This window comes from Trifolium pratense, linkage group LG6 (genome assembly GCF_020283565.1).
Source record: "Trifolium pratense cultivar HEN17-A07 linkage group LG6, ARS_RC_1.1, whole genome shotgun sequence".
Taxonomy (NCBI): domain Eukaryota; kingdom Viridiplantae; phylum Streptophyta; class Magnoliopsida; order Fabales; family Fabaceae; genus Trifolium; species Trifolium pratense.
The window spans coordinates 37,167,879-37,230,387 of NC_060064.1; the positions used below are offsets into that span (position 1 = coordinate 37,167,879).

Here is a 62,509-nt window from a genome sequence, read left to right on the forward strand (position 1 = left end):
TCTACTTTACTTTGTTTTCCTTATAATAATCTGTACTTGCTATGAAATAAATATTTTGTTTCATTTAACAGATTTTATTCCTAAATCAGACATTAATGCAACTGTGAAGTAAAAACCAACCTAAATCAATGGCCATAAAATACTGTATTTAGTTGTCCTTTTGTAGTATCGTATTTGTCAGTGTCCGTTGGACGTCAGAGAGCAATTAATTTGGTTTGTATTTATCTAAAGGAAGAACATAGAGGTCGAAGAGAGTAATGTGGTTTTAAACCAACGTTTTCTGTTCAAAAGAACCCAGACTAAGTAATATTCAATTGAACTGTTTTTGTTTACTTCAAAATAATTATGGTCAACATACTAATTGGCCCTTTAAAGTGGTAATTGGCATTCTATTAGTGGTTGTGGAGACAATGCGATAAATAATTTGTTATCCACAACCAAAATATTCTGCAGCTGAAGACATGCAAAAATTGTATCAAAAACAAAATAGGCAACCAAGGAAAATGCATTATGCATCTATTATTATATACCAGAGTTTTCTTAACCCATATCAATTACAAACTTTTTAACACTGGCCAAATATGCATTAACATCAGAAACATTTCTTAGAGCCCTTAGTGTGCTACCTGCCATAGATATCTGTCATACTGACATTATTGATGGAACTATCACTTTGAAATTCTTCAGGCCCATTTGGATTCAACATATTCTTCATCAGGATAAATGCAGGCTTACTAGGAGATGGAAGTAATGCAGTTTCACTGTTAATCGTAGAAATTACTGCAGCCATAGTAGGCCTGTCTACAGCTACTTCTTGAACGCACAAAAGGCCTATATGTACGTACCTTAAAATGTAATTATGATGACTAGGATCATATATTCCTTCATCTATGAGACATAAAATATTATCTTCCCCCCATTTTATCCACACCTAAATGAGATAAAAGAAAAGAAATAATCAGAAATTGGAATATTGTCAACAAAATTAAAACAAATATAAATAGGCCATAATTGAGACAAATTATTCACAGAGGCTTACAGATCCTAAGAGGCTCAGAGCATGCTCATTGTCATAAAAACTTGAGTTCCTTCTCCCGGTAACAATCTCTAGTATCAAAACACCAAAGCTAAAAACATCTGATTTCTCTGAAAATAATCCTTGCATTGCATATTCAGGAGACATATAGCCACTGCATTAAGAAAATAATTATTCTCCAATGATTACTACTAGAATATTGGATAACGAAGGAACACAAAACTTACTAAGTTCCAACAATCCTGTTAGTATTGGCCTGATCTTCTCCCCCTCCAAAGATTCTAGCCATACCAAAGTCTGATATTTTTGGATTCAGCTCCTCATCTAACAAGATATTACTTGCCTTCAAATCTCTGTGAATAATTCTTAGTCTAGAATCTCTGTGAAGATATAGCAATCCTCGAGCTATTCCTTCTATTATGTTATACCGTGTCCTCCAATCTAGGAGTTTATTTTTTGACGGATCTAAAAAATAAGGGTATCAATATATTATTTTAACATAATACCAAAATATAAAGTGAAGTTGTCAAATTCATTCGCTTCCAAAAAAAATCACTTGCAGAGTGAAATAATTGTTTATTCTTAAAAATATTGTATACAAGCTAAAGTAAAAGGAAGGGGGTTTCAAGAACTAACCAAAGATGAATGCATCCAAACTTTTGTTTGGCATGTACTCATACATCAACATCTTTTCATCACCTTCAATACAGCAACCAAGAAGTCTTACATTACAAGATTGCGGTGTTGAAGCTTACAAATCACCACAACATCATTCATGAATTCCTCCAGCCCTTGTCCAGATGCTCTAGATAGTCTTTTAACAGCTATTTCCCGACCATCTTGTAGTTTCCCCTAAAAGAAATTATATGTTACAACTACTATAGATGATGGTTTTAAAATAGTATAGCTTTTATTGCATTTAAAGTACCTTGTATACAGGACCAAAACCACCCTGTCCAAGTTTGTTGGATAAGTGGAAGTTGTTTGTGGCAGTTGCGAGCTTTTCAAAATCAAATATTAATAGCTCTTGTAGTTTAACTTGGGACATTTCTCCAAATACATTGTCACTAGCATATCCTTCTGGTGATCCACCTTTTTTAAAACGTTGGAAAGCTTTGTTGTTCTTTTTCCTTGCTGATTTAGTAAAAAGCCACAGTTTAGCTGCAGTAAAAACAAATAATTTGAGCTTAGTTACTCGTCAATAGAAAGTAAATTTTATGACTCAAGTTGAATATACGAGAATAGTATGTTACCTGGGTGGTTTGATGTCCTTCTCCAGATTATATATGCAAAAATGACAACTATGAGAGTTCCAATAATCACTGTGCTTACAATGATGATTGTCTTGTTTCTCCCTCGATCTGTGCATATGTAAAATTTAAATTTTAAATATAAGAAATAAGAAATTCAATACAACCCTAACACCTAAAAGATAGAATCAAGCTAATGACCTATGTTTCAAAGGGTTAAACAAACAACACCAAGAGCATACCAAGTTCTGCATATGCTACGCGAACATATAGATCAAGTCCTCCACTTTCGAGTTGTTGTATGTCAAGTAGATTCCGAGTCAAGTCATACAGCCAATCACAACATCATGAGAATATGCAAGGCAAGAGCAATTCTCCAAACATAGGCTTCTGCATATATCTGGTGTAACAGCTAAACCTTCAGCAAAATCTGGAACTTTAACCATCTGAAGTTTCAAATACCCATCTTCCTTTGTACTTTTGGTTTTATTGTTGACCATTTCACACTGCAAAGGTGTCCTCCTAACACACCCGCCAGTCCAGTTATGTATATTCCATTCTGAATATTTCGGGGTTCAAATCCTCTCAAACAGCTACATATTGGTGAGCTCAATCAATTACAGCTTGCAAATGCCCCACATATACCATAAACATCACACTCTGATTCTCGGCTTGTCCATGTAACTAGCATTTCTTTCTTTTCATCATCCCACCATGTTTCTTCTAATTTTCCTTGCAAATTCAGGTGATAGATAAAAAATTCCTCATCATTTTGTATTGTATAATATATGTTAGTATTCCCTTCTCCATCATCACCCCCTCAAAAACCAAAAAAATATGCACAGTAGCTGAAATCCATTTGGGAGATGAACAGTATATCGTCAATAGTTACACTATGATAGATTAACGGCCACAGTTCGTTATTTATTAAGAATTGATATATACTTCTTAAAGTCAGTCACAAGGAAGGGTTCTGAAGATTGCTACCATTTGAAATATAATGTTTTTATTTATTTATTTATTTATTTATTTAATTATGTCAGATTCACAGTAAAAGATTGGAGAAACATTTCACCGTTTATTAATATTTGAGAACTCAATTCTTTAATAGGAAAAGCTATAAACAGATATTATGATTAAGGTTAGATTGCTTAAGAAGGCCAATATCAGAAGGCATGAACAAGATGAGTTGTTTGTCAACCGTTCCCCTGAAGTCATGGCCTTCAAATTAGTCAATCCAAACAGGCCCTATCCATAATAGCTTATAAAAACAGCTTATATAGAAACAGTTTTGCTTTATTTATGGAAATAACATATACGTCACAAGCATTCATATAATAAGCCCTTATGCAATAAAGAACTTAATTAAACTATTTATCCAAACATAAACTTAGTACCAATATGATGAACTTCATCTCTATAATCTGAAGCATTTTGTGCTCTATGGTGCTATTTCAAGCTGTAACAAAAATCAAAATGATGAATCTTCCATTCTGGAATTTCCTTCTTTCTCATCTATATTTGCAGTGGAAGAAGAAGGAAGTTTCGAGGAGTGGTTATGGTGCATAAGCTTTTTCCTTATGCACCATGCATAAATAATGAAAATTGCTTAACACACCTCCTAAATTGCTTAGTGCCCCCCATATACTTAGCGCACCCCAGATTTTCTCGCGCGCCCCCAATTTTTTCTCACACCCCCCAAATTTTCTCACGCGCCCCCCAAAACTATTTTTGTTGTGGAATGGTTTCACATTAGAGTACTTATGATGCCAACACCATTTTTACTTTAGAGGGTTGTAATCCAAAACCATTCTGCTTGTGGAATGGTTTTGTGTGTTATTTATGTTGGGGGTGGGGGGCGCGCTTAGCAATTGGGGGGGGCGCAAAGCAATTTGGGGGGGCGTGCTAAGCAATTGGGGGAGTGCTAAGTAAATTGGGAGGCGATAAGCAATCTGGGAGGTGCGCTAAGCAATATGGGGGTGCCTTAAGCAAAGTAGGGGGCGCGCTAAGCAATCTGGGATATTTATGAATGGTGTGCATAAACAAGGCTTTATGCACCATAACTTATGCCGAGTTTCGGGTACATCATTTTTTCTTTTTCATACAATATCATTATTTACCAGTTTAAATGGTACACTCCTCCGAAACAATTTGGAGAAAAAATTTTGATAAACATAAACAATCATTAAATTTTTATTCTTGATTTTAAAAAAAATAATTAAATTTATTTTTACAATTTCATTTCTATCCTTATTAAATTGTATCCATTTTTATCCATTCCTATGCATTAATTAGAGTGATATATTCCCTATATTACAATAGACAAGGATAAATTAATACACTAATATTAGTTTTGGAATAGATTGTAGAATTTTAGAATTTTTAATAAGAAAGATAAGGTTTTCTTGGTCTGTGTGTTTTTTTTTTCTTCAAATTGTTTCTTATAAAAAGGACCGGATGGAGTATAAGGTAACCAAAAAATAAATAAAAATAAACAGATATCCTGACCAAAAATAAAATAAACATATATAATTTTCCACAAAAATAAAATCATAGTTAAGAAAAAAAATTCAATTGAATTTATATGTCACTGTTGGATATAAATTTGGTATTTATCAATTAAATATAATTGGTGGGTCCAATATTTATTTGGAGGTGATATTGTCAAAATGAAACTTTCAAAAGTGGCGTCGAAAGCCAGCTAGGTCGAAGCCAAAAAACGCTTCGAAAGATATGGATAATGCGCCCAATTTTGGTTCTGCCAGGAAGCTATCGAAAGCGCGAAATCGAACCGATGGAGAGTTGGGCCAAGCCCAAAGAAGGAACAACGAACGGCCCAAAAGGCCTTGGCGCGCGCTGAAGGAATGAAAGATGAAAGTGGAAAACGTGGTCGACGTGGCAAATGGAGGAGCGTCCAGATGATCGAAGAACAGTTACCACTTTGTAGTAGTATTTATAGTAGTTTTTCATTCAGAACAAGGGTCACAAAATTTATACAAACTTTCTCTCTAAAAATTCTAAGTACTCAGCGATCGAACGAACGGAATTCGAAGGAGAAATGTATGTTTTGTGAACCATCTTTATTTGTAATTGTTTTTCATTCAATGCAATGCAATTTGTTTTCCAGTAATTTTTTCTAAGTCTGAATCCAGATACTTGCTTGAGAAACTGCTACTTCGAGGCGATTCGAATTAGTTTCTCGTGTGTGCTTTAAAATATTTTAATTCCTAAGTGTTCGTTTCCTTATTCAAACGAACCTTCAAACAGTTTTCTTGAAACGAATAAACACAAAATTGTCCTGAGATTTACTAGTTGATCTCGCGAGTTTAAATACTTAAACTAGCGGTTGTTTACCAAATTCCAACGTAAACAAATTGGCACGCCCAGTGGGACGGGTTTTGTGTTTGTTAAAGTTGTGTTTATTTTTATATTGTGGAATAAAAACTTGTTACTTGCATATAACTCATGATAAGTTAGGTTATGGTTAAAACTACTCAGAGATCTAATCCTAGTAAAACTCCAAGTTCTAGTGCGATGAGTAGCGAAGCAAGTTCGAGTGGTGGAGTCGATCCACCTCCACAAAGTTTGGTAACATCTGAGTTAGTGAATGTTCCAATATTCTCCAGTCCAACCATTTCGACTGTGCATGATGTTATTCCAACTTTGCCAATTCCAACTATGGCAATTCCGTCCGTAACTGCTGGTTTTGGACGTTCGAAACCACCATCAGGTCAGGGTTTTATGTATGGGCCTCCCCCTACACTTGGTTTAGGGATGCCAAGTTTCGAATCTGATAGGTATACTTCGTCAAGGGTAACTCCTACACCCTTAACGACTGCATCTGTGTTGTCTTTGAGACAACAAATGGATGAGAGCAACCATGAAATGGTTAATCTCTTAACACAACAAATGGGTACTGTGTTTAATCCATTAATTCAGAATACCAACGAGAGTTATCAAATGTTGGCATTTCAAATGAGTCGAATTGCAGATTTTTTTGGGACACCCCCACCACCTCCTAGAGTAAATCCCATTACTCCACAAGTAATACTACCTGCAATGTCTTCGACTCCAGTGCAGCAAAGGCCAACCTATGTGGCTACTGAAACAGTTCCTAACCCAACACCTACACCAGTTGTACAAGAGGAAACCTATTATCCTCACGAGGTTAATCAAATGCCTCAATTAGTAAATCAAAACCCTCCTGTTATGAACCCAAATCCACAAGTGGTACATCAGAACCCTCCAGTGGTAATGGTTAGGAGGAACCAGGATCGTGACGAGGTAGTGCGAGAGGTGCAAAACAATAATTTGCTTGGCCAACACAATTTGGCTAACATGGTCGAAACGATTTTGGCCCAAAACGGCCTAAACACGGGTTGTCGAAGGCCAAACTTTGTCTCTGCCTTCACTGAATATGTGCTGCAAACCGAGTTACCAAGAGGTTGGAAAGTCCCAAAATATACTAAGTTTGCCGGGGACACTAATGAGTCAACCGTAGAACATATTGCCAGGTATCTAGCTGAGTCTGGGAATTTGGCGAATAATGAAAATTTGCGAATGAAGTATTTTCCTAATTCGCTTACCAAGAATGCATTTACTTGGTTTACAACTTTGCCTCCCAATTCGATCAATAGTTGGGCCCAATTGGAAAGGATTTTCCACGAGCAATTTTATATGGGCCAAACCAAGATAAGTCTGAAAGAGTTAGCCAGTGTAAAAAGGAAAAACCAAGAGTCAATTGATGACTATTTAAATAGGTTTCGTTTGCTGAAATCCAGGTGCTTTACTCAAGTGCCTGAACACGAGCTAGTGGAAATGGCTGCTGGTGGGTTAGATTATTCAATTCGAAAGAAATTGGATACCCAATACCTTCGAGACATGTCACAGTTGGCTGACAGAGTGAGACAAATCGAAAGGTTAAAAGCTGAAAAAGTTAGAAATTCTAAGTTTCAGAAAAAGAAAGAAATAGGTTTTGTTGATTCCTATGATAATGAAATTGATTATGAAATGAGTGATGAATACTTAGATTTCGATGATAGTGATATTAATGTGGCTGAATTAAAGCCTGGGCCTCCTTACACTTGCAAATTGTTGAGGCCGTCGAATGGAAAAAATCCTATCGAACCAAAAAATGATAAGTTTGTTACGAAGACTTATACTTTCGACATCACTAAATGTGATGAGATTTTTGATTTATTGGTGACTGACGGCCAAATTATCGTGCCAAAAGATATGAAAATACCACCAATAGAACAAAGAAAGAAAAGAGGTTATTGTAAGTTTCATAATTATTTGGGACATAAAACTTATCAATGTGTTGTTTTCAGGGATTTGGTGCAAAAAGCGCTGAATGAAGGAAGGCTGAAGTATGCTGATAAGGCAAAGCCTCCAATGAAGGTGGATTCAGATCCCTTGCCACCTGCAGACGCTACCTATGTCGAAGTCTATGACTGCAACATGGTTGAAGTGATAGACGCTGCTGCTCCAATCAAGGCTGTGCCTGAAGAGGAGTATGAAAAGAGGGTACGTGAGGTATACCCCAATGCTGAGGAAGAATTGGTGGACTTCCTAAATAGGTGCAAGCTGAAGAATGCTGAAGTGATGCTTTGCCCTAGATGCAGTGCTGTGTGTGACAAAGAGGCTACTGCAGGCCTTCAAAGTGTTGTACCTTATGCTGAAAACAAGAGAAAATGGCCAAAATCTAGGCCAAATCAAAAAGCTTGGCCTTACAAAGGGGCCAACTGGGGAAAGCCTATTACCAAAGGCCTTTCGATCCATCAGAGGCTAGGCCCCCAAAACACTTTCAAACCATCTGGGAGAGCACCTGTTAACCAATGGGTGAGTGGACAGTACGTCACTTTTAATCGAAGGATGATGGAAAATGGAAGCTCTAGCAATGTTAATGTGAACATTGTATCTGAACCCAAGGGTTCAAAAGTGGTAGCTGGGAAGGAAACAGTGAATGCTGCCACTGAAGTCAACAAATACTCTTATAGGAATAACTATAAGGGAAAGAATCCTATGACCCGCACTCAGTGGCGAAGGTTCCAGAGGAAACAAAAGTTGACAGCAAAAGAGGCTGAGGCTGGGGGCAAGGCTGTAGCAACCCAGAAGGCTGAAAAGGTTGAAATGGCCAAGAGGCCAGTAAAGGAGAGGCTCTCCATAATATTGGAAGAGCCCATAGCTGAAAATGCCCAAGGAGGGGCAGAAGATGAGGATGACATGGAGGATGATGATCTCCTGGATGAGGGGTCTGATTTTGATGTCATGGTCAATGTGGTGTCCATTCTGCCACTGGAATATGATGTGCCTACCGAAGTCAATGAGCTGGAAGAGGACTTCGAAGCCCTTAATTTGGCTGATCATAAGCCAATGTGTTATTATGTTATGCAAAATGGTTGTGTCGAAGAGCAAAAAGCTGTCTTCGAGAAGCCAGATCTGGGAATGCAGAACCACTTGAAGGCTTTGTTCATTAGGGCAAAAGTCAATAATGTGGGAATCAATAAAGTCTTAGTGGATGGAGGAGCTGTGGTGAACATCATGCCTCACTTCATGTTGAAGAAATTAGGTCTCTATGACACAGACCTTCATTCCCACAATGTGGTGTTGGCCAACTATGAAGGAAAAACTGGTCATTCCCTGGGGGCAGTGCAGTTGGAAGTTTGTGTTGGTAGTACAGTTCGAAAGACCTTGTTTATGGTCATAGCTGCCAAACCTAATTACAATTTGTTATTAGGTAGAGAATGGATACATGGTGTTGGAGCTGTTCCCTCAACCATGCACCAAAGATTAATCATCTGGAGAGAAGATGGTTTAGTCGAGAACGTAGAAGCAGATCAGAGTGCATATGTTTCAGAGACAGGCACTGTGACTTTACAGAATTTCGACAAAAACCTGGCCTCGATTGCTCCTTGTGGTGAGCAAGATGCTGCCTTCGATCCAAATGAAGTGGTATCGAAAAATGTATACCACTCAGTTAAGTTACATCCAACCCATGGTTTTTGTTGGGAGAGGGAAGACATAGAGAAACCCTTGTGTGAGGATGCATACCCACCAGCGTCTGGATGGGTCAACCATGATGAGTTTGATGATTGAGTCCCCAGCATGGGATCGAATTACGGCTTACGCAGCCGAGAATAGAATCAAAATGGCTCTTGAGGCCATTAATGTTCAAGAAAATATGGCTGTCGAAGCCAATGATGACTTAAGGAACGAACTGGCCTTGGAGGCTAGTGAAGTAAATGATGGGAAGAAGCAAAGGTTAGATTGCATCTATGATGATGAGCCTTTGGGTTTTGAGAAAGATCCACATAGTTCGATTCAGAGAATGCAAGCCCAAGACCCTTTGCAGGAGGTTGATATTGGAGATGGCTCTGTTAAAAGGCCAACTTACATTAGTGCCAATATAGACCCAACCTTAAGAGAAAAAATGGTCGAGTTGCTTAAGAAATACAGAGACTGCTTTGCATGGGACTATAACGAAATGCCTGGGTTAAGCAGAAATCTTGTGGAGCATAGGCTACCCCTTCGACCAGATAAGAAACCTGTAAAGCAGCTTCCAAGGAGGTTTGCACCGGAAATCATGACAAAGATCAAAGCAGAAATTGAAAGGTTGCTCAAATGCAAGTTCATTCGAACAACCAGGTTTATATTGATGATATTGTTGTGAAATCCGCTTCCCAGGATGAACATATCGAACATCTTAAAAAATCGTTCGAAAGAATGAGAAAATGTGGATTAAAAATGAATCCACTGAAATGTGCTTTTTGTGTACATGCAGGAGATTTCCTTGGCTTTGTTGTGCATAAGAAGGGCATAGAAATTAACCAAAATAAGACAAAGGCTATCATGGAGACAGAACCTCCAGGAACGAAGAAACAGCTTCAATCTTTGCTAGGAAAGGTCAATTTCTTGAGAAGGTTTATATCAAACCTAAGTGGTAAAGCTCAACCTTTTTCTCCACTGCTGAGGCTCAAGAAAGGTGATGTATTTGAATGGGGAATGGAACAACAAAAGGCATTTGATGATATTAAGGCATACTTGTCGAAGCCTCCAACTTTAATGCCTCCTATTCGAAACAAAGCAATGAAGTTGTACATCGCAGCATCAGATTCGACTATTGGAAGCATGCTCGCACAAGAGGATGAAAATGGCGTAGAAAAGGCTATTTACTATCTAAGTAGAATCTTGAATGATGCTGAGACTAGATATAGTCCAATTGAAAAGCTTTGTCTATGTTTATATTTCTCTTGTACCAAACTTAAGCAATATATCAAACCAGTTCATGTTTATGTTTATTCTCATTTTGACATCATTAAGCATATGTTGTTAAAACCAATTTTGCATAGTCGAATTGGGAAATGGGCTTTAGCTTTAACTGAATATTCATTGACTTACCAACCCCTGAGGGCTGTAAAGGGTCAAGTAGTGGCTGATTTTCTTGTTGACCACTCGGTGACTGAGACCTCAATAACATATGTAGAACATGAACCTTGGATGTTGTACTTCGATGGCTCGAAGCACAAACATGGTACAGGAGTTGGAATCTTAATCATTTCTCCTTTAAAGATTCCAACAAAATTTAAGTACAAAATTAATGGAACATGCTCCAATAATGAAGCCGAGTACGAGGCTTTAATTGTAGGTCTAAAGATTATTTTGGACTTGGGGGCAAAACATGTTAAAATCAGAGGAGATTCTGAGTTAGTAATAAAGCAATTGACAAAGGAATACAAATGCATTCAAGAACATTTGATGAAATACTTTGTCATTGCCTTCTCGTTACTAAAACGATTTGATTCGTGTGACATTCAACACGTGCCTCGGATCGAAAACCAAGAAGCAAATGACTTAGCCCAAATTGCTTCTGGTTATAAGGTAACGGGGAAAAAATTAGATGAGATAGTTGAAATTAAAGAAAAACTAATCTCATGTGAGGTAATACCCCATCAGCTGGGGGCAAATGAACCAAAGGTCGAAAGGGCTGATGCACACTTTGATGAAGCAATGACTGAAGTCTTCGTGATTGACAATTTGGCTGACACGGATTGGAGACAACCCATTGTTAAATACATAGAAAATCCAACAGGTACAGCCGATAGGAAGGTTAAGTATAGAGCCTTGAATTACACAATCATGGGAAATGAACTATTTAAGAAGACTCCTGAAGGGGTTTTGTTGAAATGCCTAAATGAAAACGAAGCGTATGTAGCAATGTCAAACGCCCATAGTGGAGCCTGCGGTGCCCATCAAGCAGGCCATAAAATGAAATGGCTTTTGTTTCGACAAGGCTTGTATTGGCCTTCCATGCTTAAGGACTGCATAGAATATGCGAAAGGTTGTCAAGAGTGTCAAAAACACGCAGGGATACAACGCGTTCCTGCCAGTGAGTTGCATTCGATTATCAAACCTTGGCCTTTCAGAGGGTGGGCTTTAGATTTAATTGGTGAGATAAGGCCCGCGTCATCCAAGAACCAACGTTATATACTAGTTGGGATTGATTATTTTACCAAATGGATAGAGGCTGTTGCCCTGACAAATGTGGATCAGGAGACAGTGATCAATTTTATCCAAGACCATATTATTTATAGGTTTGGGCTTCCTGAGACGATCACTACAGACCAAGGAACGGTGAGGCGAGCCAGGAGCCTTGGGCGGTGGTGAGGTTTCAGCAAGAATGGCCGTTCCGACAGGCTGAGGAGATGGGATTTTTTCTGCAACATCTTCAGGATGTGCATCGCTTGGTCCTTCGACCACCCCCTCCGCCGCTTTGCTAGGAGTAGGCTCATCCTGAGAAATAACTTGAGCAGAGTTTTGCGGCTGAAACAAATAAAACCATGAAAGAATGAGTAACACAGCCAAAAGCTGGAGAAGTAACAAGAAATAAGAATGGCTTACTTGGGTTTGAGGGGTAGCAGAAGCTTCAGGTTGTGAAGTTGTTTCTTTTGCAGTAGCAGAAGCCTCGACAACAGTAGTTGCAGCAGGAGATTTTTTCTGTTTCTTTTTCTTCTTTTTCTTCCTCTCCGATTGTTCCAAAGGAGGATCTTCAGGTGATGCCAGAGTATCAGGTTGTGCCTCAATCTCAGAGGACTTGCGCTCAGGAGTACTTTCTTGGGTGGGTTGGCGTTCTTTCTTCTTCTTCTTCTTTTTCTTTTTCTCATCAGTAATGGGTTCAGCACTGGGAGAAAGATCTTGAGTAGTAACAACGGTAGTCTGTTCGGGGATGGTCGAGAGAACAGGAATATCCTGCAAGCCACAACTCCGTAAGTTCGCAGGTAAGGAAAAGAAGAGAAAAGTCTTTTGCTAGATAAGTACCTTATCTGGAGCACTCGAACAAGTGGCTGGAACAGGCTTTTGTTTTTTCGAAACAGAAGGAGTTTCAGTTGAATGAGGCCTCTTGCGTGAAGCAATCTAGGAAGGGCATATCAAAGTTAACATAGAAATCTTACAGAAGTGTGAGAAGCCACAAGAAGATAAAAGCCTACCTGTAGTTCAACCTTAGATGGTGGAGGAAGAGGCTTGCTAGAGTCGCTGGAACCTGCCTTCGACTTACTCCCTGCATCGAAGAGGTGCGCATAAGAGAAAAGCACGCAAGGTAAAAATGATGCAAGTAAAAGTAAAACTAAAAGAATACCTCTGGCGTTCAATTTCGACTTAATCTTGTTCAAAATAGATGAGTCGAACCCATTAGAGATAGCAGTGAGTAAGGCAGTCTTGTCAACCAGGCGTCCTTCATAGTGTCGAGACCACCAGGTAAAAAATTCCCTAGTGCAGGCATGTGAGGGAGCGAAGTCGAATGGGGTAAGCTCATAAGAAGGCTGATTGAAGTGGTTCAAGAATGAATAGAACTGTGGTTCTGTCATGCCATGCTTGCCTAAACAAACCTCCCTCTCTTCCAAGTATATGCTCTTAGGGAGTATTTGAGTTAAGCCAAATTGGCGAGACACCAGGTTTGGGAAGTAGCCAACTAACCCAAAATCTCCAGAGGTCAAGCCAATTCGACAAGACAAGACTGTAGGCATCAAGTAAGCATTCCAAATGCTGTTGGTTACCATCTCAAATTCTGGTGGAGAAGGAAATCTGTGAGTAAACCAAGGAGGACCAAGTGGCCTATCCACAAAGGGAGCAAAGCTAGGCTTGAACTTCTTCAGGCTGAGAAAAGTATTAAAATACTGTTGGAAAGCCACATCATAACCAAGGCCTCTTTCCCTAGGCACCATTCTCGCCAACCTCGTGCCTTCGACTCGACGTGTTCTTGATTCCTCATAGTATGGCTCAGGCAAGAAAAGGTCAAGCTCAGCATGAAAAGTGGCAGTTAGCCATAATTGCAGTAACCAGAAAGGGCCAGCACCTAAAAAGGTGGATCCATCACCTGTTCTTTTAAGATGTTCACAAGCATCCCTCATGGATTCATAAAGACATCCAAGAATAAGTCGAGCGAAGTTGAATTGCTGGCACTCATGTAATTGAATAGCCATAGGGATGAATTTCTTGGCTACTTGAAGAGATTGAGTGCAGAAGACATACTGCGATAGCCATAAGGTTAAGAAAGCGATGTGTTCTTCGTCACTTACTTCATCACTAGTCTTTCGATTCTCCACGATGTATTTAGAGTAAGACTTGTTTCGAAAGTCGAATTTGATGGTGTCGGAAGCTTTGCAAGGATCATAAGTGTCGCCAAGAGGCGATAAGCCAGTAATGGCAGCAACATCCAGCAGTGTAGGAGTCATCATGCCACATTCGAAGTGGAAAGTGTTGGTGGAAGACTCAAAGAAGTGTAAAGCAGCAATAATCATCTCTTGCTGATATTTAAGGCCTGTCCGAGAAAGTTGAATAAGGTCATAAATGCCACAAGCTTGCCAAATGTCAGCTTTGTCACGTTGTACCCTGTCTAACCAGCCAAGGTATTGATCATTCAAAGAAGGAGCTGATCGAAACACTCTGTTAGGCGCCTTGATATAGCTAAAATTATAGGGTTCACTAATGAAAACCCTAGGAACACAAGGCTTATAAACAGGAAAAATAGACAAAACCTTGGAATTCCGACTTTTATCACTTGGCTTGGGTCCCCCAAATGCATGCACGAGGTTATCAACAGAATAGGGAAAGATTAATTGATTTTCCCAAAACTTTTGTAAGTCTAAACGCAATGATGGTTCTGGAACCACATCCGTGTCGTAAGAGGAAAGAGTGGTGGCGGTCCACTTACCGGCGTAAGGAAGGAATTTTCTGACACCTGAATCTGACGCCATTGATGAAGGTATAAAGATGGCGTGAAAGAATGGTGATTAGGGTTAAATTTGGGAATCGCAGGTTGTTTGCAACGGTTGAGGAAAATCCGAGTGAAAAGAAAGTTGATGACTGGGTGATAAGCAGAAAGGTGAGAACAAGAAGTCTTTTGAAAGCAAGAATTCAAGAAAGAATCGCAGAAGATGAAGAAGAAGATGAACAGTTGACAGAGCGAAAATTGGAGAAAAACGCAATAAAGGAAGAATCTGGCTATTTATAGAGGCACACAGATTGAGGAAAATAGCAAATTTTTTCAACTTCCTATGTTGACAAGTGTCCAAACCCCTTGACAGGTAAAAAAAAAAAAAAAAAAAAAAAAGTTTTGGAGCCAATCCAAAGTTTTGAATGGCAGCCTAAACGATAGGAGAGATAAATGGAAAAGAAAGATATCCATTAATACTTTCAAAAACGCCACTTCCTCTTTCGATAGACACAGTCGAAAATGGCATTTTTGGGGGGCAATTTGTTGGATATAAATTTGGTATTTATCAATTAAATATAATTGGTGGGTCCAATATTTATTTGGAGGTGATATTGTCAAAATGAAACTTTCAAAAGTGGCGTCGAAAGCCAGCTAGGTCGAAGCCAAAAAACGCTTCGAAAGATATGGATAATGCGCCCAATTTTGGTTCTGCCAGGAAGCTATCGAAAGCGCGAAATCGAACCGATGGAGAGTTGGGCCAAGCCCAAAGAAGGAACAACGAACGGCCCAAAAGGCCTTGGCGCGCGCTGAAGGAATGAAAGATGAAAGTGGAAAACGTGGTCGACGTGGCAAATGGAGGAGCGTCCAGATGATCGAAGAACAGTTACCACTTTGTAGTAGTATTTATAGTAGTTTTTCATTCAGAACAAGGGTCACAAAATTTATACAAACTTTCTCTCTAAAAATTCTAAGTACTCAGCGATCGAACGAACGGAATTCGAAGGAGAAATGTATGTTTTGTGAACCATCTTTATTTGTAATTGTTTTTCATTCAATGCAATGCAATTTGTTTTCCAGTAATTTTTTCTAAGTCTGAATCCAGATACTTGCTTGAGAAACTGCTACTTCGAGGCGATTCGAATTAGTTTCTCGTGTGTGCTTTAAAATATTTTAATTCCTAAGTGTTCGTTTCCTTATTCAAACGAACCTTCAAACAGTTTTCTTGAAACGAATAAACACAAAATTGTCCTGAGATTTACTAGTTGATCTCGCGAGTTTAAATACTTAAACTAGCGGTTGTTTACCAAATTCCAACGTAAACAGTCACATTTGTAAAAGATGAAAAATATTTTGGAAAAATTAAAATATCTAGTTTTTTTTAATTTATATATTAATTTCTTGTTTATAGACATTTTATTAATATTTTTTGTGATATATTTTTAGATGAGAAAGATAAGAGAAACATACAAGTTAATTAGTGGGATTGTGTTTATCTTGTGTTTTTTGACATTAATGTGTTCTTAGATATGTGTATATGTCACTAACTTACAATATGAAGATCATATGATAATATAGTTAACAAGGTTTTACCTAATTGTGGTGAATATATTTGTGCAGAATTAACTCATTTTCATATTATAGAATTCAGAGTAAAATGAAGTGAATAGTTATAAATATTACTTTCATCATTGTGAAAATCATTTATCCAAAGTTTAACTTTTTGTCACAATTCAACTGATAAATATCAAAAGCTAATAGTAATATATAGATGAAGAAAGCAATTACTTAGGCAATAATATTGAAGTAATGAAGTCTCCATCATTTATCTAAATCATGTAGCCATCACACCGAGGACATATAACTCAGCAGCAAAGACAGTTTCGTTTTGCCTTCACCAGTTCACCCTCCTAGTTCCCAGGTGAAAGGGTCGGGCATCAAATAATTCAGATAATTCAGAGTATTGAGAAAAGAGAAATGAAGTTTGACCGATGATGATTCTAGTTCATGATTCGAACTCAAGTTTACGAATAGACCTTAAACGAAAATAATTTTACTGTTGTCACATTCTACCACCAAGTCCAATTGTTGGTGTTAAATGTCAAGCACATGTCAAATGCTATCTAACACAACACTCAATTTTACAAAACCATACTCTAAGATGACAATTGTCCCTACTTATAAAGTCATACATATTAGATGTCAAACCATTGACCTCCTTATCACGTAACTCTTTAACTCATCCACCTCAAATATCAAACCATTCTTATAACTACCACTTTGTTTAATTATTATATAACACACATGAATACATGTGCCGACAGTATACAAAGTTTTATACCGATAATTCATAAAAATCTATATCCATATATAATAAATTGAAATAAAACCACATAATTTGAAATAATAATTTTTATAAAAATCTATATCCATATATAAATAGGATACTAAAGTTTTGGTGTCGACTTTTTATAATACTAACAATACTCTTGATTTTTTTTAAATAGCAACAAAAATCTTTTATTAACAAACTCACCATAACATAAAACACGTCTTCTTTTTATTTTTAGCAGCAAAAATCTTTTATTAATAAATTCACCGTAACATAAAACTTTTTTTTTTACATAAGTTAGACACATGCAGGCGCGTTACGCGCCTGTCTGGCCCACTAGTAAATTATAGTAAAAATACAAATGAAGGTAAAAAAAAAAATAAAAAACTACTTGTCCAAATGTAAATTACTTTTTTATTTATTTTTTTAAATAAAAATTACTTTTTTATAAAACGGTCAGAAACAATTTTTTTAATTTTTTTTGGGTATAAGAAACAAATTACTAGTACTCGACATTATGTTTTTCTTGTGATTCATGATCAGGTTTATGGCTTTGTGTTAGGTTTCTTTGTTACCGTTTTCTTTGAATTCAATTTCATTCAAATTCATCATCGATTCATTCAACCCTATAGTAAGAAACCCACAATGTCTCATTGCCGCAATCTTTCGTTCGACCCAATTTCTTCTCTGTTTCCGAAACTGATTCGTTCTTCGTCCTGAATCTCGATTACTCGAACCCTAACAAATTTGTTCGAACTATTTCATATCCTTTTTATACGGTTTCGTGTTGCGAAATTGATTCGTTGTTTCATCGTGAATCTTGATTACTCAAACCCTAAAACATTTGTTCTAACGATTTCGTGTTTGTAAACCCTAAAAATCTTGATTCGATTTGAAAGAGAGATGTAGAAATGGAAAAAAATTATAAGCCGTTGCAGTTTGTCATCAGCCATTAAACGACGATGTTGCTAAGGTTATTATTTTATTGCTTTTTTACTTAAATCGATTATTGATTGATTGTGTGTTGTTGTTATATACTTATTACTATCCTTGATGTGGAATTTGTAGGAACTTGTTAAAGTCACCAGATGCTGGAAGACATTTATCTTCACTTGAGTTCCATTCTACCCCTTCACAATGTTAGTATGTTGCTATAACTTCACATGTAATTGATTTCTGTAATTTTTTTTGCTTGTAATGTTGTTTTTATTTTATTTGGGCCCTCTCTGGATAAGCGATTTAATTAAGAGATTATTCTATACACACTTATCATATTGGTGCTTCAATGTAAATGCTTTCATAACTTCAAATGTAAGTGAAGATGACACTTGGTGCTATAGATGCAAAATAATATGTATGTCCACCGAAGTCCCTAAATTGAATATATGTCCCTTGATTTCACTAACTTGAATATATGTCCCTAGATGTCCCTAAATTGATGCTTATGTTTAGTGCTTATGTTTAAACTATTCATATGGAATCAGGATGGTATATAGGGAAATTTTGATGGTCTAAATGCAATTTGAAATATGAATGTTTATTTGAAATGCAAGTCGAGACTTGATAACGATTTTCTTGTTACGATACATTGGAAAGATGGTTGTGTTCCATGGTGCCTTTGATGCTAAATTGAGTATATGTCCGTCGATGTCCCTAAATTGATGGCTTGAATGGAATTTCAATGCAGATGCTTATTCATAACTTCAAATGTAAGTGGATATGACATGTGGCACCATAGATGCAAAATAGTATATATGTCCATCGATGTCCCTATATCGAATACATGTCCCTAGATGTCCCTAAATTGAACATATGTCCCTCGATTTCACTAACTTGAATATGTCCCTAGATGTCCCTAAATTGATGGTCTGAAATTGATATGCACGTCCCTTGATGGTCTGAAATTGAACATTTTTAGTATATTGTGAAGAGGGCTGTGTGCCTTGGTGCCTTTGGTGCGAAATTGAGTATATGTCCCATTCTACCCCTTCACAATGTTAGTATGTTGCTATAACTTCACATGTAATTGATTTCTGTATTTCTTTTGCTTGTAATGTTATTTTTATTTTATTTGGGCCCTGTTTGGATAAGCGATTTAATTAAGAGATTATTCTATACACACTTATCATATTGGTCCTTATGTTTAAACTATTCATATGGAATCAGGATGGTATGCATGGAAATTTTGAAATGCAATTTGAAATATGAATGTTTATTCGAAATGCAAGTCGGATCTTGATAACGATTTTCTTGTTGCGATACATTGGCAAGATGGTTGTGTGCCTTGGTGCCTTTGATGCTAAATTGAGTATATGTCCCTTGATGTCCCTAAATTGGCTATATGTCCCTCAATGTCCCTAAAATGACGACTATATGTCTGTCCATGTCCCTAAATTGATGGCCTGAATGGAATTTCAATGCGGATGCTTATTCATAACTTCAAATGTAAGTGGATATGACATGTGAAGCTATAGAGGCAAAATAGTATATATGTCCATCGATGTCCCTATATTGAATACATGTCCCCAGATGTCCCTAAATCGAACATGTCCTTCGATTTCACTAACTTGAATATGTCCCTAGATGTCCCTAAATTGATGTTCTGAAATTGGTATGCATGTCCCTTGATGGTCTGAAATTGAACATTTTTAGTATATTGTGAATAGGGTTGTGTGCCTTGGTGCCTTTGGTGCGAAATTGAGTATATGTCCCTCGATGTCCCTAAATTGATGGTCTAAATGGAATTTAAATGTGAATGCTTATTCATAACTACAAATGTAAGTGGAGATGACTCGTGGCGCCACGGATGCAAAATAGTATATAAGCCCATTGATGTCCCTAAATTGAATACATGTCCCTCTATGTCCCTATATTGAATATATGTCCCTCGATGTACCCAAGTTGATGGTTTGAGTGACTGTAATTTCAATGTGAATGCATAGTCATAACTTGAAATGTGAGTGGAGATGACCCTTGACGCAATGACTATAGTATGCTTTTTAGTAATGGCAAATTAGGATGATCATTATGTGCTGTGTGACCTTAGATGCGATAATTGAATATTTGTCCCTTGATGACTCTACATTTTTGGCCTAAATTCAATTTCATTATGAATTTTTTATTCAAAACTTGATATGGTGACATTTTCATAAAACCAGGTCACCGCCTACGTGGATATGGTGCAGCAGAACTTTAGATGCAGTGTACTGGTGTACCACCAGTTTGACTTGCTACAACAGGTTATAAGAGCTTTTAATATTTCAAAACTCAATTCTTTAATAGGAAAAGCTATAAACAGATATTTTATGGTGAAGGTTAGATTGCTTAAAAAGGCCAATAACAGAAGATATGAACAACATGAGTTGTTAGTCGACCGTTCCCCTGAGTCAGGGCCTTCAAATTAGTGAGTCAATCCCATGAAAAGAACTTTACTAGCATGCCGAAGTTGATAACAACCTCCAAAACACTTCAGCCACTTGATCGCTTAGCAATCAACAGTATATCTAAAAATATACCAAACTCACTCCATTTCTATGCAATGATTGCAAACCAGGCGTTAAGTACCAGAAATGGCAATTTTACAATCATAAATTTGCAATTAACCTTAAAACTGATGCCTAGTTCCATATAAATTTGAGCCGATCCCAGAACCAAAGTACCATTCATTTCAATCTCCAAAGAGACTACAAAGAAATGAAGTCTACAACCAGTCCAAAATGAGTTATACTCTGTGCTCATTGATAAAAGCTATTAACAGAAGTAAATTAGTACTAGCTAGCCATCTATTTGTTTTATCAAAAGCAATGTAAGCACAATGGAGTTTGCTAATTAAAACAGGAAATGATTCATGATAATGAAATATAAAATAGATTGCTCTTCAGCAATGCAGCAAGATTTGTGGGTTAATATGCAGCTAGATTGAAGCTATATACATAAGCTTCAAAATTTGATATGCATGTCGAGACGACCTTTGATAGAGTGACTTTATGATACTTTTTTAATAATGATAAATTGGCATGATGGTAGTGTGCTTTTGGTTACCTTATATGTGAAATTGAGTTTATGTCGCTTGATGACTGCATTCTATATTTGAGCCTTATAACCCCTAATTGTTGGCTATTAATGTAGAAATAGAAAAGAATTTTAAGCTTCTTGATTGGACCTTCAATGACTCTTTAAACCCTTTCAAGTTTAGCAGTGTTGCTTGTATCACTTTGAGTTCTTGTGATTTTTATCACTTCTACATCTTTGTTTCAAATTTTATCCTTTATCTTTTGGATTTTTTTTTAATTGATTTGACTCAATTTTGTCTTTCATGAAGTAACAGATTCTTCAAACTATTGTTTGACATAGATGTTGTTTTGGGTAGTTTTTTGTATTATCCAAGAGTGTGGTAAATTGGCGAATCTTGATTTTTCATGCCTAAGAAGGTAATTTGGCCTAAGAAATTGTGTTGTTGCTAAAAAAATTCTTAAGACAAGTCATGGGATATTGTGTTTGGATGACCCAATGAGATGAATTTTTTTACCAAATATGTGGCTTACAATATGAATTCTTTATTCATATGAAATCAGGATGGTATACATGAAAATTTTGAGGGTCTAAATGTAATTTGAAATATGAATGTTTATTCAAAATGCAAGTTGATAATGATTTTCTTATTACGGTATACTGTGAAGAGGGTTGTGTGCCTTCGTGCCTTTGATGTGAAATTGAGTATATGTCCCTTGATGTCCCTAGATTGATTGTCTGAATGGAATTTCAATGTGAATGCTTATTCATAACTTTAAATGCAAGTCGAGATGACACTTATATATATATATATATGTTCATCGATGTCCCTAACTTGAATATATGTCCCTCTGTGTCCCTAACTCGAATATGTCCCTCAATGTCCCTAAATCGATGGTCTGAATGAATGCAATTTAAATGTGAATGCTTAGTCATACCATGAAACGTAAGTGGAGATGACCCTTGAAACGATGGCTATACTATGCTTTTTTGTAATAGTAAATTGGGATGATGATTTCACGTTGAGTGACCTTAGATGCGAAAATTGAACGTATGTCCCTTGATGACCCTAAATTCAATTTTATTATGAATTTTTATTCATAACTTGATATGCATGTTGAGACCACTCTTGATACAGTGACTCTATGATGTTTTCTTAATAGTGATAAATTGGCATGATGGCAATGTGCTTTTGGTTACCTTAGATGCGAAATTGAGTATATGTCTCATGATGAGTTTGAATGCAAAATTTGATATTTGAGCCTCTAACCCCTAAATTGTTGGCCTAAATGCAATTTCATTATTAATGTTGAAATAGAAAAGAATTTTAAGCTTCTTGATTGGACCTTCGATGACTCGGCAAATCCTTTCAGATTTTGCATTTTCGCCTGTATCAAATCTCTGATACCACTTGGTGCTTTGCAGAATGCGACCGCGGCACGAATAGATTCTGCTGATGTTTATTGGAAAAGGCCGATCAGTTTGGTTTTCAAAGATAGAATGGATTGCCCTTCTTTTTGGAGTGGATGTTGGTGAAGCTCTTTGTGAGTATATGTTGCTCGATGTCCCTAAATTGTTGGTCTGAATGCAATTTCAATATGAATACTTATTCATAAATGCAAGGTGAGTTGACCCTAGATGCAATGACTATGCAATGTTTTTTTCATAATGGTAAATTGGGATGATGATTTTGTGCCTTGGTGACCATAGATATGAAAATTGAATATATCTCCCTTGATGACCCTAAATTGTTGGCCTAAATGCAATTTCATTATGAGTTTTTATTCATAACTTGATATGCATGTCGAGACGACCCTTGATATAATGACTATATGATGTTTTTTGCGTAATGATAAATTGGGATGATGGTAGGTATGTCTTTGGTGACTGAAGATGCTAAATTCTAGTATAAAAACAATGACTAAAGTTGTTTGAATGCTAACTTGCTAAGATTGTTTAGAAACTAAAAACTATATGGATGTATATTAGATAAACATATCTAAAATAGAAATGTAATTGGAACATATTCTAAAAAGAAATCGAAAAGAGTTGATTTCCACAAGTCACTGAAAACCAAGTCAAGAGGAGGCTGAGGAAATTTATTCAGAAGAACCTTCAAGTTTGAAATTATTGAGCCAACATCTCTTAGAGGATATATCAGTCTGTTTTTTCACAAATCTCAATTCTATAAAATTTGAATATACATCTTAATCAAAGATTGAATAGGATTCATATTTTTTTAGAACAAAATAGTTTTCTTGAAAGCCTTAGTTTGTTGGATGGAGAGATTTGCAACCCTTCCTTCAAGGAAAGGATAGTTAGGAACATTTGACAGTGAGATTGATGCTGCTAAGGCTTATGATTGCGCAGCTTTCAGAATGAGGAGGAGACAAAAAGCTATACTGTATTTTCCTTTGGAGTCTGAAGCTAATCCAAAGCCTAATAACAGTGGCAGGAAAAGGAGAATTCATCGAACCAAGAATGAGTTGATAAAATAATCTAATAGTGGTTTATTGACCTTCTCCGGTAAACAGATATAATTTTCCATAAAAAATAAAATCATAGTTAAGAAAAAAAAATTCAATTGAATTTATATATCACATTTTTCAAAGATGAAAAATATTTTGAAAATTTCAAAATACTAGGTTTTTTTGAATTTATATATTAATTTTCAGCCATCAACTATAAACTAGTTTTTTAGCTATCAACTATAAACTAGTTTTTTAGCTATAAAAAAAGGTTACAAGTTAGCTTATATAAATTTTGCCAAACATACCCTAAATATATTCAAATTTAGTCTCTCGCAATTTTCTTGCGACTCAAATTGTAATTGCTATTAATACTTTGTGTGTTTTGAGTGATGTTGTAGACTTATAATTTATCTTCTTTTTGGGTATACTATAACCTATAGACACTTGAGATAGTAACAAAAAAATTTATTTTTCAACACTTAAAAGAGGGTTTTGATTAGCTAAAAACACCTAGAATGTGGGTGGATGGACCCGCCAACAACAAAAAGGCACTTAAACGTATATCGATAGTTTTGTAATGTGGTTGCAATGTACAACAGGGTACTTGCATGTACTTAAAAGTTGAGAGGTAGCTTCACTATAAATAAGAGGGTAGATTGTGGTTGCAATGTACAACAGAGTACTTGCATGCACTTGTGGTCGAGTGATCCCTTGTTTTATTAATGAGATGAACGATTCCCAATGTGAGTATCCGTATAATAGTTAATTACTAGTTTTTTAATTGGGTTTTATCTTATTGAGCTATTATATTGTGTTCAAATAAATCAGAAATGATTTTGCCTCTCTGGTATGCTTGGTACGTCTGTTTCTATGAATTTTATAGGAATTTAGTGAACCAGTTTGCAAAAATGCCGCGAACTGGTGTGCAGTTCTCTATGCACTTGAGTCAATATTGTAACTATGATCGCAACACATAAATTTATAGTATGAAGAAAAAAATTAGATACAATAAGGTAAAGAACTAATTTTATAGCAACAAAAACAACACCCGAGATTTTGAAACAAAACTAAAATAGTTAAACAACCAAAGTTTTGGAGTGAAGGAAGTGTTATATAAGAAGTTACTAACCTGTTAATTTCAAATTTACTTATTTTGTAGTAACTGTCCCATGTGTTTCAAGTTTCAAATTGCGAGAGACTAAATATGCCATTTTTTTTTGACAAACTAAATATGCCATTTTATTGTCAATAAATTTTGTAAAGTTAAGCAGTAGTATATATTGAAGTCTCCATCATTAATCTGATTCATGTGGCCACCAAGGACACTTATAACTCAGCAGCAGGCGTTTTCTTTTTGTCGTCGCCCACCTAGTTCCCAGCCAGGTGAAAGGGTCGAGCATTAGATAATTCAGAGTTTAGACGAAAGAGAAATAAAGATGGACCAATGCTTATTCTAGTCATGATTCGAACTCAGGTTTTCCTTAATTTTCACCTTACAAAACCGGCTTGTAAGGTGAAAATTGCCCCCACTTATAAATATATTTTCAAGTCATCTCACAACCAATGTGGAACTCTTAACACAAACAATGAACAAGGCAACATAATTTTCAATGTAGTAATTGAATCTGAACTCTTTACTAAATTAATTCTGGATGGAGCATTCATTCTAAATATTAGGAACAGCAAGTGAATTGAACATACATAAAGTCATTATTAATATGACATACTGTGTCTGTCTTTCAAAAGATCTTGCACATACAAAGAGCCACATGAATGTCTTCCATTACAACAGAGTTTAATTTTCTCACAAATTATATACATTAACAAACATTTTAGTATTCACCATATATCCATTGACCTCAAAATGCTATCTTAGAGTCCTTAGTGTGCTATCTGCCAGATACTTCTGTAATACTGACTTTATTAATGCTTTCCTTTTCTTCGGGCAGCGGATTGATATTCTGCCTCAGGATGAATGCAGGTTCATTTGGAGGAGGAAGAGATGCAATCTCACTGTTAAGCATTGAGATTACTGTTGCCATAGTAGGCCTGTCTACAGCTGATTCTTGTACACATAAAAGTCCTATATGTATGCATCTCAAAATATTCGTATGATCATATATTTCTGGTTCTAGTAACAATAAAATATTGTCTTCCCTCCAATGAATCCAAACCTAAACGAAACGCAAAATCAAATTTCAGATATTTGAAAATTGTATAATCAAAATGAAAAAATAGCATGTTATTGAGCCAGAAATGAACTGTTATGGCTTACAAATCCTAAGAGATTCAGAGCAAGCTCGTTGTCATAAAAGCTTGAGTTCCTTCTATCAATAATGATCTCTAGTATCAAAACACCAAAGCTAAAAACATCTGATTTCTCTGAAAAGAGACCTTCCATTGCATATTCGGGAGACATATAGCCACTGCATTATGATACGAAAATTTACTCACCAGGTATTTATGCTAGAGTGACGAGTGAGGAAAAGCACACTTACTAAGTTCCGACAACCCTATTAGTATTTGCATGATCTTCTCTCCCTCCAAAGATTCTAGCCATACCAAAGTCAGATATTTTTGGATTCAGCGCCTCGTCTAACAAGATATTACTTACTTTCAAATCTCTATGTATAATTCTTAGTCTTGAATCTCTGAAGATACAACAATCCTCGAGCTATTCCTTCTATAATGCTATATCGTGTCCTCCAGTCGAGGAGTTTATTTTTTTATGGATCTAAAAATAAGTGTGGCGTTAATACTATTTTGAACATAATATTAAAATATGAAGTGTAGTAATTAAATTCACACCATTAGCATGACTCACTGGCTGTGAAACAAATGCTTATTCTTAATTATTTTATACTAGTAGGAAAATAAAAGAGAAACATGAAAGTATGGAATGGTATATGAAATAGGGCAAAAGGGTACTACAAAAAACTAACCAAATATAAATGCATCCAAACTTTTGTTTGGCATGTACTCATACATCAACATATTTTCATCACTGTCAACACAACAGCCAAGAAGTCTTACAAGATTACGGTGTTGAAGCTTACAAAGGACCACAACTTCATTCATGAATTCTTCCAGCCCTTGGCCAGATGCTCTAGAAAGTCTTTTAACTGTTATTTCTTGACCATCTTGCAGTTTCCCCTGAAACAAAATAGTAAGGGAAAACAACTACTACACACAATGGTTTCAGATATTATTGTATTACTATTGACACTACCTTGTATACTGGACCAAAACCACCCTGTCCAAGTTTGTTGGACAAGTCAAAGTTATTTGTGGCGGTTGTAAGCTTTTCAAAATCAAATAGTAATAGCTCATCTATTGCGTCGCCACTTGTATGAACTTCCGATGTTCCACCTTTATAAAATAGTCGAAAAGCTTTGATGTCCGTTACCCTTTTTGATTTGATAGAGTGCCACAGTTTAGCTGGAGTGAGAAACATAATTTGATATTAGCTCCTGTACCAATAAAACTACATTTGAATCCATTAGTATGGTATACTACCTGTGTTTTTTGAAGTCCTTCTCCACATGATATAGGCACAAATGGAAATTGTGAGAGTTCCTATTATCGCTGAAATTGTAATGATGATTGTTTTGTTTCCCCTGCTATCTGTATAAAGGGAAATTTAAATTTTGAAACATAACAAAATCAATCAAAACAAAAGAGATAGAATAAAGTTAATAAACAATGTTTCAAATTATTTAACATACATAACATAGAGCATACCAAGATCTTCATGAGCTACGCGAAAATATAGATCAAGTCCTCCTGTTTGGAGATGTTCTATGTCAATTAAATTCCCCGTCCAAGACATACAGTCAATCCCAGCACCGTTAGAGTACGCAGTGCAAGAACAATTCTCCAAGCATAAGCTTCGGCATATATCTGGTGTAACAGCTAAGCCTTCGGCAAAATCTGGAACTTTAACTGCCTGCAATTTAAAAAACCCATCTTTCTATGTAGTCGTGGTTTTGTTGATGACCCTTTCGCACTGCAAAGGCGTCCTCCTAACACAACCACCAGTCCAGTTGTTTCTATTCCATTCTTGTATGTTTCTCGGTTCAAATCCTTTCAAACAACTGCATATTGGTATGCTCAATGAACTACAACTTGCAAATGCCCCACATATACCGTAAACATCACAATCTGATTTTCGGCTAGTCCATGTAACTTGCAATTCTTTCTTCTTATCATCCCACAATGTTTCATCTAAATTTCCTTGTGAATTCAGGTTATAGATTAAGAAATACAAACCATCTGGGATTGTATAATATATAATAATATTCCCATTTCCATCATCTCCGCCTTCAAAACCCTTAAAATATGTAGCTGTCATAGTATCTATCCTTGTAAGGACCCGACCATTATAAGGACCACTGCGCCAATATGGTTGATTTTCATTCCATATAAACACTTGAATTATATTTCGGCTCTCAACAAAACTAGCAGAGAAACTCCCAACAGATGGATCAGAAGGGCTTTTCCATGATCTTAGTATGATTTTCTCACCTGTTCTTTTGCTCATAGAAAGTTTCGTACCAGGAAGTAATGTATCCAAAGGATGCTGAATACTCTGCCATAAGATGTTACCAGTTGTGCTCTCCATAAGGACAAGGTTACCGAAGTCCAAAAACTGAGATGTGGTATTGGATGCTATGTTGGAAACATTCGATGACCATATGGCTTGTTTCTGTCCGTTCAACACCACAAGATTACCATCTTCAGATATTTTGACAATCCCATTAGAATCATTCAGTGGTTTGTTTCTGTTTGCCACCCAAACGTTTGTGGATCGAGACTTCCACCAAATTCCAACGTAGCGATTTGTAGAATTTTCAGGGCTAAAGAATCCCAAGGAATAATTACCATCTTTGGAGAGTAGAGTATCAGGATCCTTGATGAATTGAGATGATGTGATGGTGTCTAAGGCAATACTAACTTGTAACAAATACAAAAACAGCATGAACAAAACAAAGAACAGCTTTGAACAGCAGCTGAAATCCATTACTGAGAATCTGAGATGAGTAGTATATGATCAACAGTTACACTATAATGCATTAACAGTCACTCTTTCTTATTCATAAAGATTAGACTTTCTTAGTAAAGTCAACAGTCTCAATATATTTTCAAAAATATAAGTTGTTTCAGACATTTCACTGCTTATTAAGGTTTCATTGACTATCGTTTTTATTTGATTAAATCAAGTTGGACTGTCTTTTTCATTTCTGTATTCAATCAAATTTGCCTGCGGCGGCGGTTGTCTCAAGTAATTGATAAATTAATAACAGGAGCTTTTGACAATCCCACTGAATAATGATACACGTAAGTATGATTATCCTATTATGAGTAAAACAAGAACACAGAATATTTGATCATAAGCCTTAACTGATTGTGACATTAGGTTCATTATTCATTGTATATTCCATACTAAAAATTAACTTTGAAAATGTTGTATTTTATTTTTATTCATAAGTTTCTGACTTATATGTATGAGCGCAACGGTCTGAAGTATGCGCAAGTTTGTTATTGTAAATTTGTGTTAAAGATTTGTCATATTACTGTTATTATTATTATTATTATTATACGGTACTAATTTTGAGAATATTAACTATTATCAACATGCATGTATCCACGGTTTTGAGATGAAAACCTGCAATAAGCAAGATGATCCGTCTAAAAGTAGTGCTTGAATCATATTGACCTTCAGCAGGAGATTGTTCAGAATTTCTAACTTGTTCCCGAGAATTGAATTTTAAGCACTGGACAGTTAATTATCAATGTATATGCATGAGTAAATGCGTTCTTGATGAAGCATAACCTATCACATGTTTTAGATAACTTTGCATTCAACATTATCAGGCATGTTAACGAAAACTAACAATCCAGCTTTGTTATAATAATATGACAACAAATAGGCAACAAAATAAAAAGGATCAGACCTTTTGCATCAACAATTACAGGAGTTTTTTCTTTTCTCACAAATCATATCAATTAACAAAGAATCTAGTATTGAGCACATATCACTTGACCACAAAATCCTTTCTCACAAAATCCTTTCTAGTATTTATGCTATCTGCCAGATATGTCTGTGATACTGACCATATTGACGGATAGAACATTTTGATTTTCATCAGGCGACTTTGAATTCAACATATTCTGCCTCAAGATGAAAGCAGGCTGTCTAGGAGGAGGACGAAATGCAGCCTCACTGATAAGCATAGAAATTACTGCAGCCATAGTAGGCCTATCTACAGCAAGTTCTTGTACACACAACAGCCCTATATGTATGCACCTTGAAATATAATTATGATCACTATGATCATATATTTCTGGATCTATTAAAGACAAAATACTTCCTTCACGCCATTGTATCCAGACCTAAATGAAAATCAAAGAATGTCATACATTTGCAAAATGTATCTGCAAAAAGAAAGAGCGCCAGATATTAAGTCAGAAATGAACTAGAGGCTTACAAATCCTAAAAGACTTAGAGCATGCTCATTGTCATAAAAACTAGAGTTTCTTCTCCCACTCAGGATCTCAAGTATCAAAATACCAAAGCTAAATACATCTGATTTCTCCGAAAATAGTCCTTGCATTGCATATTCCGGAGACATATAGCCACTGCGTTAAAATGTAAAAAGTTATTCTCCAAATATCGTAAAATAATCTAGGACAAGGAAGTCAGACTTACTAAGTTCCAACAACTCTAATAGTATTGGCTTGATCTTCTCTCCCTCCAAAGATTCTAGCCATACCAAAATCTGATATTTTTGGATTCAGCTCCTCATCTAACAATATATTACTTGCCTTCAAATCTCTATGTATAATTCTTAGTCTAGAATCCCTGTGAAGATATAGCAATCCTCGAGCTATTCCTTCTATGATGCTATATCGTGTCCTCCAATCCAATAGTTTATTTTTCGATTAATCTAAAAAATAAGGGTGACATTAATACTATTTTGAACATATTAAAAGATGAACTGAACATCAAAATCATTCATTATCAAGCTTCTGGCTGTGAAGCAATTACTTATTCTTTAAATATTTTCTACCAGCTTAAAAAAAGGAAACTTGGAAGTATGGAATTGTATGAGAAAGTAGCAAAGGGAGCTTCGAAGAACTAACCAAAGATAAATGCATCCAAACTTTTGTTTGACATATACTCATACACCAACATCTTTTCATCACCTTCAATACAGCAGCCAAGAAGTTTCACAAGATTGCGGTGTTGTAGCTTACAAAGAACGACTACTTCATTCATGAATTCTTCTAGCCCTTGACCAGATGCTCTAGAAAGTCTTTTCACTGCTATTTCTTGACCATCTTGCAGTTTCCCCTGAAAGAAAATAGTAAGCGAAAACAACTACTATAGATAATGGATTCAGACATTAATGTATTTACAGTACCATGTATACTGGACCAAAACCACCCTGCCCAAGTTTGTTGGACCAGTCGAAGTTGTTTGTGGCGGTAGCAAGCTTTCCAAAGTCAAATAGTATTAGCTCTTGTAGTTTAACTTGGGATAGTCCTCCAATGACCTTGTTATTATTATTTTGTTCTGATATTCTACCTTTATTAAATAGTCGGAAAGTTTTGTTCTTCTTTTTCTTTGTTGATATATCTGGAGTTAAAAACATAATTTGACCTTAGCTCGTATACCAATGAAAAATCAAAACTATATAACTATATTTGAATCCAGTAAGATTGTACATTACCTGAGTTTTTTGAAGTCCTTCTCCACATGATATATGCAAAAAGGACAATTATGAGAATTCCTATTATCACTGGGATTGTAATGATGAAAGTTTTGTTTCTCCCTCTATCTGTAAATAGGGAAAATTTAAATTTAAAATATAAGAAAGTCAATCGAAAACAAAGAGAAACAATCATGTTAAGGAACTATGTTTCAAATGCTTTAACAAACAAGTTGAGCTTACCAGGTTCTGCATGGGCTACACGAACATATAGATCAAGTCCTCCACTTTCGAGTTGTTTTATATCAAGTAGATTACTAGTCCAAGACATACAGCCAATCCCAGAATCATGAGCATACACAACGTAAGAGCAATTATGCAAGCATGAGCTTCGGCATATGTCTGGGGTAACAGAAACACCTTCTGCAAAATCTGGTACTTTAACCATCTGCAATTTCAAAAACCCGTCTTCCTTTGTACTTGTGGTTTTATTGTTGACCCTTTCACACTGCAAAGGTGTTCTCCTAACACATCCACCAGTCCAATTGTTTCTATTCCATTCTTGTACGGTCTTGGGTTCAAATTCTTTCAAACAGGTGCAGATTGGTGAACTCAGTGAACTACAGCTTGCATATACCCCACATATGTCACACTCCGATTCTCGGCTAGCCCATGTAACTTGCACTTCTTTCCTCGCATCGTCCCACAATGTTGATTCTATTTCTCCTTGTGATTTCAGGACATACATCACAAATGCCTCGCCATTTGGGATAGTATAATATAGATTTATATTCCCTTCTCCATCATTTCCGCTTTGAAAACCATAAAAATGTGGATATGTCTTAGTTGATATTCCTGTAAAGACTCCACCATTCCAGGGGCCACTACGCCAGTACGGTCGAGTTTCATTCCAAATAAACACTTCAAGTATATTTCGGCGTTCAACAATACTAGATGAGAAACTCCCTACAGATGGATCAGAAGGGCTTTTCCATGATCTTAGTCTGATTTTCTCACCTGATCTTTTGTTGATAGAAAGTTTCGTACCAGGCAGTAATCTATCTGACGGTTGCTGAATACTCTGCCATAAGATGTTTCCAGTTGCTTATAATTTTCCTTGCGAATTCAGGTGATAGATGATAAATTCCTCATCATTTTGTATTGTATAATATATGTTAGTATTCCCTTCTCCATCATCACCCCCTCGAAAACTAAAGAAATATGCCACTACTGTCATTGTCTGTATCCCAGTGAAGACCCCGCCATTCCAAGGACCACTGCGCCAATATGGTCGAGTATCATTCCAAATGAACACTTCAATTATATGTAGACTTTCAACAGTACTACAAGAGAAGTTGCCAACGAATGGGTCAGAAGGGCTTTCCCATGAATTTAGGTTTATACTCTTACCTGTTCTTTTGTTGATTGAAAGTTTCATGCCAGGCAGTAATGTATCCGAAGGTTGCTGAATACTCTGCCATAAGGTGTTTCCAGTTGTGCTGTCCAAAAGGACAAGGTTACCGAAGTCTGAAAACTGACAACTTGTATTGGATGCTATGTTGGAAACACTTGATGCATCCAAACACTTTTGTTTCTGTCCATTTAATTCGACAAGATTTCCATCTTCAGATACTGTGACAATCCCATTAGAATCATTCAGTGGTTGATTTCTGTTTGCCACCCATATGATTGTAGATTGAGATTTCCACCAAATTCCAACGTAGCGATTTGTAGAATTTATAGGGCTAAAGAATCCAAAGGTGAAGTTACCATCTTTGGATATTAGTGTTTCAGGGTCCTTGATGAATTGAGATGATGTGATGCTTATCTTATTTATTTATAAGAAATAAAGGACCTAAATGTTACAAATAAAAAATAATAAAGAACCATAGTGTTACAAATAAAAGATAAAAGAATAAAATATTACAAAAAAAAAGATAAAGACCAAAATGTTAAAAAAAAAAAAATGATTGCAGTGTAATTTTGTGATTTATATAGGAAGCTTTGCTTTGTTAAAGTCTTGCTGTCATGTGCCAACTCCAACTCTCCTTCTGTCCCGCTTAATTTTTATTTTTTTTTTGGCTTGTGTTTATCGTAGGTAGTTAAGCTCATGCCTAACATGCAAATTATTACGTATAATCAGATTAGATAAACTTTATTGAGCTGTTTATGCAATCTAGTGTATTCCCATGCCTTAAGAAAGAGGAAAAAAATACGGTCTTTTTTTCTTTCTTAAGTAAGTACAAGTACACTCATACACGTCTAAGTGTGAAAAAAATTGAAAATCCAAAAATTCATCTGTTTTATAATTATCAAGTTTCCATCTTTTATCTAAACAATTAAAAAATCCACCAAATTCATCCAAAAATTCATATCTTGGCACAAAAATTAGATTTATTTGTGGAGGGGAGCTTTGACGGGTAGATGCTAAGTGGCTTTTCACACTATGCAGTTCCTCCACAAATACATATCTTAGCAAGAGAAAAAATAAGTGGCTACAACTATCAAGTGGCGAGCTTTGACGATCGTGTGTTTTGTGCTTTCGTGAGTTAGAATTCGGTTCTCATTTGTCGTTTAATTGCTCGTTTTCAATTTATGTGACGACAAAGATAATCGATTGGTTGGGTCTGGATAGTAACATTGAAGGGGAAGGTCATTTTCATTTCATCAACTTTAGAAAGTTACATAGTCTAGTGAAGTATAACAAATGTTTATGTCTTTGTTTCATGGTGTGATAATCCCATTAATTGTTTACAATTGTGTTAAATTTGTGTTGAAAGTAGCCTTGTACTTTCCATGAATGCATTTTTTTTATTTTATTAAGAAGAAAAAAAGTTGATAAAATTTATAACAAGATATGGTTAATTTCGTCACCATTAATCCGAATATATTATTATTAAGTCGTGTCAGATTTAAGCTAAGTTTGTTAAATATGTTAGAATAGAAAATATTATATTATTATTTGTTGAGAAAATAACTCTACGATTACTAATATTGATGCCATGGATAGTACACCTTATATCTTTTATTCGATTGTTCTTCTTTTTAATGAGTTTCTTAGGATCCACAATTACCTTCTTTAACAATCTCTTGCTGAAATCCAAATATAAAAAAACAACCATCAAATTGGTTCTAAACTATCAATATATCTCCAATTCAGTCCCTAAACTATTCAAATATAGTAAATAGTCCCTAAACTAAGAAAACGGCATCATGTTAAAAAGCTTAAATGTGATTACCAAGTGGAAACCTTAAATTGCTTGTTGTAAGAACAGGGGATCATGTAAAAAACTCCGACATCACCGACATTATCTGCATGAGAGGAAAAGGAAGAATGAAGAGAATGATGCGAAAAGCGATTATTACTAAACAGAAGAGAAAATACAGTCTACCAAAAACAACAACTACTTTGAGGAGAAGAAATAACAAAGTTTTGTCATAATGTACCTTGTCAAAGAAGCTTCACCCTCCTCTTTAGCTGCCGAGAGACGCCCAAAGCAGGGAAAAATCAGAAGTGTCCTATTATTATATAGTGAAGGGTCAGGTCATACCATACTTTCCTTTTTTAAAATTTATTTATTTCCTTATAAAATAAAGGGTGTATTGAATTAGAATTTTAAAGAATTATAAAAGATTTTTTTAATAAAAGAAATTATTTTTTTGGACAATAAAATTTGTTGTAATTCAATTGAGATTTCTCACTATTCAATTGAGAGATCAAAATGCCAATATTTTTTTTGGTCTCTGGCCATGTCCCACTTGTCCAATTAATGCCTACTCAGCGTGCCACGTATCTCCAAAAAAATGTCACATAAGCTTTTTTGTAAAGTTAATTGTCAATTTTAACGTCAGGGACCAAAATGACTAACGGATTGCAGAGTCAGGGACTATTTTATATTTTTTCTTCAATCAAGGACCAAAATGACAGCGAGTTGCACATTGAGGACTAAAATGACTGTTTCCCCAACAAGATATAATAAACTATAAGCTAGCTTATTGGTGTTACCAAACACTTCCTAAATGTGATTATCAGGTGGAAAACTTAAATCGCTTGTTGTAAGAACATGGGATCATGTTTAAAAGCTCCGACATCGTGGGTTGGTTTGTATCTACATCGGAGGAAAAGGAAGAATAAGTAATGATGAGAAATTAAACATGGAAAAAAGCGATTATTATTAAACATTAGAGAAAATCATAAACAAGAACACTACTTTCCCATAATGTACCTTGTCAAAGCTTCACCCTCCTCTCCTCTCATGTATGAGAGTAATAAGCGATTACTATTACTTACACCGATAGTGTGACGGGTCGGGTCATCCATACTTTTCTGTAAAATAAAGCCCAACAATCAAAGGGATTTATTTTTCTACCCTACCGATTACTCGGGCGCCCTATATGTTTTCCGTTTTACTTTTTTGCTATTTAAGTAGCGGACGTTATAAACATGACAATTTTTAAAAAAAATGTCATCCACTTAAATAGCGGCGATATAAAGGTAGGATGTTTTTGGTAAATTCGTAGGATGCAGAGAAAATGGATAGGGTGACAAAAGTAAATCCCGTCTTTGATAGTTTAAAGTTGTAATTGGTCAATTATATCCTTATTCTTTCAATAACTCTAATTTCACATTTTTCATAAAATTAATTAATTAATTTTCAATAATTACATTTTTTTTTCTTTCAAAATGATGGTAGAATAGGAAGAAAAGAAACTTCAATAATTCATTATCTTTATTAGAGAGTTTTATACTAAAATGACAATTGAAAAGAAACGGATGAATAAGGGAAAAGATCCGGTGTGATTTGTCCATTGAAAATTTATTAAATCTGTTTAATCGAACAGTTGATAACCGTGATAAGTTTATACGACGGCTAGTTTTTTTTTTTTGAACGGTCAAATCAAATAGTTGTTAATGTTAATATCTTTTCTTTCATCGGAACTCGAACTTTAGTCCTTTTACACCTTAAATTTTTTTCAACTCTTAACTTAAATCAGTTAAGCTACCTGGGCAATTGTATTATTATTTGTAAAAAAACAACTCATATTGCTTTGGCACGTTAATTTTATTTCCAATTCCCTTAAGTAGTTTTCTATTTCTGAGATAAAAATAAATGTTCATATATGTTAAGAATTAATTGAAAGAATAAAATACAAAAAATTAATGGTGATCAATTAACAAAGAATCTATGCAGCAACAAAGAATTGGTCATTGATCAGACTAAAACATCAAGATTGGGAGCCATCTTTCCAAACAATAACTTCAAATCATTCTCTAATGGTGTCAAGTTCAAGTCCAAGCACATAATCCTTGTACTATTCAATCTCTTTAAAATTGGTAACTTCACAACTTTTTCCGTTGAAGAAACAACCTCTTCATTGATGATAGCTTTATGTCTTCTCATGTGTCCACCTAATGCTTGTCCCAAAGAAAATTCTTGACCACAAATGGAACATTCATGCATTTTGGGTTTATTTCCCAAAGTCAATGCATTTGCTTTGATGAGTTCATCCCCTTCAAATTTTGATCTTTTATGACTAGCCCTATGGCCACCAAGTGCTTGAAATGATGAGAATTTTTTGTTGCATGTTTTGCACTCATATTCCATTGGCCCAAAACTTTTTTGATTTGGTTTATTGTTTTGTTGTTTTTGGGGATAAGAGAGCATCATTAGACAATTTGCTAAATCTATGCTTTCTAACCCTTCTATATCCCGTTGTCTTTTCATGTCTACTTAGCTTGAATTAACAAATTGAAGTGAAAGTAATTAAGAATTTATGAATGTGATATGGGTGAAGTTGAGAATGAGTTGGGATTAATTGGTGAGTAACATTTGGATATGGAGTTTAACATTTATAAGGCGTTAATAGAATAAAGTCAATGAGTTTGACTGATTTAATCAAACCATTTATGGAGGCTCCATACTTCTTCAATTGTAGAGAAAGTACTTCCCCATACAATTCAAATAAAATTTGTCCCCGTAGTCTCTATGAGCTTAACTCAGTCGATATTGTTCCCACAAACTTAACACAGTAGGTAGAGATATTGCAATATATATATAGAGTTCTGAATATAAAAAATTATTTCATATATATATTTTAAATTTTTACTCGGGGTTCTTAAAATTTTTAAATTTGTTTTATTTTTTTATGAAAAAAATTATTTTTAATTCTAGAAAGTACGTAAGAATATAAAAATTATATTTCACATTATTTTTTTGGCGGTGATTTAAGCTATAGTATTTCATTTTATATGGCAAAACTTTCAACATCAAGCAGCGGAAAACAAAAAAGTGATGTTTGGGACTGGTTTGACTAGTCGTACAGAACTCACTGTAATGACACCAATACCCTCATTGTTGATGCAATATTAACGTTCAAATGGGCACAAGCATTGTATCTTTTGGGTATTTCATAAAAAGTGTTTTGGTCACGTGAGGTTTACACTTACTCATGCTGGTTAAGAACCGCGTGGGAGTTGCCGGCCGTATGTTGATGTTGTTTGGGTGAGCTAGCTACCAACTGAACCGGTCCTGTATAAGCTGCCAAGTTGGTTGTTCTTCTTTGAAATACTACTATTGAAATGTGAAATGCACTCCTATTTTCTTTCTTTTTCTAGTATATTTGTCAAAAAAAATAATTTTTTTTAACACAAATCAAAGAATTTTAGATTGCGTCTAGTGCAACTCTATAAAAATTGATTTGTAATAGTAATCTCTTATTTGCAATAATGGATAAGGTTTGTGAATATATATAATAAGTGATCCAATAGTAAAAATCTGATAATAGTTGAGCCAATTAATCTATGAAAAACACTAATACTATTTTAAAGTTTGATAGACAAAATGACAAAGTCATTGAAAACTCACACACACAAAATGGAGTGATCAGGGTTCGAACCCCGATTTTGACGTCCGACACTAGCAATTTCGACATTTCTACCGGTTAAACTAAAATTTGTGGACCTCTCATAAGTAATTCTTAATAATAACTAGTATTATCTCTAGTCTTTTTTTATAAGAAACATTTTATCTTTCTAAATTTATTAATGTATCTGAACTATACTAATAAAGAACCGAGTGAATACTCAAATAATTAGTGAATTTTTTTTTGAACGAAAAATATTATTATTAATAATCAAATATTTGCATAAGATGAACAAAAACCCATAAAAGAGGGCTACGCCGTATATAATTAATGAATCTATGGGAATGCATAGATTCTTACCTTCATTCTTTTTCTGTGTGCGTGAATCAGTACTTGTTTATAATGTTTGTAACTCATAAAGTAGGCTACTTCTAATGTGCACAAGTAACACAAATTGTGCACTATGCACAAGTTGCTCGTATTATTATAACGAATACTAATTTTACAAAATCTACAGTTGGATTGAAAGTTTATATCATATAGATCGTCCATAATTCTTTTAAAAAAAATCGAAAATTATTTGATATGTTATTGTGACCCATCAAAATTAACGGTTTATGAATTTTAATTGAATACCGTTAATCTTGATGAGTCTCAATAACCAAAAAAATTATGGATGATCTATATGATATAAACTTTCAATCCAACGGTAGATTTTATAAAATTCGTATTCGTTATAATAATATTCGAAACTTGTGCACCATAAAAGACTTAGTGAAGTCTTCCATGTTAGCCAAAGCGCATAAAGTAGTATTAATTAGTGTGTGACTGAATAATACTAGCATGTTTGATTAAGTATGTGTTTGGTTTGGCGGCGAAGAGAATTGAGTTTGACAGAATTGAGTTTGAAAAAATTGATTTTGATTAGAAGTGAGTTTGACAGAATTGATTTATGTTTGGATTCATTTAGTAAAACTGATTTTCACCAATTTATATTGTTTGGATAGTTTAGATCAAAATTGCTTTTAAGGTGGCTAATTACCAAAATGGGTTTTTAATTTAACTAATAATCAAACAACAGAAAAATTTAAAACCAGATTTAAAAAATTATAAACAATTGAAAAATTATAAACAGTAAAATGCATATTATATTTAGAAACTATTTTCTGTAAAACTGTATTATCAACCTACAATTTAATAAAATATATAATACCGTAGCAAATAATTGAAAAATAATATAACCATGGTTCCGCTGAGTAGAAAACAAATAATATAGGCTGGTAGGTAAGTATAAGAAATAGTTGACTATAATAAAAAAAATAATAATAATAATATAAGCATGGTTCCGCTGAGGAAAAAAAAATATAGAAGCAAATTTTTTGGAGTTCAGTTGTTATGCATTGTTAGTGTAAAAATTTTTTACACATGTATACAATGATGTATTGCCACATCATTTAATGAACGTGGTACATCATGTGTTTTTTAAAACAATACATGATGTGTTATAAACCAAAAAACAATAGATGATGTGTTGCTATATTATTAGATGTATGTGTAAATAACTTTACACTTATAATGTATATAAATTAAATTCATTTTTTTATCAGTTAAAATATATATATATATATATATATATATATATATATATATATAATGAACAAACAAATGAACAACAGTGGAAAAAGACACTGTTACAAGCATAAGAAATAAAACAAAGCATTATATAAACAAGGGTATAATAGACATACAAGGATATTATACAAAATAAATTTTCAACAAAATAGTAGAATTGATTTTGTTGACGCAGAAGCTACAAATACAAGCTTCTTCCAGAATCAAGTTTGGGCACTAGAATCAAGTTGTCTTTTATGTAGCCAAACATAATTATTATCATAGAATTGCTTTTGTTTGCCATAAACGTGCGTTTTGGTGCACTCACCGTGCAACCAAACAGGTACTAATTTGATTACTACCGAAAAGCTTCAAGATGGACTGCGTGCGTTGACAAAAACTAATTTGGTGTGCAACAAATAGACGCATACATTTGATCAAAATGGGGATAATACTTTTCCACGCTACTAATTTTGCTCAAGTCATGCATTACAGTACTTCATGTTCACGCATAGTAACAGATATTGCGAAGCTATTTGTTTCAGTTTTAAAAAAATAGTTTTTTTTTTTTTTTTGAAAATAATTTTTTTTAAATGTATTTTAAAATTACAAGTTTTTTTATATTCGTTTTTTCTAAATTGAAACACTAATTTTGACATCATATAACATAAATATACATTATTGAAGATCAAAACATAGTCAAAATCACAATTTTTATCAAAAAGTTGTATTTCAAAAATGATTTTTATGAAAATCTATTTGAAATACCTTCAAAATTATATGATTTTTCGAAATTTTGATATTCAAAAAAATTTTCAATAAAATTATCAAATACCTAAAATAACATTTTAAGAATAACTATTCAAATCAAATTTTCATTTGAAGTTTTTATAAAAAATTTCTTTGTAAATTTTTTTTACACAAATATTTAACACTATAAGAATCTATTTTAAAAAAAATCTATAACAAATAGGCCCTTCAATGTGACTATTTAATTTAAGAATAAACTAGCTGGACACCCGTGCGTCCGCACGGGAGTCGCGGCGTTGCCGCTCCTCACTTGATAACATAAAATAGTAATTTATTGGAAAGTAGATTAAAAGATTAAAAAAATAGAAAGATATAATATTTGGTAAAAAAATAGAAAAAGAACAATGGTAAAACTATCACAAAAAAACCTTATGTCTCCGTATTAATATTTGAATATAAAGGATAATGTAGAAATTATGGAAAAATAGACTACCTTATTAATATATTAGTAAAAACATAGGCCTTGTAAAAACCACAAAAAAATTAGGTCCCTGTGTTAAATATATGAGTATAAATATATCCTTTTAAAATTATTAAAAAATAGGTTACCTTGTTAATATGCTAGTGAAAATAAAGGTCTCACAGAAATCATCAAAATAATTATGTCACCGTATTAAATATGAGTATAACCCATAAAATTGTAAAACAAAATAGACAACTTAATTAATATATAAATAAAATTATAAGCCCCGTAGAAATGACAAAAAAAAAAGTTTCCATATTAATATATGAGTATTTTATAGGTTCCGTAGATGTTATAAAAGAACGGACAAACGTATTAATATGAGTAGAAAACATAGGTCCCGCATAAACCACACAAAAGATCAGGTTATCGTATATTAATATATGAGTATAAATATAAGTTCACAAAAAATAGTTAAAAACTGGAAATTTTATTAATAAGAGTAAAAACATAGGACCTGCGTACGTGTATGATATAAATTGTTGTTGTTTTGTTTGGCACACCTTGTGCCAATCAGGACTCATTATTAATAATAAAATTCATTTTAGTTTGTTCAAAAAAAAAAAGGCACCGCAGAAATCACACAAAAGATTATATCCTTCTATTAATGCATGAGTATAAATATATGTCAAGAATGAGAAACCTTATTAATATATTAATAAAAAAATACATGTCTCGTAAAAATGAACAAAATAATTAGGTCCTTGTATTAATATTTGATTTAGTATAACCCGCAAAATTATAAAAAAATAAACAACTTTATTAATATATGATTAAAATTATAAGTCTCGTAAAAATCACAAAAAAAAGGTTGTCTTATTAATTCATGAGTATAAATATATATAGGTCCTACATAAATTATTAAAGAACATGAAATCTTATTAATAAGAGAAAAAACATATTTCACTTTTTGCTTTTTCATAGCCTCTCCACAACAACAATATAGTAAACCCTATTTTTTGCTTTTTATTCTTGTTCATCTTCCAAAGAGGGGTGATTTTGGATAATTTTGATCTTAAATCACCCCCTTTTGATTGTTTTATATATTTGTTTGGGTAAATGATCATTTACCCCCTGCAAAATAAGCAAATTTTCGTTTACCCCCCTGTGCATATTTTTTTTCTATTTACCCCCAGCAAAAAATAAATTCTCTCATTTTGCCCCCTGGCTGTACAGCAGGTCATGTGACTGTGCAAATCTGCTGACGTGGCTTGTACACATGGAAAAAATCATTTATATTTTTTTAAAAAATTCCACGTCAGATATTTTTTTTTTTATAAAAAAGTTAAAAAAAATTTCCTACAAAATAAAAAAACCAATTTTCTTATTTTCTTTTCCCAAAATTAAAAAAAAATTCCTACAAATAATTTTTTTCCTACAAAATTTTAAAAATTATATTTGTTTTCCTACAAACGAATTTTAAAAAAAAAATCCTCCCAAAATAAAAAAAATGAATTTTCTTATTTTACTCCCAAAATAAAGATTTACTCCGAAATAAAGTTTATTTCCAAATTAAATATTTTAAAGATTTATTTTCAAATCTCTTTGAATTAAAAAAAAATATAATCTTTAATTTTTAAAAACAAAACTTTATTTTTTTTGTTAATCTCTTTGAATTAAAAAAAAATAGAAGAAGAAGTTTTATTTGTGTTTTCCTCTTCTACCAAAATTATATGTGATATTAAATTATGCAGCAAAAAAAATAAAGCAAAATTATGCTTCAATTCTTATGTGATATTAAATTGTGCAGCAACCTTAGCTTGCACTATATCTGCAACACTAAATTATGCAAACAAAAATAAAGATTCTATTTTTTTTAATTAAAAGATATTTGAAAATAAATCATTAAATTCTTTATTTTGAGGACAAAATAAGAAAATTTAATTTTTTATTTAGGCAAAAAAAGTTATTTTTGTACGAAATCTTTTTTTTATTTTGTAGGAAAAAAATTATTTGTAGGAAATTTTATTTTTAATTTAGGGAAAAAAAATTTGTTTTTTTTTTTGTAGGAATTTTTTAAAAAAAAATATATATATTATGTGACAGGGAATTTAAAAAATAAATATAAATGATTTTTTCCATGTGTACAAGCCACGTCAGCAGATTTGCACAGTCACATGTCCTGTTGTACACCCAGGGGGCAAAATGAGGGAATCTATTTTTTGCAGGGGAGTAAACAGAAAAAAAATCTGCATAGGGGGTAAACGAAAATTTGCTTATTTTGCAGGGGGTAAATGATCATTTACCCTATTTGTTTTATGGCAAATGTTAAATAGTGCCCCGGAGCACTCTTTAAGCCCTTAAATAGTAAAGATTTTATAGTATTTTTATCGGAATGCATAAAATCAACGCATTGAAAATTGTAATGTTTAACTTTTTGAATAAAAAGTTTCTTTAAATGGAATGCTTAAAGAGTGTCTCGGGGGCACTCGTTAGCAAGACCCTTTTTTATTTAAATAAGTGATTTTCACACATTCTTATGTTTCATTTGAGTTTTCTTTTGTTGTTCTTGTCTGATGTTGTTTTAGTCCTGTCTTAGTGCAGAGTTTTTTGTCTTGAGTTCGCGTCTTGGTACGGTGTTCGGTTTAATTCCGTTGTAGTACGATGTTTGTTTTGTTCAGATTTGTAGATTTGCTCCGATTCAGATTCAGTGCAAATTCACATGTATTCTACTTACTTGAATAAATGAATATTGTTTGTTGAAAAAAGAGGAAAAACATAGGTCCCGTAGAATTCACACGAAAGATTATGTCCTCGTATTAATATATGTCTATAACTTGTAAAATTATAAAAAAAAAATAAACAACTTTACTAATATATGAGTAAAAATATAAGACCCGTAGATATATTCAAAAAAATTAGGTTCCCGTATTAATATGAATATAACCCATAAAATTATTAAAAAAAAATAGGCAACATAATATTTTAGTCGGTTTTTTCTCCAATAATTTTCTTCGGCGTAGAAAAATCTCATAAGAACGAAAGTCATATCTTTCTTGTTATATCTTTCTTGTGTGATTTGTTTATGGTTTTGTTTCTCTAACTCTTTGTAAACTTTTGTAGTCTACCTCGGTACGTCTTGTGTTGGGGAGGTTGTCTATGTTAATATATATTATTTTGGTTTCCTAAAAAAAATATTAGTCCTTATATCAACAACAAAAAATCTTTCAAAAAAAAAAAACTTCTAAAAAATGTCATTTATTTTTCAACTATTTTCAACTTTGTATTTAATTTTTACTGTTTTTTTTAAACTAAATGTATCATTCACGCGCAATTGTAAAAAATAATCCTCTTGAGGTAATTGACAATTTTTATTGTTTTTGTCTCACCATTTTTTTACGGGAGTTTTTCAGTTTTTCTCCCACCATATTCTTGTATTAAATTAATTAAATTTATTGAGTTGAACTACAAATTGAAAATTAACTTAATTAAATATTGGATTGAAGTCCATAAATCAAGTTGAGTGAATCTAAAATAACAAAACATAAACAATATTAATAAATGATAAAATTACAATAAAGAAAGGGTTGGACTCAAATAAAATATCATAAATAAATGGAAACAACACCATATACCTCTATATTGTAAAAACAAAATCATACATTTGTTGTTTTATTTGGTATAATGCACTTATGACGTTGAAATAAAGAATTTCATTGAATCTCTCATTTTATTTGTACATGAATTTTACTCTCTAATTATAAAAAAAAAAAATAAACACTTCCCCTTTCTTCTTTTAACTTAACTCATATTGATTATATGTTGGTTCCAAAAATATAACAAATTAATTCATATGGCTTAGTGGTAAATATAATAAGAAGTGTAACTAAAAGGTTAAGGGTTCGAATCCTACTAAGAAATTTTTTAGCATTTTTCTACTAACTTTTTTTAATAAAGACACAAAATAACCCTGAATTGATTATGTGTCAAGAAATAAAATAGGGGCAAATTAAGAATTTCATATGTATGTTCTTTTCTTATATAGTAGATGCATGTCAAGATCAAGACAGTTAGTTGATGACCAGTCAAAAGCCAAATTAAGCAACTAGTACTGCCACTAGCAGCGGTCGGCGCAGGGAATATTGCTTAACACGTTCAAAGCACGACGTGTACAAACTAGAAATAAATACCAACAAAAAATAACTAGAAAGTGTACTACTCAATCTAGTTAGTTCTAAGAAAGTCATTTGATTATTGATCATTCCATATGTCATCATCACATCATGAGAATATTGGTTTGTTTTCTATTTAAGTTGTGTAAATTTCACACATAATTTTCACATCAATTTTTAGATCGACTTATCTGATTAATGTAATATAAATATTTCTTATATTTAATTGATAATTAACTAATGAATATTACAATGTATAACAATTCATTAATAATCTATTACAAGCAATTAAACAGGATTTTATACATCATTAACCACAATTCTTAAGGTGTTTGAATATACATATACTCATGAGAATCGACATCTGACCACATATTTAAAGGGACCAAAATCATTACTACTTAGATCCTTAGATCAATTCATTATTGGTGTTGCGCCTTATTATATCATTAACCATCTATGACTAAATGTAACAAACTATATATTTAAAATGCGATAACCATCCAACTTGATGTCGAATTAGTCTCTAATTAAAAATATCATTTTTTTTTCTGCCATATTATAGAAGACTGGTCTCTTTTATTAAACTCAAACTCCTCTTTTATTAGCACCACACCAATCTCATCTACTAAAGTAAATGTCTTGATGAAAACTAAGAAGAAAAAAAAAAGCTATGTAGCAATATTACATGTACATTCCAAAATAAATACTTTCTTTGATCCTATATATAAGAAACACTTTGGAAAATTATTTTAGTCATTTTTATAAGAAACACTCTTTAAATTTATTCTTTATTAAATAGTTAATCATTTGTATACTATTATTAAATTGTATAAAATTCAACATATTTTAATGTTATGTATTAATTACACAAACGCATTTCCAGAGTTAGTTTTGGAATAACATATACTACCATTTTAGAATTTCTAATAAAAATATGGCAAATTCTTAACTACCCATTCCAATAAAATGGGCTGTGTAGCCCAGCTGAGATGTCAAAATTTTAATGGTGAAGATGTATCACACTTTCAATAAATGTGTAATTGTTAATATTAATAATGAGTTCTATGTAATTGCATTTTAACCCCTGTTGCATTAATGTTGCCGTATACGGTATACTAGTACAGTAATCCCAAAGCACTTCATTCATATTCCAAAGCATTTCTTCTCGATGACATTATTTTTGCATAATAGCAGAGTAATTCATTTCGTTTCTAAACTCTTCTTCACTTCCCATTACTCTTTGCTATTTATTTATTTTTTTAAGTTGATTTTAAATTATAAAAGCAGATTACAGTGAGTTGCAAGAATATTTTAAAAAAATAAATTAAATTATTAAAACTATTTGAAACAAATTAAAATAAATTACCAGTCTAATTATTTGATTTATAAATAATGAAATATTGTTTATTTAATTATATTATCATTTTTTTTCGGTGTACAAATTATATTATCTTTAAAGTATATACAAAAAAAAAAGTTAATTAGTTTCATTGAATAATGGATTATATATGATCTTCTATACATATAAAATTCATTAATTATTCAATTGACCTAAAAAACATTATTTTTTTACTTATAATTATAATAGTAACTAGAGTATTATAAAAAATCAAATTGAAAGTAAATATGAGACTCAATTGATATGTATAATGAAGTGGAATTTAAAGTTGAAATGAGTCATCAAGTAAATTTTTGTTTTAAGAAGTTAAATTAGTCTACTTAAATTGACATCAGAGAGAATCGAACCTGAGACCTTAAGGAGGAGCACACTCTCAGGTCCCAAACTTAAGGAGAAGCATCCTCTCGGGTCTCAAGTCAATACCACCAGACTAACCCAAATTGGTTAATCAAGTAAACATTGTAAGCTGTCCATACGAAAAATTTACATTTTTGAATAATACACATGAGTAGGGATGTCAACGGAGCGAGGATTGAGCAGAGAATATTTTACCACTTCTTGTCTCACCGTCTAAAATGTTCCACCAAAGTAGCTATTCTAATTGAATATCACCTAAACAATAATATTAAAATATAATAATTAAAGTATTTAAATATAACCAGTTTAAAGACCCGTGCATTCGCACGGGTCATTGACTTTAATACGATATTTAAGTTTGTTATTATATTATGGTAGAAAATTTATTTATAATTAAATATTTAAAACATTGCTATATAATATTGTTAAAATATAAGTGAAATTATTGTGTTTTTTCTTGTAAATTTATTAATTCAATTTTTTATGTTTCAGTGATAATAATGGCCCCGTGTATATTTTAATAAAAAATTATAAACTTTATTAAGAATATTTAGGGTACTTTATTCCTTCAAAAAAATATTAGCGTACTTTAGTAAGTTTGATACTATTTTACTTTATTATTATTAGTGGTTAGTAGTAAACGCGATAGTAATACTGTTTATCTTTCTTTTCTTTTTTTATGAAAAATATTGTTTTTTTTTCTTCATATTTTTATGAGTATAGATTGTTCTATTTTGTTTCTATCTATAATTTGTTTTGTTCCTATTTTTATGCATAACATTTGTTTTTTGTATTTATCTATATTTTTTTATATATTTGTTTTTTTTGTATTTATCTTATATTTTTTCTATATATATGACGGCCGACTCTGCCTGCAAGTGCACAAAATCGCTACTAAGTAATAAAGTGATAAGTTTATCGTTATCCACAAGGATTGTGTCAAGGTTACTAGTTTCGCTTAGGAATATAGATAATTGCCTTCGCTTTGTGTATTTAAGAAGGTATCTTTGCGGGTACTTTAGTAAATGCAAGAAATAAATGACATAAACTAAATGGCGGAAAATAAATGTTGTGTGTGTGACCACACAAGATGGTTAAGTGTGGTCGGATCCCCCCTTACTCCTGCTTGGTGGCCTAATTATTTCCTAAGGCCGGATACCAAGTTTTCAAAAAAAAAAAAAAAAAAGGATTTACACTCTTGGAAATAGGTTTGAAGCAATATCTGTTCCTATTTCTATTACAAGCTTTTACAGAGCCTAGTAAAAGGTTACCCTTGCTTTATTTAGACACCATGGTCTAGAACTCCACTTTCTCGTTTAAACTTTGGTCTCATCGCCCTGGGGACCCCTAAATTATAAGTTGTCACGTGTTCCTAAAACTAGTGACCTACTTACAGGCAAACTCTGCAAGGTAGAAATTAACGCTCGTTCCAATCTTATACTAAGACGGCAGATACTGAATTTAATGGTCTCCTGTAGGCCTTAATATGTCATACTTCGGTCGGGATTACTAGCTTTGTTTCCTATGCGATATCCACTAGGTCCTTAGATTTTATTCTAATGTGATCAATATTAAAATAACTAAAACCAGACAACAAAAGAGTTTGAATAGAAATAACTAGAATTTATAAATATTATAAATATTACAACCAAGCATTCGTAAGGGAGTTTAACTAACCTAGGAAAAAATAAATTACAAAGGCAGAAAGAAAAAGAACCTCATTGGCCTAGGAGGGTGTCTCTACCGGTAATGACTCCATGTGTCCTGCACATGGTTCTGGTGCTCCACCAGTCTAGTGCTCTGCCTCTGAAAGAGGCGAGTCAGATTGGTCTGCTCTGGGAACTGATGGTTATATGGAGGGATCGAAGTAGATCCGAGATAGGCTTGAACAACAGACATCAGCTGGGGTGAAAAGTGTGGTAGTCTCCAATCCATCCTGACGTGCTACACATAAGTGGAGGCAGCCATCCCCAGCTTATAATTTGTGAACTGCTGCTGGGGGATGTAAGGTGGTGGCTGCTGCTACTGATGCTGTGCTGGTGGTGGTCATGCTGCTGCTATTGCGCGCTCCCAATCCCTTACTGCCCTCTTGAAGTATGTCTCTCATAGGGCCCGCTCTGGATAAGCAAGGATGTCACTGCCCTCGTATGCTGGGATATGAAGGCGGCGGCAAAGAGTGGTGATGACGAAGGGGTGGCCAATGTAGGTGTTTGGGGCCAGAAATCATGCGCTTAATGCTAATTTTAGTCCAAATTCATTCATTGGTATGCGTAATTTTCTTTCCTCCATCATTTTTCCTTCGTACCAAATAAAATGATGCACTTGGAGACAAGGCCCATTGGGCCTAAAGTCCACTAACATGGCCCTACTCGCATAAACTCTCATAAACTCGCGCGTTAACTTAACTTCTCGATAATAACTTAAAGTTACTATCTTACTTAAAAACACGTCACCAAATAATTAAACACTTAAATAACGAATAATAAAATTTGGGTCGTTACAGTGTCACTCTTGTATGGTTCAATATCTTATTTCTTGATCCCGAGATATACTGAGCAACGAATAAGCTCAATAGCTCAATATCTCTAATTGAATTTGTAGTATTGAGTAAAATTAACTATTGAACTAACATAAAACAATAGGTTTAATTTTTTCAAGTAAGATGATACGAGTAAAATTGGAATAAAAATTACTCCATAAGTTATAAGCTAATTGAATTAGTTTATCAAAATAATTTATAAGTTAGTATAATTTTGGGTTCTATATATTTTGGTCCAAGGTAGAATCTTGTGAAGTATCAAATGATAGTAATATGTATGATTTAACATATATTCCATAAGTTATAGCTTTTTTTCCGAGAATTTTGTAATTTTTTTGATATAATTTCTTGTTTTTTTTTTAATAGAATTTTTTTGGATTGTTGCTTTGTTGACCTTCTTTTTTTGAATATACATATTTTATTAATAGTAATTTTATATATTGTTTGTTGTTTAACTAAATTATTGGGATGATGATAAATTTTGTTCGGTAATGCTAAAAAAATTTAGCCCCACTGATAATTCATGTCTGAGTCCGCCCCTGCCTACCGTAGATATCCCTAATTCATATTAGAGGCCTCTACAAAAAATTATTTTCCGGTAAAAAAAATTATTTTTAAAAAAAATCCGGCAAAAATACTTGATAATTTTGAAAAGAAGTTAATTAAAGTCCTAGTGATTAGATTACCAATGCAATGCCGAGAGTTTCACGCGGCCATTCTCGTACAGAGCAAAATGCATTGAAAATCATTACCTTTCTTAAAGACATATGGGCTAAATTTGTAATTACAAAAACTAATACTGCCACAATTTAAAACTATTATTTCTTAATTACATGCATTAATTGAAGTTTTCTAAACCAATACAATTAAGACAAATCTAATGGGTCAAGCAACCCAAGATGTGGTGTTGGGTAGCGAAGTTCTCACCTTTTTTTTTTCTTTCTTTCTAATATCCCACTACTTTTTTCTTTTTGGCGAAACTAATATCCCACTACTATCAAACGATCGATTTTAATCCTTACAATTGTCCCCTTTGCATTTATTTTGTCTATTGACATGAAATTTTTTTGACATATGTCTTAATTATATTGGACAACCTAATTTTTTTTTATTTAAAAATAATAATTCATGTCAATAGTTTTTTGTCAAAATAGTCAACAAGGACCTAGAAATGCAAAAGGGACAAATGTGAGGACTAAAATTGCCCGTTTGAAACTAAAGGGACCAAAATCATACAATTATGAAACATGGGGGATTGCAACTGGAATTTAGCCTTTTATCAAACACGGTGATCTCTCTTCTCCACAAGAATTTCTTTTGGCACCCTACCAATTTTTTCACGCGCCCTACAAAATAACCTAAATACCCCTGTCTGATATATAAGTAGCTGACGTTTAAAATATTGAAAATTTCATATTAGGGTTTTTTTCTCAAATTTCTCGTTTTTATAAAGTCTGCAACATAAGTAGCAGACAAAATTTACTACTTAAGTAACAGACGTTTAAAATCTTGAAATTTTCATGTTAATTAGGGTTTTTTCCCTCAAATTTCTTATTTTCATAACGCCCGCTATCTAACTAGCGGAAGGATAAATTAGAAAATTAGAATGGCGTAAGAGAAATAAATAGGGCCAAAAGAAGCTCTCGTTATCCACCGTCTTGAATGGATAATTGGTGTGTTGAACAAAAGAAGCTCTCCTTATGTTAGAAGATGTTGTAAGTGGTGCTAGTTTGCTTGTTTAATTTCTTAATTTAATTCCATTTTTCATAAAAAAAATAAAAAATCAGAGAAAGAACTCCGATTTAACTAAGTTCACCAAATAATTCAGTTTTAACCCGAGTTACCTTGTGCCATCAAAGGTTGATTTAGGGGTGTATTGAATTGAAATTTTGATAGACAATTTTAGCAATATAAATCCAAGGGATAGAATTTTGACAATTTTGACCCTAGTTTGTATTGAATTTTGACAATTTTGATAGAGTGTGTTTGGATTGGAGATTCTAGAAATCTAAGGGGTCGACTTTGAGTTTTTCGAAATATTTTTTGGATTTTCGGCCAATTTTAGGGTTTATCGTCGATTTTAGGGTTTTTGGCCGATTTTAGGTTTTTTGACCTATTTTTTGGGTTTTCAATCGATTTTAGATTTTTCGGCCGATTTTAGGGTTTATAGTCGATTTTTGGGTTTTCAGTCGATTTTAGGTTTTTTCGGCCGAGTTTTTTGGGTTTAGGGTCAACTTTGGGTTTTTCGCATATTTTTTGGATTTTCGGCCGATTTTAGGGTTTATAGTCAATTTTAGAGTTTTTTGCTGATTTTAGGTTTTTCTGCCGATTTTTTGGGTTTTCGGCCGATTTTAGGGTTTATAGTTGATTTTTGGATTTTCGGCCGATTTAAGGGTTTATAGTTGATTTTTTAGATTTTCAGCCGATTTTAACGTTTATCGTCGATTTTAGGTTCTTTTTGGCTAATGGTTTTTCAATCAATTAGTAATTTTTAGTTTTATAGAGGAGAAAGAATTTCAAATTCTTAGGTTTTACGTGTAATTTGAAATTCTCTAAATTTAACTTGAATAAAATACTCTATAAATTTTCATCATTTTGAAAATTCTTCAAATTTTCATCCAAACAACGAAATTCACCTCAAAACATTTGAATTCACTCAACACATTACTTAACTCAAAAAATTCCCCCATCCAAACACATTTTGAACGATTGTATTGATTTTTAAGACTTTTTTTAAAAAACTTTTTACAATCAAGATTTATTAATTTGGATTTTGATTGATTTATAACAGAGACTTTTAAGATTTCAATTGAGTTTTAAGATTTAAAGGGATTGTAATTTTTTTCAATAAAATAAATTAGTTGAAATTTTTGCATAATTTTCTGTACAATCATTGTTCAAATGTTCATCAAACAAAAAAAAATCAAACAAGTGTATTGATAATGATACTTTTGATAGTTTTTTTTTTGAAACTCGGTATCCGGCTTTATGACCAATGATCGTCAAACTCATATAAGAACAATGTTCTTATAAAAGGGGATGAATGTTGGAAAAGGGTGGATATCATAAAAAATAAAAGGGGCTAAAGTTAGAACGCTAAAATCACAAATTTGTAAAGTTTGAGGTTCAATGGTTATAAGATAAACATAACAATTGTTTTAACAGTAACCAATGTAAGATATTGTCGACAGATACTTATAAGAAATTCAGTGATAACAATAATAACAAAAGTGTCTTAACATAGACTCACAAAACACTGAAAAGATAACATAGTTACGAGAACGAGAAAACATAAACATAAGAGACAGACATAGTAACAAGTAAACCTATGCAGAATCCTTAATCAGAAGGAAAGGCAGAACTGAGGAGCTTCTCATCCTCGCAGAAAATCTGTAAATTCTTCGACTCCATAAGAAAATCAATATCTTCATTCTTGAACTTCAGCACAAAACCTAATGTGATCAATTCAGAGAGACCAGGAACAAAATCATGATTCTCACACAAAACACCTTCTGATATTGTTTCCGAGAAATATGTTGCATACTTCAGTGCCGTTACCTGAGGCTCTTCCATCTTCTGGATGAAAAACCTGGAACTTTGCTTTTCCCAGCGCACCATTTTGTCATCTTTCTTTGTAATGATGTACCCTGATGACAGGGATAAACTATAGCTTACCGAGACCGGCTCCAATGTTTCAAGGAAACTCAGGTTGAGTAGACCTTGAACAGCTTCATGCCTCTTTTCTGGTTCCATTTTCAGGCTAGAACAAGCAAGGAAACCAAGAATGAGCTTAACCAAACCTTTTAAGTTGAAAATATTGCAATGATCAATTTGCACCAGTTCGACAGCATTATCATTAGCTACAGATGACTCTACTTTGCATAGTGATTCAGATATATTGCGAGCACCGATCTTTCTGTAGATGTCGTATATCTTGCAAATGGACAATGGACCAAAATTCTGCTGAGGATACCACACAAAAATCTTCTCCTGCTCAAAAAGCTTCTTCAAGTGAAGGTTATCAGGAATAAACACATCTTCTTTAGCCAACAGAAATATTTCATTGCTGCCTGTTGTTACAGGAAGCTTGATCAGCCTCTCAGAAAGTTTCTTCTCTGTATTTGTGCTGAAGTTTTTCATGATATACATCCAGAATTTCGAGCACTTGTCATATGACAATTCGTCCAATGATCTCTCCCAATCATTCCAAACATCAACATAATCATCAAGTGAGGGTTTACTCCTGACTTCCATGGCAAAGGTAAAGAAGGGAAGAATCTTCCTATCATAGATATCTTCAAGAACATAAAATTTTAAACTAAAAAGCTTATCCGGGTCATGTATGATGCACTCCTCAGAGTTGACCCACTTTCCACCATCATTTCCATTCGGACTCCAAATTTTCCTGTCAGCTTTCTCCTCTGGTTTCCAATTGTATCCGGACAAGTACCTATATATTATCAAAGTCAGAATGAGTTTAAAGATGACTAGCAAGAAAGAAACATAAAGAGAAAAATCATATAGTTGTATAAATTAAGTACCTATAAATTTTCAGAATATTATCAGTGTTAGAGAGAGAGTGAAGGTGACTGGCAAGCAAGGCACACCCATTCTCTAGGTCAACAGTGATTCCTATCGCTTTGAGAGTTTTCTGGAAAGATGACATTTTAGGTCCATAAAAATTTTCATCTATAAAAGGTCCATCAGTTGGATTAAAGAAAGAACTCCACTTGGAATCAAACAACAAACACATCTCAGGAGGCCTATAACCAGCATGTGTCTTTAACCAATTTCTGGACAATCTCTTTCTGAAGTCATCATCGATTGAAATCTTATGCTCTTGCAATAGACTTTGGATGCATTCCAGTAAAGAAAACACACTTTCAGGACTAATGGTGGAGGGATCTGAAGGAAAACTCAGACATTCTGGCACAAACCTCATTCCATTTTTGAATTCAGTAACAACACCAAGGGTCTTCAGCTCTTCCTTGTATCGATGTATTGCAGGACCATAAAATTTGTCACTGTCGTCAATGAAAGGGAGACAGGTAATTGAAGATATAAATTTCCATTCCGGACCATATAAAATACACTTTCTTGGGTATGTATGACAACCAAGCTTGGTATACAGCCACTTCTGATTAAGTATAATGGTTGAGAAATCAGAAGGAAATATATACTCAGTTCCTTTCAGCAGCTTGCAGCAAGAAAGAAAAGACATGACATTTTCTTTGTTCAATGAAGTTTTTGTCGCCGCCTTCTCTTTGAAGAGAGAAGCAAAGCTTTTGATAGCATCTCCAAAATCAACAACCACACCGATTTGCCTAAGTTCACCTTTGTAATCCAAAATCTTACTTCCATAAAATTCATGATCAATCACAGGAAAGCAATTGAATACATCCAAAATGCAGCCCCACACCTGGTCATACAAGAAACATTCACTTGGTATCTTGAAACCCATATTTGTCTTCAAGCAGCTTGTTACCTTCAGTGAAGTTAAGAGTTTGCTAGGGGCATTCAATAATCTGATACAATGCATTAGCAAAAGAACGGCCTCGGCTGTCAAATTTGAGGGCAGTTTTAGATGATCTATAACAATTTGGTAATTTCCAGATAATCCAACAATCACTCCAAGCAACTTGAGCTCCTCTTTGTAACTATATATTTCCTGACCAAAATAAGATTGATCAATGAAAGGGATATTACTTATTTGGGATGCAACTTGCCATCCGGAATCATTCAATACAGATCCCACAGGAGACCTAAAACCATGTGATGTCTTTAGCCAGCTTCCCTCCTTGATGCTGTCCACAAATTCATCCAAAGGGAGTAGACTTTTCCTGAGATATTGAATGAAGTTAAGCATCAAAAGAACATGATTCTTACTTAAAGTGAAGGAAGCTGCGCGAGACATGAGTTCTTTTCCAATGAATTTGCAAGCTTCCTCACAACTGGACATCACTCCAATTGTTTTCAACTCCTCCTTGTACTTGTTTATTCTATCCCCATAGAAACTCTCATCGATCAGAGGAATATCAACAAGAACAGAACCACTTTGCAATATTTTTCCCAATGGTGAACTAATTAAGAACGACTTTGAAGGAGGCCGGTATCCATTGACAGTAACTTTAAGCCAGCTGCCCTCTTTTATACTTCTTAAAAACCTCTCTGGTAGGTGCTCTCCCTTATACTTCAGATTCCGGATCCAATCCAAAAGTAAGAAGGCATTGTCTTTGGTTAGCGGTGTATCTACCGCTGAAAACCCAGCATTTGGAGGAGATATATGTGGTATGTCAGAAGCTCCGACATGAGTTTTGAGGAAATCAATTAGCTTCCCGGAACTTGTATATTCGCCTGCATAAGATGATGAATTTAGGTACTCCTTTCCAAGCTCAACATAATTTTCATGTCTCCATGGATTGGAAACAATCAAATCTGCCCATTTGCTCACATTTGCAGGCACAAGAACTCCTTTTCTTTTATCTGTGATGCATCCATAGTTGTCCACAAGTGGCATAGAGCTACATAGGCAATCAACCTCCCGGCTTGACAAATACCCTTTTAAAAATGAGTGGTATAAGAAATGAGCATAAGCAATGGCATGTTTGCTGTTATTTTTAACAGAACTGCAGAGGACGTTTGCAAAATCATACACACTCAAATTAGTAACATAAACATCATTTGAAAGCCATTCCATCAAAGTCTGTTTCTGGGCCAAACGCAAGATAGCTTTTTGTGTGCTTTCTGGCATAAAAAACCTGTTTGACACACATGCAAATTCCTTGTTCCAATTGATCAGCCAACAAGCATTAGACTGACTTGAGTCTGCTATTACTACTCGCTTGGAACCAGCATGCTGCTGTGTGCATTCATTAAGACTGAACGAGGATTGACTTCCATCAAAAGCCACATATTTAATCATTGGAATGCTAGTTATGTTTGTGTCCTCAAATCTTGAAGACCAGTTTTTTGCGACAAAAAGTAAAAGCTGAAGATAGAGATCTTCTGATACACCATCCACAAGATTAGAACTCTGGATGCACTTTGCATACCAATCAACATTCACTGATTTCACCCCTAAAAAATTGAGTACGAGATCATAGTCACTATTATCAAAAGCTGAGCTTAATATCTTCCTGCCATCATGAGAAGAAAGGTTAAGCAAGTGCACTCTTTCATCCCGAGCTTTAGTCAAGATATTCCAGAATTCAGGCAGTAGCCTGCTAACTTCACCAGGCTTATAGAAGTGGTTCTGCTCGGTGTATGTTTCAATCGGGACAATATTTTCGTCAACCAATTTGGCTTTGATTTTGTCCCTGACATAATTAAACTTCTCAAACGGAGAACTTTCTATGGGAAGGAACTTGAACATACGAACCAAACTGGATACTGGAGCTTCACCTGATCCTATGACAAGTGTTTTGAATGCATCCATAAATGCTGAAGGAACACATTCAAGTATCCCTTGGTTCCATTTATTATCCAAGAGAATTGTCTCCCTTGATGAGGCAAGGACAAAATCGGCTTGAATAATGAATGGAAAGTTGGTGATCATCTCTGTAGGAAGAAAAGCATAGACCCCTGGTGAGCTTTTGCCTCTATGAAGCCTCTCTTGATTAGGGAAGGCCAGTGTCACAACCCATTCTTCCACATCCGTTCTCCTTTCAACCACATTTTCCGACCTTACTGGAAACTTTTGCTTCCACATGTAGTAGCTGCATTCCTTCTCAGCATCACTATTTTCTTCCGCCGAGAGATGGAGTGTGTAAGACTCAGCATTCATGTTTTTCCTTGTCACAAAGTTAATTTCGCTTGAAATAGATACAGCAGTCACAGTGTTCTGTTTGGGATTCTCATTAACTTCTCTGACAGAAAGGTGTCGGATTTTAGTCAGAAACAAAAGGACTTCTGGATGAACACTTGATAGCTGCTGTTTAACAGGTTTGACCTTATCCGGCTTCAGAGGCAAGACAAATGTTGTAGTTGGAAGGGAATCTTTACCATATATCTTCTTGATGTCAACAAGTGTTGGCTTCTCTTCAACCCATTCAGGAACTACATACCCGAGACTGCAATGTGGACAAGGTTTCTCATCAAACCTTATCTGATATCCATTGCTAAATATATAAGGCTGAGCAGTAACCAGAAACACACTCTTGAACCCAATACCTGAAATTCAACCATAAGAGAGATTCTGTTAAAGATTTGCATCATGATCTTCAATTTAGCTATTCTAATGGATAATCATATTCCATAGTCAAGCATAACTTTATATGACTTGATTAACAAGGATTACCAAAATGAATTCCGATATGAAAATACAGGAATAAAAATCGAATTCATTCAAACAATTCAGATATTAAAATACCAAATAAAACACATCACAGGTCCTTGATGACTCAGAAGTGCAAAACACTATGAAACATTTAAATATATGAATGTGATGTTAATGTACCTTTCTCTCCTATGTAACCACTGCTCCTATTGCCTTTTTTCGTTGATCGTCCAACACTGCAAATGGACTCAATGTTCTTTGGAGAGAAACCCTTTTCATTATTGAAAATAAGTAATGTAGCTGGAGCACCAGTACCAGTAATGTCATCAGAAGTTACGACAAACTCCAACGTTGGCTTCACTCCTTCATTGTAGTGATTATCCTCGGCATTCTGTTCAAGTTAACAATAAAAATTTGTGGAGATGAGTTTCAGCCACTATAATTTGGAAAGAGAAATATTACTTAGCTAACAAAATTGGTGTCAAACACCAAATCTATATAAACAGTTAGACTCTAGTCAGCGTTGAAATAAAATCCCTCATGATACATGTTTGGTTTTTGATGTTGAAATAACATCCCTCATTTTAAAAAATGAACAATTTAGTTATAGTAATAATGATAGTGAACCCACTTGGGGTTGGTCTAGTGGTGTTGGTTGGATGTTGAAATTGGTACCCTTGAATTAGTTGATTCTAGGGCCGGATACCAAGTTTAAAAAAAAATAGTAATAATAATAGTGATATAAAAATATTAAAAATAAACTACTAGCTTTGATCTAGTAGGTGAGGGTTTGAGTAATATGCATTAGTTCATTGTAAACAAAAAGAAACAACCTAAAAATCTATATCCTTCCATTGACTTCACTTTGCACATGGTTTGTGATTTAAAAAAAAAAAATTTTGAAAACAGCTTTTCATTTTAAGGGAAAAAATGATTTTTTTTTACTAAAATATCTTTTTTTTAAGAAAATCCAAATATAAGTTCTAAAAGTAATTTATGATAAAATAACTTATAAAAATACAATTTTTTTATAAAATTACATAAAACCTAATTTATATTGTATAAACGGTTTGTATAAGCTCAAAAATAAGCTACCCTAAGTAAAATAAAAAAAGTGATTTTTTTGAAAAAAAAAGATTTTTTTGGTAAAAAAATATGGAACAAACGGGCCTCAATCATGGTCTTAAAAAGTTAAGTTCATAATGTGTAACTTAACAAACAACATATACCAAAAACATCCATGAAATTAAAAATTTACAACATTGATATTATTTATTCATAGATATGCATGATCATTGATTATACTAACAAAGAAAAAAGGTGAGACAGAAAATGTACTTGAATAAGTTCCATGAGGAAATGAACATCCTTTGCATAAAGTTCAGCAGAGAGATTCCTGACAGCATGATGCAGATCTTCAGTCAAAGGATTAGGTTTCCCTCCAATAGAGAACTTTGTTGTTCTTATCTCTTCAACGTGTTCTTTTGGAGTAGCCATTGATGATGTTTTTCTGTAATGAAGTGGAAGTGAAAAATGAAAATGTGAGTTTTGAAGAGAAAAAGCAGACACAATGCAGAGGTGAAGAGTCCTTCTAGGAGAAGTAAGGTTTATAGATTATATTTTTTGGAAAAGAAAAGTTATAATAAAGTTAGTCATTGCTTATTGGATAAAAGAACTTTTAATAAAGAAAGAGTACCCTAGTGTAGTGTGACTGTGAGACTGTCTTTCCAAATTTCCAATAAATTTCCTTTCAATTACCAACGGGTGGTTAATCAACTCAACTCAACTCAAACACCATCCATCAAGCTTCCTCCCTACTTAATTATAAGCAAATTTTACCTTTTAGATTTATTGAAAAACCAACGTATTTGATTTTAAGTAAGTTTAGATACATTGATATTCAAATGAATCTAAAAAATAGAATTTGCTTATAATTAAGGCAGAATGGAGTAACAGATTATATGCAATTATTGCATTAACGTAGTAATTGTTGTACATCATTCGATCAGAAACAAACGGTTAAGATTAAAATTGTGTAAAATAATTTTGAACATTCTCTCCGTACCAATGATATAAGTCAATTTAACAGTTTTATGTATATTAAGAAATATAATTAATGTTGTATGAAAAAAATAAATTATGAGTTAATTTATAAAATTGTCCTTCATTTTCATTTATGACAAGGAAAAAATAAATTGATGAATTGAAAGAAAATAGAATAATAAATAGTTAATGGTATAATAGGAAAAATAATATCACATGTTTCATCGATAATGTAAAACGACTTATAATTTGGTACAATTTTTTTTTCTCAAAACGACTTATAATTTAGTAAGGAGGGAGTAAATCATAGCTGATTGATCATCTTTTAATGGTTGAGATTGACTATTTGTGAACCTGTGTGGCAAACTTACGCTCAGTTTGGCTAGCACAATCTAGCTGATAGCTTATACAATACTTTTTTATTTTAAAATTAGTGTCATTTTACTTTTTTGAAAAAGCAGTATGCAGGAGTGAAGAATCCTTCTTGGAGAAGTAAGGTTTTTACCAGGATGACAAAAATATTCATACCCGTAAATATTAGTATATAAATTCGCCACAAATACGGAGTGGATAATTTAATGGATATTTATGGATGAAATAAATGGATATTTTAATTACCCGATACTTGATGGATATGGATACAGATTTAATGCTATCCACACCCGTGGATATCCATACTCGCTAATAAATAAGAAAATTACTTAAATATCCTTAGTTTTTGTTTTTTTTTTTAACGTACTTAAATATCCTTAGTTATTAAATATAAAAGAGGCTTTTATATTCCGTACAACTTTATGATAAATTTTATTTTAGTTAGAAATGTATGTATATTATTTTTTAAAAGAGAAATATATGGATATTATATTAAGTTTTGGTAGAACGAAGAAAAATAAATGTGGTGACATTTTTGTAAATTGAAAGTGAAATCCATGAATATTATTATGTGTTAATATTTTTTTTACTACTTCTTTTAAGAAATTTTAGGTATAATTAGAAGAAAAAAAATTAAAAATTATCATCCATGGATATCTGCGGATTACCCGCATAGTGAATACCTGCATGGATATGGAGCGGATACGGATATCATATTTATCTAATGGAGTGGACACGAATATCATACTATCTGCGCCCATGGATATCCATTGACATCCCTAGTTTCTACTGTAAAAAGAAGTTACTAGTCTTTAAAAATAAAATAAAAAAGAGTTATTATTTTTTGGAAAAGAATGATAATAAAGTTAGTTATTGCTCATCGGATATAAGAACTTTAATCAATGGGAAAGATTACTAGACACTAGTGTTGTGTAGTGTGACTGTGAGACTGTCTTTCTAAATTTCCGACACATTTTCTTTCAATTTCCAACGGGTAATTGTCGTAGACCATCCAATTAGAAACAACCGGTTGAAATTAAAATTGTGTAAAACTACAGTATTTTGAATAAATTACAGCTAGTATTTAATTATTTTTTAATGGTTAAGATTGATTATTGCGTGAAACTGTGTGCGACAATTACATGCTTACGTTCAGTTTGGCCAACACAATATCTAGCTCATAGCTTATACTACGACTTTTTTCGTTTTAGAATGAGGTTGCATTTTACCCTACTTTTTTAAGGCTTAAAAGTTACTTTAAAATAAAGTTGATAAAAAATTTAAATTTAAAATTAAAGTTGAAGTTATTTGGTATTTATTATTTTTTCAACTTAATTATCACTTTTAAGTTAAAATCTGTTTGGTAAAATATTTTTATTAAAGTTTTGATATTTTAATATAAATTTATCATAAACAATAGACTTAAGAAATTCATGTTTTTCTAATAAAAAAATATAATATGCAGAGACGTGATTTTTAAAGATAATTATCTTAATAATAACAAAATTAAAAAGCGACGTAAACAATATTTGGATAAACAAAAAAAAATAATATAATAATCATAAAAAAAATATAATTATCATAAATTCTTTTTTTATAGTTATTTATTTTGTGTTTTCTTCATTACAAAAAAGACATTTCAACTTTGTTAAAATTGTATTTGATCATACTTCTCCTTAAAAGAAGTACATAAATAGAAAATAAATAGGAGCTAACACAACATTAGTGTCATTTTAGCGGTAATAATTTGTTTTAAAATAAATATCATTTTCACTTTTTAATACAAATTTTGTTAGCGTTAGGATCAAAAGTGTCAATAATTTATTTGACATTAAATCTCATCCATTGATTTTATTTGATCTAAAGTATAAAGTCATCACTAAAATGATTAATATGGAGCAACTCACACTCTATCATCTGAGTTACCATGTGTCATTAAAGGTTTATTTAGTTCTTTAAACAATGGCAAATTCTTAACTACCCATTCCAATAAAATGGGCTGTGTAGCCCAGCTGAGATGTCAAAATTTTAATGGTGAAGATGTATCACACTTTCAATAAATGTGTAATTGTTAATATTAATAATGAGTTCTATGTAATTGCATTTTAACCCCTGTTGCATTAATGTTGCCGTATACGGTATACTAGTACAGTAATCCCAAAGCACTTCATTCATATTCCAAAGCATTTCTTCTCGATGACATTATTTTTGCATAATAGCAGAGTAATTCATTTCGTTTCTAAACTCTTCTTCACTTCCCATTACTCTTTGCTATTTATTTATTTTTTTAAGTTGATTTTAAATTATAAAAGCAGATTACAGTGAGTTGCAAGAATATTTTAAAAAAATAAATTAAATTATTAAAACTATTTGAAACAAATTAAAATAAATTACCAGTCTAATTATTTGATTTATAAATAATGAAATATTGTTTATTTAATTATATTATCATTTTTTTTCGGTGTACAAATTATATTATCTTTAAAGTATATACAAAAAAAAAAAGTTAATTAGTTTCATTGAATAATGGATTATATATGATCTTCTATACATATAAAATTCATTAATTATTCAATTGACCTAAAAAACATTATTTTTTTACTTATAATTATAATAGTAACTAGAGTATTATAAAAAA

At 33.3% G+C, this 62,509-nt stretch overlaps 5 protein-coding genes and 3 pseudogenes across 5 annotated transcripts; all 8 read right to left on the reverse strand.

Moving 5' to 3' along the window:
- Positions 1-533: 533 nt before the first annotated feature.
- On the reverse strand, positions 534-3,117 carry LOC123888779 (annotated as a pseudogene).
- Positions 3,118-12,328: 9,211 nt separating this feature from the next.
- On the reverse strand, positions 12,329-14,540 carry LOC123892206. Its single transcript, XM_045942020.1, has 3 exons — positions 12,923-14,540; positions 12,774-12,844; positions 12,329-12,699 (listed from the first exon to the last, which is right to left on the reverse strand). The coding sequence occupies exons 1-3, from the start codon at positions 14,538-14,540 to the stop codon at positions 12,592-12,594; spliced, it is 1,797 nt and encodes a 598-aa protein (XP_045797976.1). The 3' UTR covers positions 12,329-12,591.
- A 10,509-nt stretch (positions 14,541-25,049) lies between these two features.
- LOC123892207 lies at positions 25,050-28,619 on the reverse strand (annotated as a pseudogene).
- Positions 26,202-27,041, reverse strand: LOC123888781 (G-type lectin S-receptor-like serine/threonine-protein kinase At1g11300). The gene is made up of 3 exons (XM_045937941.1): positions 26,828-27,041; positions 26,541-26,749; positions 26,202-26,464 (listed from the first exon to the last, which is right to left on the reverse strand). Exons 1-3 carry the CDS (start codon positions 26,853-26,855, stop codon positions 26,249-26,251), a joined length of 453 nt encoding a protein of 150 aa, XP_045793897.1. The 5' UTR covers positions 26,856-27,041; the 3' UTR covers positions 26,202-26,248.
- A 581-nt stretch (positions 28,620-29,200) lies between the features above and the next one.
- LOC123888778 lies at positions 29,201-32,836 on the reverse strand (annotated as a pseudogene).
- LOC123892208 (G-type lectin S-receptor-like serine/threonine-protein kinase At1g11300) lies at positions 32,129-35,281 on the reverse strand. Its single transcript, XM_045942021.1, has 4 exons — positions 35,250-35,281; positions 34,471-34,542; positions 34,098-34,116; positions 32,129-32,851 (listed from the first exon to the last, which is right to left on the reverse strand). Exons 1-4 carry the CDS (start codon positions 35,279-35,281, stop codon positions 32,129-32,131), a joined length of 846 nt encoding a protein of 281 aa, XP_045797977.1.
- Positions 35,282-36,120: 839 nt separating this feature from the next.
- LOC123890589 (zinc finger protein ZAT11-like) lies at positions 36,121-36,839 on the reverse strand. Its single transcript, XM_045940228.1, has one exon. It carries the CDS (start codon positions 36,747-36,749, stop codon positions 36,237-36,239), a length of 513 nt encoding a protein of 170 aa, XP_045796184.1. The 5' UTR covers positions 36,750-36,839; the 3' UTR covers positions 36,121-36,236.
- Positions 36,840-52,271: 15,432 nt separating this feature from the next.
- LOC123888493 lies at positions 52,272-59,171 on the reverse strand. Its single transcript, XM_045937571.1, has 4 exons — positions 58,795-59,171; positions 57,637-57,847; positions 53,723-57,350; positions 52,272-53,631 (listed from the first exon to the last, which is right to left on the reverse strand). Exons 1-4 carry the CDS (start codon positions 58,951-58,953, stop codon positions 52,521-52,523), a joined length of 5,109 nt encoding a protein of 1,702 aa, XP_045793527.1. The 5' UTR covers positions 58,954-59,171; the 3' UTR covers positions 52,272-52,520.
- Positions 59,172-62,509: the final 3,338 nt, after the last annotated feature.

Bases quoted from the DNA above. Each gene is read 5' to 3' on its own strand.
- LOC123892206 (XM_045942020.1), bottom strand. From the start codon at position 14,540: ATGGCGTCAGATTCAGGTGTCAGAAAATTCCTTCCTTACGCCGGTAAG. The intron at 12,845-12,922 runs GTATTCTTTTAG...TCTTCGATGCAG, and splicing joins GTCGAAATTGAACGCCAGAG to GGAGTAAGTCGAAGGCAGGT. The intron at 12,700-12,773 runs GTAGGCTTTTAT...TGCCCTTCCTAG, and splicing joins CATCTAAGGTTGAACTACAG to ATTGCTTCACGCAAGAGGCC.
- LOC123888781 (XM_045937941.1), bottom strand. From the start codon at position 26,855: ATGTGGAGAAGGACTTCAAAAAACACAG. The intron at 26,750-26,827 runs GTAGTATACCAT...TTCTCACTCCAG, and splicing joins AAGGACTTCAAAAAACACAG to CTAAACTGTGGCACTCTATC. The intron at 26,465-26,540 runs GTAGTGTCAATA...ATTTTGTTTCAG, and splicing joins GTTTTGGTCCAGTATACAAG to GGGAAACTGCAAGATGGTCA.
- LOC123892208 (XM_045942021.1), bottom strand. From the start codon at position 35,281: ATGAGAGGAGAGGAGGGTGAAGCTTTGACAAG. The intron at 34,543-35,249 runs GTACATTATGGG...ATATAATAATAG, and splicing joins GAGGGTGAAGCTTTGACAAG to GACACTTCTGATTTTTCCCT.
- LOC123890589 (XM_045940228.1), bottom strand. From the start codon at position 36,749: ATGAAAAGACAACGGGATATAGAAGGGTTAGAAAGCATAGATTTAGCA.
- LOC123888493 (XM_045937571.1), bottom strand. From the start codon at position 58,953: ATGGCTACTCCAAAAGAACACGTTGAAGAGATAAGAACAACAAAGTTC. The intron at 57,351-57,636 runs GTACATTAACAT...GTTGAATTTCAG, and splicing joins TGGTTACATAGGAGAGAAAG to GTATTGGGTTCAAGAGTGTG. The intron at 53,632-53,722 runs GTACTTAATTTA...GATAATATATAG, and splicing joins AATATTCTGAAAATTTATAG to GTACTTGTCCGGATACAATT.